Source organism: Diadema setosum, chromosome 9 (genome assembly GCF_964275005.1).
Source record: "Diadema setosum chromosome 9, eeDiaSeto1, whole genome shotgun sequence".
In the NCBI taxonomy this organism is placed as follows: Eukaryota; Metazoa; Echinodermata; class Echinoidea; order Diadematoida; family Diadematidae; genus Diadema; species Diadema setosum.
In genome coordinates this window covers 2,288,716-2,360,804 of record NC_092693.1, presented here as the reverse complement: position 1 = coordinate 2,360,804, position 72,089 = coordinate 2,288,716, and the positions used below count along the sequence as shown (strand labels likewise).

Sequence of the window (72,089 nt, the reverse complement as noted above, 5' to 3'; positions counted from 1 at the left end):
TATCCTTCCTTGTGTTTTTCATTCCTGGTTTTCAATTTGATAAGAATAACACACGAGAGTACAGTCGCCCCGCCATTGTACGCGTATGTTTTCCCGTCTATATGTTGGTTTCATTTAACAAACAACTATTATAGATGAACAGGGGCAGCCCTTCCATCAAAGCCATTTTTGTGGCTTCTTAATGTGTGAAACCAAAGATTTAGATGTAATGGTATTGTACATTGTAACCAAAATAGCATGATGTCAGAATGAGATGTTTTGGTGTTTTTTCTTGTGTGTACATAGATGGTAAATGGATAACAAGTGATCTAATTATTGTTTTGAATGTATTTAAGATAAAACATTAATATGACTTAACTGCAATCAGATTAATCTTACACAGACATTTTTAAGAAGAAAAAAAAACTATTGCCACCCAGGCACAGTCCAGTGATTTGGTGACTTCTAATCAGTGTGTTGACAATAATGATAGCATGTAGACTCACTAATGGAGTAATCTTTTTTTTTTGTACAGATTTTTAAGATGTATTTATTCACTCGTATTGTAGGAAAATTAGTGTATTACAACATATTTACCTAACTATTCTTCTCAGTTGAATGTACAGATTTTCAGTAAGTCGACCACGTGAAAGATCATGCTTTGACTCGTGAAATTCCTTGTAAAGTCAAAATTAAGAGTAAATGATTAATGAACGAGCTCTATGTGTGCTATGCAGCAAGCATGTTCCCAGTTTTGATTTGTATGCTGGAAAAACTAACTATGGCATTTTATTTAATGTATGTATATTGCACCTTGAAATTTGCCCACACTTCACGTAGTTTATTAGATGTCATTGTTAGATTGTTATTTGCGTGAAATTAATATATGAAATGAATCTGTAATAATATTTGATGACCATGTCCTCGAGAGCCACAACCTCTGATTTTTTATTCTTACAGAAACAACAAATAAGGGTGAATTTTGGCTTAGCTGAAAGTACTATATTGGGTGGTGTCATTAGCGTGGAACTTCACAATGTAGGCCTAGACATTCATGAGTGTAGATGTGCGTCAAAGCCTGTGATACATCATTACTGTACATAGAAAGAAGAGGTAAGGTGAGAGAGCCAACTAGCAGGCACATGCGCCGCTAGTGCCACATCGTGATTAAAGAAGTGGTAAATGATTTAGTCAAAAGTGGAGAGGAAACCAGGATAAATTTTGAGATGATGCATTTCATCGGTTGGCTCGTTTGCCCATCAGGTCCTGGCGTGGATTGTAAGAGTGACCTCCGAAGCAAGATGACAACTCCTAACAGGGTGCATCAGGGGTCAAGTTTAGGTCAGCATAAGTTCAAGCAGTTAATAATGGGGATCGGCTTCACACACACTAAAGAGGTGTGTTATAGTAATACAAAAAAAAAAAAAAATAAGCCTGGACTGTCGTATGTGACTGCAATTTCGTGTGCGCAAGTAGAATGAAATGTCACCCTGCTATGGTGTTTGTACTTGTATATATCACTCTATCTTTCTATCACTGTCATGAAGTGTATTGCAGTCTCTATATTCAAATGTATGGTACGCTTTAGGCCTATGACACAACTTGAATGTATGTATGTATTGAGAGTTACCATGTTTATAGTATAGGGGAAAACAGAAGTATTGTAGCTATTTGGAAGATAGAAATATATTAATATATTACTGTGAGATGTGTGAATAACATTATGAACTTTGATGTTGACTCTATACAAGAGAGAGGAGATGATATGCCCATCCTTTCTCCGTTTTCCTTTTATTTTTTATTTTTTTGTAAGATATGTTTTGAGTATGACTTGTTTTGTCCTAGATAACTCAGGGACTGTTATGTACGTGGGGCCAAGATTTATTCCGAAGAAGTAATGTAATTGCCTGGAGTGATGGTCATGCAATGTGTGAGAGGGTTTTCTTTATTAGGATTTAGCATTAGCACCTCTTTTTCTTTTTCTTTTTTTTTTCTAGTACCTGTAGATACAGGAGCTCAGAGTTTTGTTCCTGGACTTGTAGACTGGACAATAATGAATTCATTTAAAGTTGGTTCTCAACACATGTAAATGGAAAGGTTCACAAAAAAACAACATTCAGTACCAAAAAAAAAGAGATATATATACTTATATAGGTGACTTTTCTTAAAATGTTTGTACTTAAGATGTGTCACATGACAGATACCTGTCCATGAGATGGAGGAGGGGGGAGTTTGATGAATATTTCATAAATTTTGACACTGTGATCTTCGCCTTTGATTGATTTTTTGGCCTGTCATAATGATTTATCATGGCAAGGCTGTGTTTAGGAAGCACACTGTCAGATGAACTCTTTGATGTCCCAACTATCGTGAGAAAATGCGGGAAGTTCTGTCGACCGCAAAATTAATGCATACAATAAATGATAGCAAACAAAAGTAACTGGCGCAGGATTCCTTTCCAACTCGGCCCCTGCTCTTGGTTGTTGTTTTTTTAACTGTCTTTCCTTTCACAAGCGTGGAATATCGAAATCACTTCACCACTTGCGCAAACTTCCTGCAAATTTCATTATGAAAATAAAATTTCGGAAAAGCAAGGCAGGACAGATATGGCAGATAATAGATGGATGGCAAACAATGGGACTGAAGCTTGTTGAAGAACGTCTACCTGAGTGGACTTTTTGTGAACCCCTCTGAAGAGTGTACATGGTGTTCTCGCACCCATGACATTTTTTTTTTTCCTTTCCTTTTTTGGAATTTGGGGGGAGTGGGGGGGAGAGGAGAATTTAGTGAGAGAATGGAGGTGTTGTAAGGCAACTGCCCAAGTGTGAAAATTGACTTTTTTATGCTCTCTTATGTGATTATCAGTGGGTAAACTGTAACATTTTCCCCCTCACTGTACACGAAGATTTGTTCCAGACAATAGGAGTCCTTTCGAACTCTGGGATTCTGCTCAGCGCCATAGTGCAAGGAATTTATTTTGAGGGTAACAAGAGAAAGATCATAATGGCATACATTAGACAAGTCACTCATGCAATGCACAAAGAGGATAAGAAAACATCAAATTCCCAAACTTTGCAACTGACAATCCTTCTATTTCATTGTTCATTTGTTTTTACATTTTAAATCCTGTCTGTTGTGGCCATTTTTGGTAGCATTGTACTTACACATGGAAATCATATTTGTGGTTAGCATGAGATAGCACACTGGTGCAACATGGTCTCAATAACTGGAGGGTACCTATTCCCCCCCCCCCCCCCTCCCCCTTGTAGAGAGGAGAGTTTTGTAGTTAAGGAGGTGGTGGTGGAGGTGAAAGGGGTGGGTTGGAGGATGGGGTGAAAATGTCGAAAGATGAGACGGATTTGAAAAGACCATCACATGCCGATAATAAATTGAAGGACGAGAGACGGGCTAGCTCTCGCGATATGACGATTTCTTTTCCTTCTCCCGTCCCTCTGACTGCAAACTTTTTTTCTGGCGGGCTAACTTTTCAACTCTACGCGATGGCTCCTCACCTCTTGATTAGATCAACATTTTGATGACTTTAGCTGGTGTGCTCAATTTTGGTCACATTATTTCATTATGATGGATCTATATACCCTGTTTGGATTTTTTCTCTCTTGTCTGTTGAAGAGAAAAAACTTATGAAACTGGCACGATTTCAAGCGATGAAAATGAAATGCAAATGGTGAATATAGGAGATACCCAGACAATTGGAAGCTTGTTGCTTTTGGCGCCCTTGGGATTTTTTCCCTTTTTAAAAAAACTGGTAATGGGAATTCATGATATCTTATCTTTAGGGTGGGGTGCTGTCGCATTTCACATCTGGCTGGAGACGCATCTATCTGGCAAAAGTTACTTGCTCTCTGCTGACTTTGCACTGATTACATTTCTGATGATATGGCAGTTGGATGAAAAAGAGATAGCTGTCCATTTTTTTTTTTTTTATGTGCCTACATTTCTCATGTGCACACAACCTGTCCCTTTTTTGTATGATTATCATGTGTAATCCACGGTGTGCATTTACAACGTAGGTAAGCTGCAAGTTGTTCTGTTGCATCTCGATTTTGGTTCTATGCATATTTTGACATCAGCACTTTCAGTATTACAAGCATTATTATCATTATTGTATCCGAGTCTTGTGTGTTAGTTGTTGTATGTAGCTCCACTTACAAAATGTTTTTCAAGCAGTTTATAATTAAGGTCTTGTTTTGTTTTTTCACTCCCCAGCATGTACAAAACAAATCATTCTTTTTTACACTTTATGTTCATTTGCACTTTGAGTTGATTTAGCTCTTATTTGATTCAAATGTAATCATGCACAATAGATTATTTGTCACCGAGTTTGTAAATAGAAAATTATTTTTTAAGTTTGCAGCTGTTAGTCATTTCAATCTTGAATTTATATGTTTGTGTTCAAAGGCACTTTTATTTTAGTACTAGGACGAGTTCTGGGCATGTGTATCGTGTGTCTTGCAATATCCCTCCACAAATGCTTCTGGTTTTCTGTTTTTTAATGTTTGTATACATTCCACATGAAAGAGTTTATTTTCTCATTGACTCACACAGGACCAGGGTTTGTCAGTATTGGAAGTTAAGCTAGTGTGGAATACGAAGTTGACTGAAAGAATGAAACTTGGAAAAGAGGAAATTGTTATATCAGGGTCTTGTTGCATTTGAAGTAGCATTTCATTTCTACCCTTTCCCATGTTTTTCTGTTTGGTTTTGTGTAAGTTTTGCCAAGTAAATGTGGACATAGTTCAACACTCATAGATGAAATTATGCACAGTCTCTCATAGATGTTTGGAAGGAAGTTCTATAGACCAGATTCGTTTGAAAAAGAGAGCAGCAACAACACGACCTGTGGCACATTTTGTGCTCGCTGTTTATGGTAGGCAAAGGTGTTCAAGATTTTTTTTTTTTTTGTCATTATTATTCTGTTTGAATCACTTTAAAATGAAAATTGGGAGAAGAGTACAGCAGTTGTTAATCCTCATTGTATTCAATGGAAACAGTATTGGATGGATCATCATGTGTAAGACATTACCTGCTGTCATCTTGGCCTACATTAAGTTCATTCTACTCCAGTAACTCATAGACCAATCCTATGAGAAATCAGAGGTGCCACAACAAACTCACTTGAAAAACCTCCTCAAAACCACCAATAAAACAAGAAAGACAATCACCCCTGTATGAAGAGTGATGAATATCTTCTGTTACTGCATCTGTTTTTTGTTTTTTTTTTTTTTTTTAGATAAAAGAACACCTTTTTTATTAATTATTTCAGGGAAACTTCACATCATCAAATATACTGCCAATTTTTCCCCATTTTATGAGATGTGAAGTAAGATGTATGAAGGTAGGATGTATGACGAGCTGCAAATTGAATATATGTTGAACTGACGAGAAAAGAAAAATTGTAAACGTGGCAAGAGAAATTTTGCATCATATCATGAAATCAATGTTTGTCAATGAGTGTGTAAGTATAATCTGAATCTTTTTTTTTTTCTGTGTGTGATCAAAAGTTGTATTGGTGTACTTCATATTATGTATTTGGCCCCAAGCTTCAGTGGTAGTACATTGCTAGAGATGATGAGTTCAGGAGGACGTCATTACGAGTGGACCAGTCCAATCTGAAGAATTGCGCATGAAATTTTACCATCCAAATAGTTTGTAGCACTCGGCTGTGAAGGATGATCTGTCACATCCAGTAGCCCATGAGGCATTGGGTGCCGTCACGGTGCCATCTTGTTAGTCCGGCTGTCACCCAGCACCATCATGCGCTGTACTGTCATCTTATTTTACTTTCTTTCACAAGTGAAATTAGGAGAAAAAAAATAAGAAAACAAAAATGATGAAAAATAAATATGAGTGTACCAATTCACAAATGTATGTATGTACGCACCGGAGTAGCATATAGTGAAGCTTGTATATTTTATTATACTGAAGTCTAACAAAATAAAATAAAAATTGGATGCAAATGATACACATAGCCTTTGAGATGTATTTGGTTCTTAGTGTGAGACTGGGATTAAAAATTGTGATGTGGAAATGGACAGAATTCTGATAAACGGTAAGAAATATGTGCATCTGTCAGTGTGTGTGTGTGTGTGTGCGTGTGTGTGTGTTTGTGTGCCTGTGTATGTCAATGGATGTATAAGTGTGTCCGTTTTCCGCATGTCCTGTCTGTACACACAATTGTATTGCTCTATCACAGGAAGTATGGAAACCACAATATTCGTGTCTATAACATGGTAGAGTCCTGAACTTGTTTGAAAAAGGTCAGGTAGTCAGATGTTAAAACCATCCCAGTCATAACGTCAATGTGAGCTTTCATTTATTCATATTTTTGTTTGTGTATAATTTTTTTCCTTTTTTTTTGGGGGGGGGGGGAACGTTATTAAAAGGGGAGGTGTAGGGAGTACACAATGAAACCCTTTTGGTTTTCCACAGGAGTTAAAGGGGAATGAAACCCAATTATACATGTGGATTATATGAATGTTATGATATTAGAAGAATATATCCACAAAAGTTCAGGACAATCAGAAAATCTATTAAAAAGTTTTAAGAATTTCAAAAGTTTTGATGCTGCCATCACTGGATGAAAAGACTACAACATTTTGTGACGTCGTGTATGGAAAATGATATAAAGAAAATTCAGCATGTTTAAACTTTTCCAGCATAAGAGAACACTTGAGGAACAGTATAACCCTTAACAAATGTAACAAGTTGAGGAAATGCGTACTTTTCTCTTTTTTTTTAAATGAAATTTAACGTAATTCTCTACATTTTCTTATATCGTTTTCCAAACATGATGTCACAAAATGTTGTAGTCTTCTCATCTCTTCTCATCTAGTGATGACAGCACCTGAATTTAAAAATTCATACTTTTCAATGGATTCTCTGCTTTTCCTCAAACTTTCACTGATGTGATATATTCCATTGTGTGTGTGTGTGTGTGTGTGTGAGTTTGTGTTTGTGTGTGTGTATTTGTGTGTGTGTGTGTTTTGCACACCAATGGCTGTGAGTTGTAATGTTGACTCCATAGAATTTCAAAAAACAAGTCAGTCAGGCAATAATTGTATACTTCTCAGGGTCCAATCTTGGCTCAAATGGTGGTCAATAATGATCCTGATCATGAAAGATATTTTATCCTATCCCAACAGAACAAAATGGATTGTGATGGTTGCGTTGGCTGGCACCTGAACACATCGTGTGTACCAGATAGTCCCAAAGTGGGGACTGTGCTCATAGTGATTGTGTTCGATCGGGCCCCAATTGTAGACTCAATTGTGACAATCCTATTGGATCATATCTGAACCAGACTGTGACAGATTGTGTCATTTTAGATTTAAAATTGACTAAATCGTCACCATATAGCCTCCAGACCGATCAAATCCTATCGGCACGTATCGACTCGCTTCACCTTACGTCCAAACCTGAAATTTCAGAGAAGGAAACAAAATTTCCACAATAGGCTACAAATGGCCAATGGAGTGGGATTTGTAAAGGATTGCAGGACAGTGGGGAACGTAGCATTACTAATTTCCACATCAGAAACTTGCCAATGCACCAATTTACACAAGCGTGGTGAATGTGGCTACATGCGTATGCAATTTTTGATGACAGAGATTATTGTCTTGTGAATCCCTCACAACAAATTGATTGGCGATTCACTGGTTCATGACTCGTGCACCTGCTTTCTCTAAAGGTACCCACTGGAAGAGCTCCATACAGGATGCTGTGCATGATTTCCTTTTGAGGAGAGACCATGCACCTAGCCAAAAGAATGCTGAATATTCAACATACTGTATATGCCAGCCAGCCATGCTATGGACAGGCACACATGATGAACACACAATAAGATACAAATACCAAAAGACATACAAACCTCTCTCTTTCTTTGAGCAAGCCATTGTATTTCTTCCACTTTCATGAACCCTGGTTATAACTACAGCACAAAAGACAGAACAAAAACAAAAACAAATCATGGTAACGTGGATGCGTCTAGCAATAGAGTTGATGGTTCTCCTGTTGTGCGCTATGTTCTGTTGCACCACTGCTCGGGTGTGACGGACTCCCGACACCACTCATGCTCTCGTCTCCCTCTATGCTTGTTTTTTTCCCCGCTACACAAACATGGCCATCATGAAGCTTTGTTGGTCCTGACTGCACTTTGCGTGTTTCAGACAACACCCAGTTGAGAAATGACTCTGCACAGGCAAAATAGGGCAGATATTTATTGCTTCGCTTTTTTCTCCTTTACAAGCAACAAAAAAAAAAAAATGTTTTGAAAAAGGTGAAATAAAGTTCAGAGTACCCCAAAAAAAAAAAAAAAAAATTATTTTGTGTCATGGCATCATTATACAAAAAATAGAGTTTTGGGGGAAATATTACATACAAATCATCTCAGTACGAGTACATTGTAATTGTACCACCCGTACAATAAATGAATAAATGGATGAATAAATTGATAACTTTAATCAACGTAGAGATCATTTGGTAAACAGATCCAGACTGTCACTCAATATGGACACGGCTGAGGGGGCATATGTAAAATACATGGACAAGGACATAGAGACATCTAAAAATACATTTCCAAAGACATTGCCATATTGACATGAATGCAGAACAAATTTTGAAGGGTTTACTTGCAGATTTATTATTCATCTCTTTTTTTCACCATGCATCAAATCAAAATACTTAAACAGAAAAAAAAAAATATGTCCATGAAAAAAAAAGACTGAATGTGCTTCAGAAAATGTTTTTGTGGATCTTGGAATTTAGTGCAATCATGTTGATAAATGTTACTATCAGTGTGCATGTTATGGCAAAGTAAGGAGTGTTCCCAACATTCTTTGAACTGGCAGTGCTGGAGATTTACAATAAGAAAAAAAAAAATCAACTCTCCAAACTGCACATACCTTGGTAATCACAAGACTGTCTTAGATGTGGAATCTCTGTCCCAAATTTTTCAGAGCTAATCATTTCAATTTTAAAGTGATTTTTTTTTTCAAATCTTCATTGGCTCCAAACCTCAAAGTTCCTAGAGAAACTTCTCACCAAAAATTATATACGCTGCACACTTATTTGGTAACTGGCTACTGCGACAAATTGACTGTTTTCCATTCAATCTTGTCAGAATTTTACCCTTCTCAGTTTACTCTTAGAACACCAAATGACTTTTCTGTCTTCTTTCTCTACACCTACTGCAGTGATCAGAGTTTTCCCCTAAACTTTTGGCTATCTCAAATCAAAATTTGAGCCATTCAGAAAGTCTTTTGCCGAGCCTGAGAGATGAAGGAAAGGGAAGGACTGCACACAAACAGACTTGACGCCCATTTGTGTCACACATTAAATTAAAATGTATCTCAACATATGCAGAAGACAGAGTGCAAAATATCTGATTTCCGAAACCAGTGGCAAAAATCAATTAATGGAAAAACAGATATCGCTCTCTCCAAATGAGAGCTCGGATTGCGCGGCAAATTGCGGCGCAGCTACCGCGTCCGCTCAGCAAACCATGGCCGTGTCCTGCCCCCCGCGACAAAGTCGACACACAAGCTTGGCCCGCCTCTTCTGATCGCGGCAAGGATGTAGTCTCGCAAGACGCAGCCACGACAGATGAGATGGGGCTCGGATTTCGCGAACGGCCCGAAACACCGGCGCAGAGTTTCACCCCGCACCTTTATTGCTTATGCGAGAGGCGTTCCCGGTCTTAAACGAAGGAAATGCGAGAGGGGGGATTGAAAGTGAGCACCCTAACATTGCTGGAAGGGCATCCATGGAGTGAAAGACAGAGCTAAAAAACAAATAACATTTAATAGAGGTATCATTTCAAAAATTGGCGGTGGTTTCACGTCCACCGGCTACACAGCTTCTTCCTAACTGTGTCTATCCTTCATAACAATGAAAGGCTTGCAAAAAAAGAATATGCCCCCAAACAGTTGTTGACTGCTATCAGTCATCTCGAAAACATCCTCTCCCTCGATCTGATCATTTTTATCCATCGTTCTTTCTTTTCATTTAGCCCAGCCGATACTTCTCAGATTCTTCATCGTGTTAGGCAATTATTGACTGTGGATTGCATTTCACACTTCCAACTCTAACTCTTCCCCACCCCCACCATCAGCCCCACCCCAAACCCCTTTCATCACTTATCAAGAATTGATATCCCTTTCCTCACCCCCTCCTCCTCCTCCTCTCCCCTAAACTATTCAATTTGAAGTTCTTCCTTCCCAAATCATTGATTGTCTGAACTTTTTACAATTTCGAGGAAGTTTGGGATCATTGGTGTCTCATCCAGGGTGTAAAAAGAAACTGGGAAACAACACAGGGGCATATGATCACTTTGTTTACACCATGTGTGGCAAGCTCCAGACCGAGGCATTTATCTGGGTCAATCTGTCTCAACTTGCCCTTGAAGTTTCTTAACATCATGCCTTTGGGGAAAAGAGGATGGGTGCCATCAATGATCTGTATGTGTGTGTGTGTGTGTGTGTGTGAGTGTGTGTGTGTTTGTGTGTGTAGCCCATTACATACTCCCCCAAGAGAACGCACTCTTTTCTATGCCAGTTGGTTGCACCTGATTCAAGCTACCTTTGGTTGAAATTATCAATTGCCACAATGCTTTCAAAATTGGGCGAACAAGTTAAAGAAAAAAAAAAAAAACTTCAAAAGATGATTGCACACTTTCAAGCCTTCATAATTCGTTATGCAATCTTGTTCTTTGTGTATCACATAAACACAATGTAAACACACACACAAACATAACACATATATGCACATTCTTCTTGGTGCATATTACATAAACATAATGCACACATACACACTTACATTCGTACAAAGTGTAACCATGACTGTATAGTGTATACAAAGTATAACCATGACCTACTGTAAAACTAGAAATGTTTGTGTCCATTTTAATTTCAAAAATTTTGCGAGAGCCAAGATGCGCAAAACTTAAATGCATGCGAAAGTTTTTGTCTACAATGTATATGCATTGAATGTCAGTGGCATTTCAAGAAAATTTCATGCTGCGAAAAAGGCCGTTGGCTCCAATTCACGAAAATTTTATGCTGCAAACATTTCTTGCTTTAACAGTATACACTTTTCAGCCCCTCAGAGTCATGCTTCCTCTAACCTGAATCATGCCCACAGCTCTGGGCTAGATAATCTCCTCTGTGCTCTACCTTGCATGCAATCAACACCACTCCAAGAAAGAAAAAGAAAAAGAAAAAGAAATCCACCAAACAGCAACTAATTTCCTAAGTCTGAGATATGTTTTGAAAAAGAAATGTTTGGGTGATATGAGTTTAACTAGCAGTAGGTCCCTATTCTCTACAAGACATGACGTCCACCATACATTCTGCACAGTCACTGGATAAACCGATATGACTTTTGAGTGTAGCATACAAGCAGCTCGCATGGAAACCCAAATACTAAAGTGTCTAGACCAAAAGCTTAATCAACTCGGCAAGCTTTTCATCAGCCTTCAGTAATCCATCCAAACTTGACCTGGCTGTAAAGTTAGCAAGCCCACTGAGGCACAGCAATGTACCTCAGTCCAACAGGGAAGGACATGGTAACATATAATAGGAATTAGGGGGATTAGATAATCTCTATTCTTTGACAATTAGCTTCCAGACATCTGTGCTAATCCATGAAGAAAGTACTCCATGGTGCATGCCCATCGGTGAACAAGGCACATGAAGGGTTAAAGTGCTGACTTTTGCCAACTTAGTTAAAAAGGAGAATTAATTCTATCAATACTGTGGTCAACCTGATTGGATACAATGCTGTCGGTATTTTCAGATGGTGGTCCTACGAAGGGTCACCATCAGAGGTTGGAAAAAGAAGACTACCAGTTTTACATCATCACATACTCTTGGGGTGGAGGACGACAGATATTTAAAAAAAAAAAAAAAAAAAAAAGAATAAAAAAACACAAAATTAGATTGGGAACACACTTGATACACATATAACTTACATTATATAATACCATTGATCAATTCTTTCAGAACACAATTTTTAGTCCAAATTTCTGCTAAACAGTTATATATCATCAATATATCAATTAATAAAGCAGACAAGCTATGTATGCATATAGGCCTACGTCTGTGCTGCAAGGGCTCCTGGTATTCTTAAATAAGAAGTAAACAGCTGCAGGGTCATTGTTTCTCTTTTTTTTTTATATGATCACATGATTTTTGTTTCAGACTATCCTTGAATGAATTAACCTATTATCCCTCTTCAAATGTTGATAAATGCTTATCTATCATACACTGTGTATTCACTGTCAGCACTGTAATGTTGATTCTCTATGGGCTGACATGTTTTTGTTGTTGTGGTGTTGGGTTTTTCATTTTGTTTTGTTTTGTTTTTAAAGCCTTTTTCATATATGTTGAATGTTGCTGAGGTCTTAGATTGCAAATTGACTCTGTATGTGTTGGGGATGCACATCATGGTAATCACACTGATGTATCATAGACAGTTACAAAATCACTTCTTTCTCAGTGTGTAGTTGAGTGTGATTAACCCCAAAAGAGAAAATTTTCCGAGTCAAAGCAATGAAACAAAGATATATGTATCTTCAGCCAAAAAAAAAAAAAAAGAGTCAAGTATACATGAAGTATGAAGTACTACCGCAAAGTGTGTTACATAGTCAAATGACCAAAACATTTACTACTTTACTCAGAGCAACCTTGTCTTTTTTAATATCTTTTTATTTTCATTTCATGATATGAGAATAAGATTGCATAAGACTGTGAATTCAGTGTTATCACTTCTAGAAATTAAAACAATAAACAATACAAAATGCCCCTTGGTAATGCTTGTGGAATCAACTACCCCAAACTCTCCGCAACCAGCAATCTCTCATCATCTTCACAACACATCAACTCACTTGTTTCGTTAATGTTGATAATCCTATGGTAAAGCGCATTTGAACATGCATGTTTATGGAAAATGTACTATGCAAATCTATCATCATCATCATCATCATCATCATCATCATCATCATCATCATCATCATCATCATTATTATTATTATTATTATTATTATTATTATTATTATTATTATTATTATCATCATTATTGTTATTATTATCATTATTATTATTATTATTATTATTATTATTATTATTATTATCATCATTATTGTTATTATTATCATTATTATTATTATTATTATTATTATTATTATTATTATCATTATTGTTATTATTATTATTATTATTATTATTATTATTACTACTTCTACTACTACTACTACTATTATTATTATTATTATTATTATTATTATTATTATTATTATTATTATTATCATTTTTATTATATCAATATCACCCAATGTCAAAGTGCTAGCTAATACAATTGAGAATGAATTTGCACTGCCCTTTCATTTCTTGTATCCACCTTGGTACACTGTGTACTCACTGCTCTCTGTAAATACACTTTTTCCCATTCCATAATCAAGTTATTTGTTCTACAGACTTTTTCCTTCATATTTTCATCATGGACATGAAGAAATTACAAAGGGAAGAATACTCCATTCTTAAAAATCGCATATCCATCATTGTCATGCAATACTTTCTTATTCTTTTGTTTTTCACATTTACAAACTTTACCAGTAGGGCCTGTAGGTCCTACATATTTCTCCCTATGTCATGTCTCAGTCGTAAACCCTGAATCCACTGAACTGCTGAGTCTGGACCACACAGGCACACCCCTCCCCCCCCCCCCCCCTCTTTTAAGAAAGAAAGAAAAGAAGAAGCTACAATTACACTTTCCATCACAGATTTGACAAACAGACATGGACAATTCAGAAAGCATGCTAACAACAACAGTGGGTGCATAAATAGCAAAACCAAAAATAAGTAAATACAAGATAGGGGGTGGAACAAGCACACACACACAAACAAAAAATTCATCCTATTTCAATCTATCGACTAACGATAAAATAAAGTGCCAGGTAGAGCATTCATATGGCCGCAGAAAAACACATTTGATAGCCATTTAGTTGACAACTTTCTTCATTGCCCGAAGCAACTGAAGTTTTCAGTTACTCCTGTGGCTCTCCGTCTGCCAGCCGGCTTTTAAAAAATGCTTCTCTGGCCCTCTGCCTTTTTTTCCCTAACTACCACGATAAAGTTTCAGTAATTAAATTGTGTGACAACAATCTGCTTTCATTGAATTTTTCTCCAGACATATTAGAAATGAGATGCAATACTAGTTTCAGAGGAGGTGGGAAAAAAAAATTGCCACAGAAACTTCCTCACTCTCGCAAGTAACATGGCAGAGGTTTTGGTTTTCAGATATGTAGAAAGAGGTTTGAGATGTATCCACTTTCACGAATATGTTACGTATTATTGATCAATTTCTCTCCCCATCTTCCTTGTCTTCTTCTTTTCCCCCTTTTTTTTATGGGGGGGGGGGGTAGTTTTCTTGATTCAATTACTGGTACTGTCACTTTTGAGAATATCCGCTGATGTTAGCTGGCAATGAATTAATCATGAACTCTGTCCTTTATATTACCCTAGCACCACATTGATTGGTCATGTCTAAATCCGAAGCAAACTCGGGCACTGACAGAGGAGAAGCGAAAAACTGATTTACACAAGTATTTACCACTTTGAGAGAAGGGGAGTAGGAGGAGGAAGAGCGATTGTTAAAAAGCAGTGTTGATTTTTATCTAGTTTTCCCTCCTTGCTGCAACTGAGCAAAGATCCCGAGAGGGAATCGAAGAAATGTCATTTACTGAAATATATATGTCAGGTGATGAAAATACTCTCTTTATTCATTCCATGTTCAAGGTGACTTCACTAAATGAAGTTTAAACTGGGCAGACAGAGCAGTAAAAGTTTTGGTACACGTCAAAGAAAAATTAGGAAATGATGACTACTGTTTACCATGTTCCTATACCATGGTGATATGCTGGTCACAATTGCATGTGCAAAGTGGATAACGATGACCTCACGGCCTCAGGAGTTGATGACTTCATAGTGATAATGATTACAATCACAACAATAAAAATGACAATGATAATGATAGCAATGATGATGGTGACAACGATGAAAGTGCACATGACCAGTATTAATGACAACGGCAGTGAAAGCAAATATTGATAAAGATGAGGTCAGGCGATGCTAAAAAGTTCATATTTGGGAATGTTGTTAATAACAGGTCCCAGGATCATTACAATGATGGGAATTCAGATTTTTGTTTGGCACTACCAAGTTCAGACTGGCTGCACGTGATGTCAATGGCATTTCAAGCTGCTGGTACTGGGAAGGTTAATGCCAGCAGTGGATGCTGGTATCGTCATGGCAACAGAAGTCATCATCTTCCCCCAATGGCAGTACATTTTGACTGAGACAGTAAGGGATTGTATTCCCAACAACATCAATGCCACAGACTTTGTGGCGCCAGCAACTGCACTTCGGAAGATGAAACTAGACAGATCACACATTATAGATGTTCAGGAAGTCAGCTAAAAAAAAAAAAAAGAGAGAGAGAAAAATAATAATATGAAAAAGGGCAATTGTCGTGCATGAAGTTTGTGAAGAAATGACACAACACAATGAAAGTTGGAAACGACGGCACCGAACAACCCTCCTACACATGGTTTTCATTAAGCAAGATATGTGATGAGGCGCCTGGATATACAGTCCAACTGACTATTATCTAAAACATGCACACACAACAGGAAAAAAAAAAGCCAAACTAATTTTTTCTATTTTTTTCCAAGGACACTTGCTTCGCTTACATTGTTGTTTTCCTTTTTTATAATGGCAGGAAGTATTGACCCTGTTAAACTCACACCTCTCACAGCATAATAATTATCTCATTTCACAATGCAGAACTGAAGCATTCATTCCCTACAATTGATCACTCTGATCATGGCTTAACCAGAGCTACCAAGTCTCACGCATTTTGCGTGAGACTCACGCATTTAGGGTCCATCTCACGATCTCACGCATGACATCCATTTTTCTCACACATCAGGCGAAGTCTGTAACTAGGGCCTATAATAATGAGCATAGCTCAAATGATTAAAGTGATAGTAGCAATTGAAGGTATATTTCCCTTTTGTCTTTCAAAATAAGTAGAAAATAGTCACTTAAGTATGCACCAGCTCGCACCATTAAGAGCTAAAAATTGAAAAAGCTCCCTACCCGGGGAGGGGGGACACCTCCCTCCCACACCCTCCCCCACTCGGTCACTTCACTTCCTCGCTCGGGCGCATGCGCGCGCGCCAGGACGCCTAGTCATGAAAATCTCACTCATAAATTTTTTTTTTTTTTGAACTTGGCATCTCTGCTTAACTCATGCAATGCCGTCAGCCGGTATCTCTTCCCAAACTGACATCTTAAAAGTGCCATTCTACAGTACAATGTTCATGTTGACTCGGACGAACAGAGTGGTACAGATTTCATGAGAATCCGACTAAAAATAAGAATGGAATTTTAAAGTTTCACAGATTTTCACCTAATAGTGCAAATATCAGTCAAAACTATGATGATCATCATGCCACAGAGTTTCCACTGGTTTGTACACAAAAGTACCATCAAAATCACATTTTGATTGACAATTTGAAAAATACAATTTGCTTTCACTAAACAAAATCATTGTTGATACAGACTACAATAGTTTGATGTAAAGGTAACAATTTTTTCTCTTATAACTTCATGTAAAAAAAAAAAAGAAGAAATTTAATGAAGATTAATTTACAGGTCAATAGGATAGATGGAATGTGATTGCATTTCTAATTTGTACATGTACAATTCTCGAAAATTGCATATAACTGTATGAACTCAAATTGCATTGGCACTATCTAATTTCCATAACAATGTGCTGACAACGTTGTGCCGGTGTTTAGCGAGAGCTCTATTTGATCATGCACAAAAAAAAAAAAAAAAAAAAATCGTGGAGCACATATCTTTATCTGCAAACTACCATAGTTTTGTAGATTTTCTCAGCGATTGTTACATGTTGGGGAAAAAAAATATCAAGTTGTAGTTACAACTCTCTGAAAATACATTTCTATGGCGACAATGTTTTAGTCACAATAAAAAGGGAAAATTTGATGCAATTACTATATACATGCTGTGCCTGCTGCACAGTAACTACGCATCACCGGAAGTGCATAAGTGAAAACCAGAACTGTGACCCCGCTTGACCTTCGCGTGCTGCGAGAGGGTGCGCAAGATCACCTCATTCTTTGGCACATAGCATACAGCCAGCGTACAGACCCGACCGTGTGTTTACATCTCTATGCACTAGGGAGAATTTGTGTGTGTGGTTGCAACTAAAATCCCTGTTCAAATTAATGTATTCGTGTATCGAGTTGTTCAATAATTTAAATAAACATGCATTTCCTGCTTCACAGCTTCAACATGGATTAGAACCATCACTGGCTGTCAGACATAAGCTCAGTAGTCAAGTCGATATGATGCTCGTCTAGTAATCAGAACATCGTTGGTTAGAGTCCAACCTAAATAGGTATGCCCATAATTTTTTATATTTTTTATCATGGTTACTACTAAAGCACTGAACAATTATTGCTTATTTATGTTGATGAAGGACAATGTGTCAATCAGTTGAACTATAATATCACAGTTTGGAGAAATATGTGAAATCCTTAAAAAAAAGTCCATTAGGCCTACAGACAATATGAATGGATATGTGCACATGAAGAGGTCAATAGTCTTTTCAGATTGTGGCAATCAGCAGCAAAAGGCCGCAGGAAACAGACTGCCAACCCTGCTGTCTGATGTTGGACTTCACTAGGACCACAAACCTAAAATACTAAAGTCTAATATATTTCTAATGATGTAACATCTTAACAAGGAGGGAGAGGGGCAGGTTTCATAGACTACTTCAATGCAATAATCATACAGTCAAACTTTTTCTCTTGGAGGGAATTGTTTTTAGTGGTCGTACATAGCAAGTGGCCGCATAGACAGGTGGTCGCTCAGACAGGTTTGACTGTAGTAAGTACATGAGAAGTTTTTTGCTAATATCCAATGCCCTTGAATGGATCCGAAGGACTAAAGGAATCTGAGAACTACTTCTTTGAATTATAACTCAACATTTATCCAGCTTTCTTTGCTGTAGTAGTGGCAAAGAAAGGTAAGTATAACTGCAGGAATATAGGCATATAGGCATAATACCTACGTATGACATACTGGTATTGGTGTGCCACAATGATCAAGGCAGCACCAATCACTAAGATGCTTTCTTTTATCTCATTCTCTTTTGCTCTATCCATCTAACTACTGGGGGCAGATTCAGGAACTTTGTGAAGAGGGGGCGCCCTTACAAAATTAAAGGGGGGGGGTGCATGCACCCCTCCCCAATTTTTTCTTTTTATTTTTGTTTTAACAAAAAATAAAGGGGGCCCCAGCCCAGTGTGATGCCCCCTGAATCTGCCACTGATCTATCCATCCATCCATCTATATCAACCTCTTTATTATTTTACATATCAATCAAGCTATCTCTTTCTCAACCTTTTCTACTATCTATCTATCCATCCATCCATCCAGCTATTCATCCATCTCTCTTCACTTAACTCCCTTACTCTGGTCAAACATGATGAGCTCATTCACTCTTTACAGTCAAAAGGTGAAAAGGTAAGCATAACAATATGTTTTATGATGATACAACCTTGGTATAGCCTTAGCACGGTACATGCAGTTTCACTCTTGATAAGTCATTGATACCACAATCACATGTGATTATCTCTCTATAATACATCTGTCCACCTGCACTCTTCTCTCTATCTTTCTCTCTCTCTCTCCCTACACATGAGAATTAGACAAGGGAAACACATCAAAGAAATGATGACAGCTGGCACTTTCACATTTCAGAGTTCTCATAGGTACATTGAAATGCATTCACAATTTATTTACAATTCCCTATCATTCTATGCATTGGGGCTCATGGCCGTTTACACAATCTGCTCTCACTCCTCCCCCCCCCCCCCCCTTTTTTTCGACAAGTTAGCTGATGGTATCACAAAAAGACAAATCTACGGCTTTCATTTTCATCACTCAATACCATAGGAGGTGGGAGCATTGGTACATGAATATAAACTGCATGATTTACAACAATATGCCAACTAAAAGACATCAGTGTGCAAGACATACGGCTTTCCTGTCACAAGGCAAAGCCAAAGCTTAAATGCATTTCATTTTCACAAAATTTAACATGTTGGTTTGGAAGTACAGCTACAGACTAGACCTTTGGTTGATTCTTTGTCTCTCCTTGATTTTTTTTTTGTTTTTTTTTTGTGTGTGTGTGAACATTACACCTCTGGAACAAAGCAATACATACGATGATACCTTAATCACATGCTGCGCAGACTATCTATGTCTGAGCCACAATCAACCAAAATGGGGTAAACTTCACAACCAGTTCATGAAACTATTTCTAACTTACAAAGCACTAAGATCTAGTTTGTACTCTCTTGCAGTAATATTGTTGTACACAACATCCATTCTGTTCTTATACCGTTTATTTATACTTAAAGTATGTTTTAAGACGTGGCAGCAATGCAAGGCTTTGTTTTTTCCCCTTTTACAAGGAGAACATGAACGACAAGAGGAATAAAGTTGTATGGAGAAAGGTTTGCAGATATTTTAAGATTCCAGTAGACATTGCACTCCTAAAACACAGAGGGATGTTTGCATGAGCTAAGTTATATGTGTCAGTTTTACACTGTGCAGAGTCACTTGGTGCATGAAGTCTCCACTAATAGAATGTTGATAAAATGGTACAATTGGTAAAATGTGCAGTTTCATACAGAGTAAAATGGCAGAGCACTACCTGCTTAAGAAAAGAAGAAAAGCAAACACAGAATGAAAAAACAAAAATTATCTTTGTATTGCGCTCTAAGAACAAAAATTGTTTACATTGATTCAGTGACTCAAAGGCCAAAACAGAACACAAGCAATCTGAGACAAACAAGAATTTGTTGAAAACTTTAACAAAAAAAAAAAAAAGTTTGTGTCAGTGTACATAATATAATACACTGTATTATGTAAGACTAATCACAAAGTCTAAAGTACAGAAGTGCTTGCTAAGTGTGAATTTACTTAGTAAAGCCACACACACAAATCACAGTATAGCATACAAGTATTGCCCTCTAAAATGTGGTTTGATTTTTGCCTTCTCTTTTGTTTTTGTTTTTTCCTGTCTTATGTGTTCTGGGATTTGGGGGTATAGCTCTCTTGCATTAATAAGATTTCTTCCAAAGATGCCAGTAATACTATGCACTGGCACTTACAAGCATCAGACAGACCAACAAAAAGAAAAATAAATGACTGCAATTGGTTTCTTCATGTCATACAGTAGGTTCTACAAGAATGTTTACTAGGGTCTACCTGTGAAAGAATCATGTAATTGAACCTAGGCTAACACGCAAGCAAATCATCAATTCCCAGTACATGAATAATCAAATCATTAAATAGACTTGTTCTTCAGAGCAGGTGGAATGGAGCTGGACACAAAATATATGTGAATATTTATAGCTTGTCAGAGCAACAATACCAGTTTGCATGAATGTTTGTGGACACCAATGCTTCTACATGCAAGATAAAAGATACTGAGTAACAGTTTTCTCCCTTGTCACATTTCATTTACAAAACACAGACAGCCATACAGGTGTACAAGACCGTAGGCAGACTATAAAGTTAATATCCTAAGCCTTCATCAGTGTAGCTTAAAACATCACTAATAATCATGCACAGCCTGGAGAGCACTGTTAGAGATTGACGAAGTAAAACAATCTATAAATCAAAAAATAAAAAATCAAAATGTCTCCCATTGTCTGTATAAAAAGAAAATCATTTTACAAAAAATGGTTAATAAAAGGCAGCCATTAAACTTTGGGGAAACAAGTTTGATGGGGGTGTTCAAACCATGGCAAGAAGCTATGCAGGTGTCAAATTGGAAATACAAGTTATTCTGTAAAATGCACTCCAGGCTGCACTGATAAGAGATGAAATCCTTTCAAAAACGTAACTCACGCTCCCAGTCCCCTGGTTCTACTTGTGCTGTAAAAAAAAAAAAAGAAAAAAGAGGAACATATCATAACCATAATACACTGGGATGCATGCATGAAAGAGAATATAGCTCCAACCAAGCATTCATCTTTCTCTCCGTGTTTTTTTTCTTCTTTTTTTTTTCAATTTTTCCAGATGAATCAAAACGACATATTCTGGGTTAATATTGTTTGCGTTTATGAGATAAAAAGAGTAAAAGGCATGCTAAATCTCTGAACAAAACAATTGAATTCCTTTGCAGAACATTTTGGTGCAAATATGAATACTTTGCCGAGACAAAAGCTTTTCTCAAGGACGATGATGCAGACTCCACATGTTCTTTTGACGGCGCTCACTCGTGCATTTGCAGTTTTTACTGGCAAATCCAACGATTTGTCTACATATTGCTGCGGTTCCGGAAGAATAGTCGACAGTAGCATAATAATCTTTCAAACTCTACTGCCCGACACATCAGCACAATATTTGGTTCTTTCTTGCCAATGCTTTCCCCTTGTACTGATTGAGCAAGGATAAAGCCCGAGTAACTGCCGTGAATACTATGGAATGTTGGAGGAATGCATACATGTACAGAGTGATGGGCCGGCTATTGTAATCTATTTGAACTAATGATGGTAACGTAACAAGAATCCAATATCTCAAACTATTACGAGCACAATGTTACAAAAGACATTCTCTTGATTCTTTGTTTTGTTTTGTTCTGGGATGCTCTTTGTTGTTGTTATTTTTTCCAGGCAAAGGTCACATAAACATGCACTGGAGGTTTGAATCAGTGATTCAATTTAAAGCTGCACTATTCTGAACGTTTCATGTACTTCTCCTAAGGGAGCCATAAATGTCAAATTGTTCTTCTATTAGCAGGCTCAAACAGAGTGAATAAAAAAAACCTCCTTCAATAAACCCCTGAACATCCCTTTTGCTGAATATCATTCTGTGATGTTGTTGGTGAAAAAAAAAGTGTAAAGAACCAGGCTGAACAAAGCTCATACCACTTCTTGTTTTTTTTTTTTCAAATGTGTTTGCCCCCTATGTATTGTAACAAGAGTGATCAAACAGGAAAGAAGAACACATTGCTCACTAAACCTGGGAAGAAACAAAGCACAAAGCACAAAAAGGGCCAAAAAGAGACAAAGCTAAATCTACTCATGCAATGCCAAACATGATGAAGATTACACCAAAAACAAACAAACAAACAAACAAACAAATTCCAAGAAAGCAACAGCAGTATGATGACAAGTGTAGTAAGTTTTACACTGATAGCTCTGGATGATGTTCTCAGGGGGCTGTGGAGGAAACACTTTGCTTCAATCAGGCTTGGTCTGAGGATCACAAACACAGTTTGAATCTTGAAATCAAAGAAGAAGCAAAAGGAAGGCGCTACGTTTATTGTTGCACCATGATGAGCTGATCTTTATGATGTTTCCTCCTTAGGTGGACCACATGTATAACAGGGAGGACATTGGTGCCACACAATCTACACAGACTAGACACAGTGGCGGATCCAGGAAGGGGCGCACCGGGCACGCACCCCCCTTCATGTTTTTTTTTAAACAAAAGAAATAAAAAGAAAAAAATTGGGGGTGGGGTGCATGCACCCCCTTTAATTCTGTAAAGGCGCCCCCTCTTTACGAAATTCCTGAATCTGCCCCTGAGACAGTGTGCTGTTTTGACATCACAGCTTTCTTTCAGTATGGTTTCAAGAGATGAACTGACGATACTGCCATACACTCAAACGCATACACATCTACACACACACAAAGAGAAAAGGCCAAGTTAGAAGAAGCAGAAAATCCACAGCAATTTAGCACATTCTGCCACACCTTGCACACTTCCGTCTATTGAGATCATGAACAAAGAGCAATTGGTACAGGTAGCAATGGTACTGAACGGAAAACAGCCAAACAATGGTTCTGCGCTTTTGTGATTGTTTTTCCTGGCAAACGTCAAATGCATGTATTACAACTGTACCCCCCCCCCCCCAAAAAAAAAAAAAAAAAAAAGAAAAGAATGGGCTGTTTGCATTCTTCTTGCTGCATCACAACAGACAGCATCATAAAATAACATCATAAAATAACAGTAATTTTGCAAATTTCATTTCAAACAGATGACTTGCTAAGGTACGGCCCATGCTATTTGGAGTGACATAAATGGAGAAGTAAAAGATGTGAGCATTGATGTGCTGCCTATTTGAGCTACAATCGGCTGCAATCAGAACTTGAATGTGGTCTAAGGACATACTCCTTTATCAGTAGCAAACTGATGACCAGCCATAACTAGGCAAGGGTAGCCATTGACCAGAGATCTCACACAATGTGATCAACTTTTAGCGGGCATCCTCAAGGGCATGACTCTCCAACAGGTGTCCTGTGCAGATTTATCGAATCGTTGGACAAGCTCCCTCTACTGACCCATACCTTTCCATGAGTTTGCTTGCTGTTTTGAGGGGATTGGGGGCGATATAACGTACTGCTGAATTATCTCAGGGTGTCACATGGATTACATCACGTGCCATGGTTGGCAACACAAGGAAGCACCTGAGATGGTGCAAGGATAAGAAGAAAACCAGTAAAGCAAACATCTTTCATCCGGCAGCCACATATTTCCCACCGATTCCAAAAGAGTGTGAGGGCCTGCAGCCATGTTTGTTACACTCAAATATGAAACAGAACACATAAAAACATTTACCATGAATGCAACTGTGAAGCAGAGGACCATAACAATAAATTTTCTTTTGTGACTGAGGGAAAATTCCAGAACCCTTCCAAAAACCTCTAAACATGTATAATTAATTTACACTTCCAAGTTAATACTGTGTAATACTTTGACTTACAAATGAATGTATAAAAAAAAAAAACACCTTTTCATTGCAAATGAGCAATGCACTACACATGATGGCTGCCAGCATACATCCCTTTAAAAATGACAGGAACACACAATACGATTCACATAATGGTCAGAAGGAGAAAAGATAAACAGCCAGCACAGAAGAATGTCTGCTAATCTGTCAGGTTTGACATTGGGGAAAACTTAACCGAGGAGGATCATGTGATCAATATATGCATTCATCAAGTACACAACCTGGTGCAGCACAAGAAATGCATGGACTCAATGAAGTTTCCTGGTTTTCTTCTGAAATATATATATATATATATAGATAGATATATGTGAGTGTATGTATAGTCATATAAGTGAATGCATAATTACATTGTAACAATCAAATCTCCACCACAACTATAAAAAAGCGACTTGTGAACATCTCCAAAAGCTATGCCTCAGTCATTCATACCATTTTAAAATCTTGTTGGCTCTAAAAAAAGGGGACACAAAAAAAAAAGAGAAGAAAAATGCATAATTAAAAAATGAGGGCAAAGTCGCTCTGTTGCAGCTCCTGATGTATGAAACTTGCGTAATATTTGCACTAGCTTCTCCTTCTTTTCTTCTAAGCTATGTCTTCTGATAGTCTCACATGTGATGACATATCTGTCAATGTGTACCATAATGTCCTCGGCCTGATACTGTCCGCACATCGTAAGAGGGTAGAGCAAGCCTCGCTGGGGATCGCGTCCACTGCGCAGCGAAATCCTTCCAGCAAATTCCTTCTTTGTCTATCTTTCCTTTTTCAAAGCAATCTGAGAGCTGTACCGAACTCCGCACATTACAGCAAGTTCTGCTTCACTCACGAAATAACAATCCATGGTCAATCCAGGTTTTTGTCCATGACACTTTTCGTACTTGAATATATGTATATATGTAAAAATCAGTCTTACGAAAGTGATCCCCTTCTCCAGAGAAAAAGCAATGATCAATACTGTACAGCTAGATGATACAGATTGTACTGAATTCCATGGATTGTTCCTCCTCATGAAATTAATGCATGCTGATATCATATTTCCTAATATAAAACAAAACAAAACAAAGAAATCTACAGAGTTTTAAAAAGGTAAGAAGCATGGCAGGCCACAAGCAGTGTGGCATTCATTCACCGTGAAACATCGAGAGAATAAGAATTGGCTTGGATTAACCACAGTCATCTTCTTCCTTCCCAGCAGACCCTCTTCACATTTACAGTCCATCCGACTGATGCGACGACAACAAGTAATAAAACTGTAGGCTCTTAGGCTCTTGATCTCTAAAGTTCAGGGTGGCTCTTGGTTATTCATATTCATCAAGTCAATATACTTATGTGTGCCACGCTGGTCCCATACAACTCTAAATGCTACAGCAGATATCTGGTTTAAAACGATCCGAGAATGAGGTAGGCACATGCCTCGTTACTCACTCTTTATCACGGTAGGAACCCTGGATTCTGTTACTACCTCCTCATAATTTGCCATTGTTCATGAAAAAACATCATCAATGATCTTGGCCATGTGCAACCAGATGTATTCAGTTGACTGCAGGATACTGCTGTCTTGCTGCTGGGGGGTAGAGAGAGGAACACATTTCAAGATTATCCGAACCACCTGGCCACATAGCAAATATTCCCTCATGAGTACAGGATTCTTGCCAGGAAGCAATGTCAAACCCCATCCAAAAAGGGGGCACCAGCTCCTCTCACTCACATCAGAGGCAAGCTGATGGGTTCTACAGACACGCCTTTCCACTCATTTATCTCAGAGCTTCATCATCTGTAGGGATGATGACTAGTGACCAGTAACACCGACAAATATTGAAATTTTAAGACTGGACACGGAAATTAAGAAATCATAATCTGCTAAATGTCCTAAAGCAACATACTTTGCACAATGCAAGAATGCCTCCCTGCACATTTCAGGGTGGAGGCACAAACTTAGAATAGATTGGAGGAGGGGGGTACATTGTAACCACCAGGTGGTAGGAGGATGTTTTTCTTTGTCTTTTGTCCCCCTGTCCTCAGCTGGTGCGGAGTGGGTCGGGTGCCTGCTGGGGGTCACTGTAGGGCAAGAGGTCATCCATGTGCAGGTAGTGGGCCACGGTCAGCATGGAGTCGGTGTTGGTGCAGACCAGCAGGCTGACCATCTCCTTCCACTTGGAGAAACTGATGCAGGAGCTCTGTGAGGAGGAGATGTGAGGGAAGGGGAGGAAGGTGGAGACAGAGAGGAAGACATCAAGGCAGTGAAGTAAATGAAGAAATTCTCAACTTTGAAAGGATGCTGTGAAACTTTGTGGTGGCTCAATTTTCAACAATTACTGAACTGAACATATCCAGCTGCGTAATGATATTCAACTGGATGAATAAAATAATTTGAGCATACAGTTTTGACAAGTATGCTGTATCACAAAGATATTAACAACTATCACAATACTATCAAACTGCTTCTGAAATGTTTCATCCTAACATTACCGTCCATGATAAATATCAAGGTGAATCTACTTATCATTGGGTGTTCACTTTTCAAGGCATTTTAAGACTATTTTCAACCACATTTTGCTTTTTTTATTGCTTTTTTTTTTTGAGCTCAATATCAAAAATATTCAAAAACCATGGAAGACTGACAGGTTCAGATTTTTCAAACTGAAAATATTACCAAACAATGGCTTCACACTTCATTTCCAGCATCTCATTTTCTTTCCCAGTTTGTATTGATATTCATGCAATTTTCTCGTTCTAAAAAATTCCATTTGTTGTCAAACTCTTGTCTATAAGAACTGCCCCAAAATGTGCAATTTGTATCAACAGCCATTCATGACAATACACCATCCCATATAGCAGAAAAATCATACACCTTCATAAAGTAGCACAAGAAAAACCCTAAAAAACATCTAGGTTAGAGTGGAGCGTCATAAAGGTTACTCTCCTTCAACAAAGACTTATCTTGGGGTCAAATTACTTTCCACACTCACGTAATGACATTACATAACAGCATTTAACTAACTTTCCACCTCATTATCTCAATTCTGTATATTCTGATTGTTCAAACTGATGTTTGAGCAAACTTTAAAGGACAAGTTCACCTTCATAGACATGTGGGTTGAGTGAATGCAGCAATATTAGTAGAGCACATCACTGAGAGTTTGAGGAAAATCGGACAATCCGTTCAAAAGTTATGAATTTTTGAAGTTTCTGCTCAGTCACGACTGGATGAGAAGACTACTATAGCTTTGTGATGTCACAGGATACAACGATATAAAGACAGTATAAAGAAAATTCAACATATTTTCACTTTTCTAACATAACAAAAGAACACTCAACTTCTCTGTTTCAGAAGGCAAGGGAAATAATATTTCCCTTAACATATATGTCAGTAACGAGTCGAAGAAACATGCACTTTATTAAAAAAACAAAGTTTTGTGAAATTCTCTCTTTATTTTCCTTACACCGTTGTACGCATGTGACATCATACACTGTAGTAGTCTTCTCATTCAGCAGTGATTGCACAGATGCTTTAAAAATTCATAACTTCTGAATGGATTGTCGGATTTTCCCCAAATTTTCACTGATGTGTTCTACTTATATTGTTGCATTCACTCAATCCATATGTATATGAAGGTGGACTTGTCCTTTAATTGGAGTTGTACATATATCTAAAAAAAAAAAAAAAAAAAATTGTTTTTACCTTTTCTAGGGCACTGCAGTCCTTGTCTTTGTGGAGATAGTGTTCTTGCCAGAAAAACAGTAACTCTCTGTGGCGAGATATAATACAAGCATTGCAGCAATGATAAAAGAAAACATCATGGAATGGTGAAAGAAATGAATGAAGGTAATTCCTCACACTTATCAGAGGAATAAGATGAAACAGATTGTTCCTCTTATAGAGGAATCCTTCCCATTTCTTGACAGGTATAAACAAGGCTGCTCTGTCTCCTAGCAAACTGTTTTTATTTTTTGTTTCAACTTACCCCATATCCCTTCAAATGTCACCAGTAAATCTGAAATACACCCAAACCAGTAGGACCCATTTCTTCTGTGTCTTTCTTTTCCTTTTTTAAGGCAATCTGCCCTAGTTCGAACAGTATAGCAATTAGTTATTGCTAATGAGGGGACTGCAAACTACAAGCCCTGTTTTCAGCAGTCTCCTCCATTTCAAACAACTTGTTTTGGTACAGTTACAAAAGTTAGAATGTATTTCCATTCATAGTATTTCCTTTACTATAATGTTGCATTGATTTTGTACACTATGTAAATGTTAACATTATAATCTTATTGCATTTTGCTGGAAATGACAGAAATGAAATGAATGTTAAACATGACAACAGTCAGATACCGCTTGTCTCATACTGTTGCTTTACATATATAAAAGCTCATAGTCTTGCCAAACTGAATTTGGTCTTGCCGAGGGATCAGCTCATGGATTACAGATACTACACGAAAAATGATAAGGGAGCATAAAGGTAACATATTTCAATTCATGCATGCTGAATTCTCAATGAAAGGGGAAAGTTTTTCTTTTTCTAAACTTTCCTTGAAATACTTGTAGTCCTCACTGGAAAACATTTAAAAAATAACAACAACCAAGACAAAGACAGCAGTAACTTTTTCTAGCTTTCAAACTGAGCATGGTAATCTTTGGATAGCAATACCGGCATTGCTAAGTTCATGGTAACAACGTATTATTTGAAGTGGTAATCTTTGGATAGCAATACAGGCATTGTTAAGTTCATGGTAACAAACTATCATTTGAAGTATGAACTTGATTTTTTTTTTTTCTACAATCTTCACCCAAAAGGAATATATCTTTAGTGTTCAACAAATAAAACAAGAAGTTATATCATTGCTCAGCGAATGTGAAGTTCGGGTTGAACACTGACCCATGCTATTCTGGTAAAGAAAAAATAAATAAATTAAAATATCTTCAAGTTAAACGGGATGAAATACAACAGGATTGAAACATGCAGCTGCTAAACTTCATTCATCAGTCTTTAGATTTACAATATATCAACATATAGCTAGGATTACGGCATGCCTGTCATTCATGTTTGCATACAAAGAAGTAATGGCAGAAACAAAGACAAAGTCTGGTTCTTCCGTGTAGTTTAAGACTCTTCTCACCTAAAGTTCTGCAGGAGAAAGCCAGGCCTACACTGTCGCTGCTCTTCGGTGCGCAGGTCACAAAGGTAGCGGGCAAGCTCCCCGATGCGGTCAGCAAACATCAGGAAGATGATGGTGGTGTTCAGACAGCTAACATTTTCCTGGAGTGCCCAAAGTGAGATCGTAGTGTCCAAAACAAACAATCAAAAAAGATGTGTCACTCTCACTATTTCTTGACGAGAGTCCAGCAATGAAACGGACATTTTCCTCTACTGTTGTCCAAAAGGTTTTGAATGTTTTCACTTATTCTATCCCACTGTCACAGGCTATGATAATGTAAGTACTGTACGAGCTGAAATTTTCGCGGTGGTTTTATTTTTGTGAATTTCGCGAATCGCCTTTGAACCGCAAAAATAACAACGCCCGAATAACTAAGTTCAGTTAGACCCTCGCAACTGCGAAATTAACAACACGCGAAAATGTCCTCCAAGTAGCAATTCGCGAAAATATCTGTACGCGAAAATTTCAGCTTGTACAGTAAACCTTCAGAAAAAGGTAGCAAAGAACACAAATGTAATCACAGTCTAGAAATGAGCATTACAATCTAAAGTGCAACAATAACTTGGTTAAAAAGTCCATTCTTAAGAGCAGTTGGTACTCATTGCTTCAGATGAGCACGCACATTCAAACATGTCTGGATCATGTACCACAGATCATCCAAAACAACAACATTTTGTGAAATTGCTCCTACAACTCCAGCTGAATATTTCTCCTACATGGTGCAAACCACAAGGGGTGGACATCATTCACAAATTTTATCAGTGCACGTGTGAACGCAGCCCCTTCACCGAGTCATCATTCTGCTCTCTGAGAGCAGTGAAGAGGATCTCCTACGTGCATGGGTTGTGACTCCCTCGCACGGGACTTACGTTTTATGCGCTAATCTGAGAGACAGCACAGGTTTGCTGATAAAGAGAGAGAGAGAGTGACATAGTAAGACTATATATTGTCTTCAGAGGCGGTCTCCACTGGGGATCAAACTGGAGATGGGCCTCTCAGTGTCTCAGGGAGACGAGTAGCCACATGAAGTAACTCGCTGTCCTGTGTTTGTAATGGAGGACTCTAACCTTACAGGTCTGTTCATTACAACTTTGTTATCAGATGCTTCACACTCAAATACAATGGGGGAGGGGGGAGGGGTATGGGGCAGCATTCCATGAACGGTGATAAAATTGCGAACTAGAAATGCACTCAGAGAGCGCAGACCTTCGCCGAGCAGCTCATTTCCGCCCATACAAGCATGCTGAAAATCGCCAAATATCCCACTGAAAGAAGCGTTGTGTTTACCTCATCAGCTTCCTGCTGCGCGGTGCCTCGAGCAGAGCATGCGCTTTAGTGCGCATATGCAAACCTCAAATGCGCGCAGCTTGAACTTTCAAGTTCATTGACCCTATTTGCCAAAAGAAAAAAATTCCTTCAAGAATTCATAAAAATTCCCTGATCGCTACCAAATTGTAATCATCTCATCTTTGTGTTATAATCGACCACAACCAATCAAACAAACAAGCTCAAACAACATGGAAAAGATTCCAAGCATGTTTACAAACAAGTGCCTTAGGCAGTCTGCAAAGGGTTCACAGTGATTAGAATACCTCATCTCCTCTTCTTTGGGACTAATTCACGACTATAGCATGGGTCAAATCAATTGTAAAATATAAAAAAAGAAAAAAAAGAAAAGAAGGCAGCATCAACACCCTTACATCTATTAATCCATTCACTCACCTGTGTCAGGATTTCCACATGGATGATGTTAATGAGTTTGTAGAGGAAGTGGAGACGATTCTCTCGCTTTGAGATGAACTGGAGGAGGCGACAAGACTGGATACCCCACTCTGTGGACATCACACAATAAACACAAACACACATTCACAGTTATCTCTATACCACAGTGGATATTGAAGTGGACAGTGTATGATACTATCAACAAAAACATGTCATGCATCTCTAATGCTGATTTGGGAGGCTCAAAACTGTAGAATGATTTGCTGTTCTGGTCTTTGTCCCCCCCCCCCCCCCTTTTTTTGTAATCAATTCATTCATTTTTTAGTACTTGGGTGAGGTATTCATTTGTTACTATAATAATCCCATTATCTTATACTGTACCAGAAATCAATTTCCACTTTGGGTGCTTTATTAGTCACATCAGACTTCTCAACCAAGAAATACATAGCACTTCTGACTTCAGTTGAGTATGAACTAACCATGAAAATGGTAGAAATATTCCTTTCTTTCTTCAAAGAACTATCAGGTGACAGACAGTATGTACAATGAAGAAAAGAGAATGTTAATCTTGACAGCAAATACTGAGAGTGCTTGTTTTGACCCAAACGACACTCTTTGGACTACGTTCATTTAGATTTCACATACACTAAGTATATGGATCATAGTCACTAACTGGCTCTACATCCGTACATCTAAATCTAAATTTTGTCTTGTTACTCTGCCACCACTTAATCCAGCTGCCAACACTCACACATCAGAAAGACAGAGGTTCCAAAGAGCAAGCAGGGAGATACTTGTGTATCATGCGCATCTCTATTAGTTAAGATAATTCCCAAATCGGGGAGGCCTTTACAATCCACTGTTGGGACATGAGAATATATTCCACTTTTCAGGGAGCCTTCTGAACAATCAGGGAGAATTGACAGCTGTATTAATCTAGAGCTGGCAAAAGTCTTTATCACTGTAAAAGTGGAAACTTTCGCGGTGTTGAAATTTTCGCCCATTTCGCGCAACCAGAAGCTAGCACGAAAATAAGAGCACGCAAATATTTTTGCGTGCCATATGTCCCAGTAGATGATGTCTTGATTCTGCGGAATTAAAAACATGCGAAACTCTTCTTACCCGGCCGAGCGCGAAAAATTGGTCACCCGAAATATCTACTTCTACAGTATTTTGGCTTACCATAGTTCTCTGGCTGCTCCTTCTCAAAGTGCTCGATAGTGAGAGCCAGGCACCGAACAAACATGTTGGAGTCTACGATGTTCTTGTGTACCAGGTCCATGAACTTCATGAACTGTGGAGGGCAAAGGGTTAGACGCACAGCTTTACTTCTTAATGTGTGATTCCGGGCTAAGACATGTCATACATCCATTTACATCATTTGTTAGCATGTGGAACATTACAGTCCTGTGGGCAAGTATTATGGACACTATACTAAATTGTTTCACAAAAATCAAATATTGTAATTATCAATTCCCCGTCATGGAAACTGACACTATGAGTTTGGCTTTTACTCTGCCGGGCATATTTTCAATGGAAATATTTCCTCACTAACCATAATATTCAGTAATGGAAATTGTGATGTCACGCTTCTGTGCACTTAACCACAGGAACAAGGCATCACATTAAACCATCATCCCCTTGTTTGATTCCAGAAAATACCTCCAGTTTTTTGCCATGTATAAATTCTCGCCATTAGTAACCTTCCTATTCTTGCCCCAAATTTACTGTAAAACTAGAAACATTCTCAGCATGAAACTTTTGCGAATTGGAGCCGGCAGTCTTTTTCACAGCATCAAACTTTCGTGAAATTGCCACTGGCACTCAGTGCATTGTGTAGAAAAAAAAAAAAAACTTTTGCGAATCTGGCTCTCGCACACAAATATTCTGGTTGTACAATATGTGGGAAAATCACTTAAATATAACTGAATGTATGAAGACAATGAATCTTTTTCTTTTCTCTCTCTCATATATTTATGCATTTATTTATATGTTTGAAAGTAGAATAACAGGCACTGGTAAGGTGCAGAGTAGATGTCTCGTAGCATTTAACTCATGACAGGTCCCTTACACAAACTGTTCAGGACTTTGATTTCAACTACTAGTCTGTCTTTAAAAGATCCAACTTGAGTCTGAGGCAGACCTCCCAACCTTTCTGAGGCAGACCTCCCAACCTTTCTGACTAAAAAAAAAAGGATGATTTAGCTCAAACGTAGAAAAGAAAGAGCAGTTCCCATTGAAGTATGTGGTAAAATCAAGACTAGATATATCGCTACGGCGACTGATATGCCTCCGCCATAATGCATGGTTCTCCTAATAGGTCTATAGTACAATGTCTTGACAATGTGTGATGACAGTTTCACACAATTGGCAAAATATTAAAATGACAGGTTTGCCACAAATGTGCTGAATGTTCACTTTCCTAGAACTAGGTTCAATTGGATGAATGATTAAAAATGTCAGAGTGCAGGTATTTGGGGAACTGACGATTTTTACTTGACTTTTGACCCTTTTATAAATTTATGCATTGAGTAATTTTCAAGGTATTGAGAAAAAGTATAATTTCAGTATCAAATGGGAAAATAGCATTATCTAAACATGGCCTTTGACTTTTGACCTCACAGTTCCAAAGAGAATCACTGTTAGGTTGAACATGCATAAATATGTAAGTTTCATGATGATACCTTGAGTTACTTTTGAGATATGGAGGAAAAAGTGCCATTCAACACTTTCACTTGACCTTTGACCTTTTGGCAAGAAACTTCCCACAGAATATATATCGGGTAATACATGCATACATCAAGTTAAAAAAAAAAACCTTCAGGCACTGCATAACCATAAGGAAAGTAGTGATATTTTGAGGAGTTGACCTTGACCTTTGACCCCCTGACCTTTAAACCATGACCCCTAACTTCCCTAGATAATCACTGCCCATTGGAACAAGCATATATACTGAGTTCCATGAAGATACCTTGAACCATTTGCGAGATATGGAGAAAAACATGAATTTTCAACCTTTTTTTTCACAAAATAACCTGTGACCTTTGACCTTCGACCCCGTGACCCTAAAATCCAAACAAAGTATTATCCCCCCAGGATATACCCTCATACCAAGTTTGATGTAAAACCACCACACGGTTCTTGAGATATCGACAAAAACAAAATGGGACGGACGTACGGACGTACGGACGGACGACCCGAAAACATAATGCCTCCGGCCACTTCGTTGGCGTAGGCATAAAAAAAATTGGTCACGAAGCAAGGCCAGCGTCACACACACAAACAGACCCTGTTAAATTTACTTTTTCATGTATAAAGACGGAACAAGCGAGGGCACCATCACCAAAAACAATAGGCGTCTTCGTTTTACCATAACACACCTTCATGCCAAATTTGAAGATGATCTAAGAAGAACTGCAGCCAGTAGAGTGCTCACAAGAAAATCTCTGCGGCGGACGCGGCGCAACGAGGCCAAATCCATAGTATCCTCCGAACTCTGTTCGGGGGATACAATGAGTGGATGACCTATATGTCAACACTCAGCATACTTTCACACCCCATGATAGCATACTATGCAAATGATATGCAAATGAGTCCATTATGCCCATTGCATATGGATATGAAAGATTGAAAATACTGAAAAATGTGAAATAAATACACTTTGTATGACTACGTTCCTCTTTAACTGGAACATTTTCTCTGTGTGTACAGCTATAATTGTCATCTACAGAAACATTCAAATCCAAACTTCAAAACGTTACCTATTCCTCTCACACTGAGGACTTTAATTGCAGTCTATAATGTTCAGAACAATTGTATTCTTTCTCTGGTATGTGTTTGTTGTTGTTTGCCATTTTCTTCTTTGTTGTCATGCTTGAACATGTGTTATATCTATCTTTTCATTTATGAAGCGCCATGAGCACTAAAAAGCGGACCTGTGCGCTATACAAGTAGCCACTATTATCATTATTATTATCATTGCTACTTCTACTACTATTACTACTACTACTACTACTACTACTACTAATAATAATAATACTACAGTTGAACCTCTCTTATCCGGCCTCCCTTTATCCGGATCTCTCTATTATATGGACGCAATCTCGCCGTGATTTTTTTTTTTTTAATAATTACGGGAGGAAAGGGGGATTCCCAACTCCTTGACAACTCCTACCCAAACACACATGAATTACATATTACTTCCAACATGATTAACATACATTACATCAAATTTCCTTCCAAATTGCTTACCTCCAAACATTTCAACATCCCCAAACATCCCCAAATGTAACAATGAAAAGGTTGCAGTATACACATTACTGCATGTGGTATTACAATGGGCTACATCAGTACATGTGTATGTATGTGTACATGTATAAAGCATTGAGTCTCCCGTATCCGGCCAAATCCCTTATTCGGATGAGCCCCGGTCCCGACTTGTCCGGATACGAGAGGTTCAACTGTACTAATACTAATACTAATTAAACTCTGCAATACATCTTGTAAAACTATGTCTGCTGATTCTTTAACTCCTTTACATGTATCAGAGTTTTTTTGTGAGTGAATATATGCTACTGTCATACATTGTACAGTACATGTGTGAATAATGTGCACAGCTATTAATATTTACCAGGTACCATATTTTTTCCTTTCATTGATTTCACATTTTTCACAGAGGAAGACATTCAAAACTACAGAAGCACTCTGAGAGCGCAGACCTCCGCCAAGCATGCAGCTCATTTCCACCACTGATCTTGTTCTTCCATAGAAGTGATTTCCACCCAGATATACTTATAGCATTGTGTGCTGAAAGTCGCCCAATTTCCCAATATAGAAGCCTTTGTTACGTCATAAACCCTCAGCTGCACGGCGCGCCTCGCCCTAGCAGAAACTAGAGCACGCACTAGTGCGCGCATGCAAACCTCAAATACGCGCAGCCTGAACTCCCAAGTTCATTGACCCTACCTGCCAAAATATCAAAAATCCTTCATAAATTCCTCCAAAATTCTCAGATCACTACCAAAATTTGATCATCTGTTACTTGTATCAATCTAAACCTTTCCTGCAAGTTTCATCCAAATTCGTTACCTACTTTTTGAGTTATTTTGCACACAGACAAACTAACTAACAAACAAACAAACAAACAAACAAACAAACAAACGGTAACAAAAACATAACCTTCCCCCTGGGCGGAGGTAATAACACAGTAACAGCAGATTTGTGACAGAAAAAATCTACTTTGTCTGCAGATTATCCTATCATTGTTTTGATAGCAGAAATTCTATAGAATTTGATAGGGTTGGGGTTTAGGTGGTATGGAATTGTTAAATGGTATTGTTAAATTCAAGTATCAGAATGGCTAATCACTTTCGACATCCAGCTGAATCCCTGCTTGGCAAACTGCTTGGCACACTCTCTTATTGCCACAAACTAGCATTAGACTAACATGAAAACATATGAGTGGGACTGTAAGGACAGCAGCAATTCTGCTTAACCCACCACCTAGGCTTCAGTTTCTGTACCCGTTCACATGGGTGAACCGACATTTAAGAATTTTTATCTGGCAGAAATGTATCGATACATTGCTTTGAAAGTGATTGCTATACAGAATCAGAGCGTATGTGAGTTTTGTCCTGGCAGCTCATATTACAGGATATAACAGTAGTTGTTGAATTCATGTTCATGGAATACAGCAGTGAACACAGAAATGTACACATGCACGTTACATGATCAGGAGTTGATATTTTCACATGTTGTTAGATTTGCGAATAGTACCCAGATCGGAGAATTCCCACAAATAACCCCAGGAAAACAGGTATGGTATGAAGTCTCATTAATAAAGATTGTCTTTGATGCATTTGAGGTGACAAAAAATGATGTCAAGTATCAAAACTAAATGCAATCGTAAAATTTGCTTTGTGTTTGCTCTGTGTTGTCTGTCGCGATTTATACAGCGACTGGGCTGTGTATAGTTAGTGTACAGTGTACAGTGTATTTACATAATATGCACAGCTCTGTACAGTGTATTTACATAATATGTGTATGCACAGGCCTGTCACATCATTATCACAGCAAGTCATGACTGTGTATAGTTAGTGTACAGTGTATTTACATAATATGCACAGCCCTGTACAGTGTATTTACATATGTGTATGCACAGGCCTGTCACATCATTATCACAGCAAGTCAGGACTGGTACTCTTAGTGGTCTCAGTCTGGTGGCCCCTGGCTGGGCCCCCTGCCTTGGGCCAGCACTTAGGCTCCTGGCCTCGGCCCGGCCTTGGGCCCCGTAAGCCCCGTGGGCCCCTGGGCCTTGGCCCACTTGGGCTCTGGGCCCCTGGGCCTGGGCCCACTTGGGCTCTGGGCCCCTGGTTCCGGGCTAAGGCCCGTGGCCTTGGGTCCGGCCTTAGGCCCCGCCTTTGGCCCGGCTGTACTTTGTACATGGTCTATGTGAAATCAGGCTTGTCTGTAACTGTATAATTACAAATAATTACAAATAATCAGAAATGATCAACAGGTCCATACTACATATAGGACTATATGAATATATGATTATATGAATATATGAATATATACAATGTATGTGAATATATATATTATTATATATGAATATATAAATGTGATCAGGCATTCTGTTACGGTGTCAGATCTGCGGTCATTCATATATAGCAAATTTTATGCATGTATAAATGGCATATATTCATGTGTACAGTATGCTACTTGATTGAACCAGCCAATGGAGAAAGATCACACCATTGAACAATACTTGAAAGACATGTACAGTTCAATGACTCATTGCTTGTTATTATGAACTCTGCAGAGGTATGCAGCCCTCTTCAGATGGAAAACATACAGTTGGCTATCAAACAGAGCTTGCAAAACCATCAACAATTTATTGAGTTGGATTTGTGTGTGTGTGTGTGCGTGTGTGTGTGTTAGAGCTATTTGGCCTGTTTCCTTTGCATGCATCATCACAAATTCCCGAAGTCTGAATAAAGTGAAACCAAGACCTTCATATAGATGTGCTGCATTGTAAGGTGCTGGATCAGAGCACTACCATAAGATTGACACCATGGCGGGAATTGTGCTAACAGTGTACTATCCTTCCTGTGCATTTATGTTAAAGTGTACCAATACCCTGAAAATCACATTTTAAACTAGAAATGTCACTATGGCGACTGATACCTCCACCATAATGCATGATTCTCCCAATAGGTGTATAGTACAATGTCTTCACAATGTGTGATGACAGTTTCACATAACTGGCAAAATACTGATATGACAGGTTTGTCAGAAATGTATTGAATGTTCACTTTCCTCAAACTGGGTTTGCTATAATTGTCTAAGAGTGCAGGTACACATATTTGGGGGATTGAGGTTTTTTACTTGACTTCTGACCGACCCTGTTATAAGTTTATTCACTGAGTATTTTTCAAGGTATGAAGAAAGAGTGTAATTACAGTACAACATAGATTTTTTTTTTTTTTTTCATTTAAACCTGACCTTTGATCCTTAACCTTTGACCTCTGACTTTCTAGCTGGAAATTTCCCGGAGAATCTCCATTAGGTAATACAACATGTATATATTAAGTTTTAAAACTAATAATGCAAGCATTGAATATACACTAGTATATGAGGGAAACAGTAAAATTTTGAGATGACCTTGACCTTTGACCCCTGACTACATACTGACCCATGACCCCTAAATTCCCTAGATAATCCCTGCCAGTCAGTACATGCATATGTACCAAGTTCTATGAAGATACATTAAACCATTTGCGAGAAAAGTGAAATTGCAACATTTTCACCTAACCTTTGACCTTTTGACCTTTGACCTTATGACATGAAACTCTCTCTGGAGAATCTTTACGCAATAGTACATGTCTACACTAAGTTTCAATAAAATACCTTCGGGCATTGCATAGATATGGGGGAAATAGCAACATTTTTAGCATTTGACCTTGACCTTTTGACCTTTGACCTCTTGCCAATGTCACTAAAATCTCCTCAACTAATTGCCCCATCATACATCATCCTTGGACCAAGTTTGGTGAAAGCTACTTCATCCAGTTTTGAGTTATCACGTAAACAGATAAATTTTAGGATTTGACCTTGATATTTGACCTTTGACCTCTGTCCGATTTCACTAAAAAGACTAACATGTAATTGTCCCATCATACATCATCCTCAGACAAAGTTTGGTGAAATTTGCTCAATCCAGTCTTGAGTTATCGCGTAAACGGATACAATTTCATGATTTGACCTTGACCTTTGACCTTTGGCCGATTTCACCCAAAATCTAATCAAGTAATTGCCCCATCATACTTTATACTTGGACCAAGTTTGGTAAAATTCCAGTCAATATTTCTCAGGTTATCGCGTAAACGAATGCGGACGGACGGACAGGCGTACGGACGGACGGACGGACAACCCGAAAACATAATGCCTCCGGCACCACTTCGTGGCGGAGGCATAAAAAATAGGAAATTCCTATCGAAATAATAGCTGGGAATGATCAAAATTCAGATTCTTTCCTCCAAATTTCGAATGGTTGGGAGGTCTTGGGAGGTATCCTGGCCCTAGAGGTGAGGGACCTACCTGCTCCTCAGAGCTGATGGCCTTGTTGAATCTCTTGAAGGCCAAGATGTTGAACTTCATCAGCTCCGCCATGAGGTCAAAGTAGCTCTGAAGAACCTCTTTGGAGTGGTGATCACTACTCACAATGAACTGGACAACATGCTGAATGAGGGATAGGGAGCAGAGAAAGGAGTTACACCAGTCAGGTCTTTACTTTAGTTGAGAAGGAGAGCTCAGTTGTACACACTATCCATTTTTGTACATTTGTCTCATGGTTTGTTTGTTTTTTTGAGCTTCAGCAAAATCATGTTTACGTAAGTCAAAGGTAAATACAATAAAGTCTCACAGGCAGGTATGATATAGTTAGTATCCCTTCATATCAAGGTCTACAGTAATTGGTTAGATAATTTTCAAATGGCAAGGTTCTGCCATACTATGCACATCACTCTTTCCATTTTCTGCCGATTACCACTAGACAACTAAATGTTCATGTCAGAGTAACATGTTATAATATGTGCAGAACAGAGACCATGATCCTAATTCATTTCCTGCTTTCCAAAAACTGAGAACTTGAAAGAGAAGTGTTGCCACATATGGCAAATGTGGATGTGTGAATCCAAATAAACAATAACAGCAATTACAATTTTTAGAAGCCATTCAATCACAATGGTGAGAAACAAGCAATATATCTTTATACTGCTCAATCTCTTATGTTCACATTTAATATGAAGTGTGAGGACACAGTTATGTAATAATGTCTCATCTTTATTGTGCATGAAAGAACAATGCTCTAGATAGAGCTATACACATCAAAAGCGCAATGTTCTACACTTTGGCAATATACGACAAGAAGACCCCTCAAGGCCAGTCCATATCTCATATCTCATTTAAGTGCAGCATCTGCTAGGAACCTACCTCCAGGAGGCCTTTCCTCAGTAGGAAGGTCTGGTCTGCATATGACGTCTTTCCCCTCAAGAAGCTCTCAATGGCTCGTGCCATCCAAAACCTGCAAAAAAGTCACACCACCACGAAATGGTCACATATCCATCATGAACATTCTGAACCCAGATTACACAGAACATTAGCCCTTTTACCCTCATATACATTTAAACTAAATCACAATCTCATTTTCCCCCTGTGAACTTTTGTCAGACAATGAGTGTACACTTCTGAGAAGGTAGAATTCACAAAACTACTACTGGTACAGATTAGATTCCTTAAATGACATTCTTGGTTGCTTTGATGCATTCAAACTTTCCAACCGCTGAGGGTGAAAGGTCCATCTTTATAGGCTTGAATGTGTCCTATCCACCATGCTTGTGCAGCTGGTTATTGCACAGTTTATGCATGATGTAATTCCAACACAAATACTGGAGATTACAACTGTTATTTGACTGGACTGGATGTCATCATGGACAGGTGACCAGTCAAGTGTCCATACCTGAACGGTGAGTCCCGAGGCTCAGTCTTCATGACGTCAACTAGCTTGGTGAGGATCCCCTTCTGGCCCTGGCACAACAATGACCTGGAGATGGTGAACACAATGCAAAGGTCATTAGACTACATCCATCACTACACACAGGTGGCTATAATGTCATTTGAATCCTTGGCAGTCTACGTATTTGAATGACTCTCTTATAGAAATCACTTAGTCAACGTAAATGACTATAACTGCAGGGATGCACACTAACCTATTTTTTATACTGGTGTGACCTGTCTGTCGGACCAGTATGTACCAAGTTTTTCCATTTTTTACTGGTCCATTCCTGAAAATGTTACTCGTCTGACAGTGACTTTTACTGGTCAGGGACCGTCGGACCAGTGCCAATGTGCAATGCTGATAACTGGGAAGATTGACTAATGTGGACACTTTGCAAAACATTTTTGTGAATTTGTAAAGCAATAAGCAATGTATCTATAATTCTAGATATCTCTAAATGAGGAACCTACTTGCAGTTCTGACAACTGGTTGATAGCTGCATTGTCATAGGATTACAATTGTAGTACAATTTTCACTGAACATACAAATAAAATTAAAACTGAGAATCATCTCATATTCTCTGTACACTCAGTAATCCCAATTCATAAGATTGTTGTAAGAAAGAGTGTATCTGAGACATGATCAATGTTAAAAAGAAAAAAAGTTGCTGAAAATATAACAAAGACCCATAGAGACAGAAATACAGTACATGCAAGCATATATCAGTAGGCTTTAAACAAAGGACATTCAGTGGTGTGATAATTTTTCACATATTTCTTGCAAAAGAAACCTAACACAAAATGACAGTGTGTGCATATTTTGCTTCCATTTCATGTTGGGATATGAATACATGCAGTGGTATTTGCTGAACATTTATTTGAGTTCACATACAGTCCTGTACATCTTTGGTAGTCTTGTTGCATGGCATTGTTATTGTAGTGCAGGCCTGTTACAGTACATGAAATACAATCTACATGACATACTGCCAAAACCCTGTACCGCCATGGCAGCGTTAAACTTCGCCAATTGTTTGATTAGTGCCCGCGATCATCTATCTAAAAAGCATGAATGACTGAAAAATTGGGAAGGAAAAAGATGCAATGTTTTCATTGTGCAATATATTTCCAACTTTCACATTGATAAAACATGCTAAGGATCCGAGCCAGATGACACCCACCTGTCAACCTTCTTGACAGCCTCCAGCTGAGGGATGCTAGCACTGGAAGATATACGGTTGAGATCATTGACCTCATGTCTCGTCATGATCAGGTACTTGTTGCTGCAGTGGGTAGGAGCAAAGAGTAAGTTCAACTCAAATCATGACATCACTTGTTGTCAGTCAGTTTTCATCATAAAAATCCATGTATCTGAAGATCTGAACAAAATCTGATGTTGAAGAATTGTGACCTGATATGCTGATCAAGTCACTAAGTGGTGATTTTTTTATATTAGGAGTTTCTCATTAGTATGGGAATAGTAAGACTACAATAAACACCATCAAGCAATGGATCTCTTCATTTTTCTAGTCACAATGCCAAATAATAATAATAATAATAATAATAATGATAATTAAAGATAATGATATGCACCATCATCATCATCATCATCATCATCATCATCACCACCACCACCATCACCACCACCACCACCACCATTTTATCATCATAAGAATGACAAAAAAGGAGTAAATTAATGACTTACTCATGATGGTCACAGTATGTGTGTAGGAGTCTAAGGAACTGAACCTTGAGTGCTACTTCAGGGCTGCAGTCACAGTTCTCATTAGCACCATGGATGGGGGCCCGTAGGATACACCGCCATATGACCTTGTCGAAGAGGGCGTTGAGTCCCGGCATCAGTTTGCACTGGGCCAAGACCTCATGTACCTTGGAGAAAGGTTGGCAGAGGGTTAAGAGTTGGAATCATGGTGCATCAGCCTAACAGCAAACCTCTTCAAATCCATTATGTTTAATGAATATCAACAAACAGAACATGATAGCAGTACAGAAATCTTCAACTGGGGAAGTCGGCTCTTTCACCCATACTGTGCTCTTATTCGCCAAATGGCACATCCTGCAGAGTGCTATCTGGGAATGAATAGAGATTACCTAATCCCCTTAATCCCCATCATGTCACCATGGCTGTCCTGTTGGACTTACACACATAGTTATGCCTGAGCAAAAAAAAAAATTAAAAAATAGTTATACAAAAAAAATCACTCAATAACAAAGGCTACGGCTCCTGCTCCGGCTGCTGGTTCTGTATGCTCTACATTGAAAACTGTACTGTCATTGTCCATAGAGGGCAGCATACCATTACTGAGATCACAATAACATACAGGGGGTGTCGCCTGCGATTAGGTAGTGTAGTAAATTGTGCGATCATGCTCTTGCAAGTACATATAACCAAAAATATAAGTTACAAGGACAAAGCCATCAATTAAATTTGCTCATAAATCACCTTTGAACCAAGAATCACCTGCTACGGTGCCCAGGGCCTTATCTACTATGACACCACCGTGTGCCCACTTGCCTCTGCACACAAATTACATATTATTTATGCTGTTAATAATGCACTGGTGAGAGTGTGTCAGTGGAAATGCAGCACGTTTAAGGATATTTACAACGGTGCAACATTGTGAACACCTGAGAGTGACCTGCATCTCCACTAAAGTCACTAACTTAAACCTATGCATTATCTGCTTTATAAAATTGGTCTATGAACTTTTTTTTCATTTATGTTATTAAGTGAATACCAGTCAGCTACATTTGGAACTTACTAAAAAAGCCAAGATGTCTGAAGAAATGTTCCAAACACAATGACCACACACTAAGAAATTGTTTACAGTAAATATGTGATTGAGCGCCTGCTAGTAACTGATTGAACCTACGCTGTTCAAGTACGCACACTGCGACATCAGTGAATGTGCAGGGATGTTTTTTGCTTGCTTGTACATGTTAGCATGAAAATAATGGATGCACACGTGACTCATTTTGATGCTTCTGATTGGTTACATAACCCATTTAATAAATCATGTTCATCTAGGCTACGTTGATGCAAACTTCCATCTCAGGAGGAATATCTTGAGACAATCTGCCATCAACAGCTGTAATTACTGTTTATGCCATTTATCTAGCAAGACTAATTTTTCGCGAATTGGGACTTCTTGACACTTTCGCAAGTGGTTAAATTCGTGATCATCGAGCACACTACTGAATGGAGAAATGTATGCATGTGCATCACATTCATGTCGGGATCAGAGTCAATATTTTCATGTGTCTTTAAATTCATGAACAGCACCTGACTTGCAAAATTTGTGAAAAGAAAAAAAGAAAAAACATTTGGCGTATACAGTGATCAGAGTACACTCCTCATTCATCCTGGGATAAGGTCAGACAGGACAGCATGCTCTTACCTTGTGCCTCTGTTTGCCTCCCAGGAGCAGACAAAGAACATGGAGGACCTCCACCTTGTAGACCACCTCATGCATGGTCTTCAGGGAGTCTGGTAGGGGCAGGGAGAGGTCGTGGAGGGGCAGGTTGAGGTAGACTCCCTCATCCTCGTTAGCCACCTCGGCTAGGGCGTCGAAGGCCAGCGAGCTGTCCAGCCACGTCACCCAGCTGTCAATCTGGGAGAAGAGGGCGTCCACGTCGGTCACTCCATCAGGCTCAGCTGTAGAGAGATGGAGAGAGAGATAGATAGAAAGAGAAATATAGAGACAGGGAGAGATGGGGGATAGAATTATACCATGAGATCCAATATGTCAGGTATGATAATGAACATGAGCACTAAACATCTCTTCCTATACTATACTCCTTATATTTCAAACTCAACATGTGTCTTAGGTACCTTCCATGTGAGGAAAAAATACTTCTGTGAAAACATGGCTTGTATGGTGGAAGCATTTGGCTATCTGCGGTGTGTTGCAGATACATGCCTGATCAGGACCCTGTTTCATAAAGCTGTTCGTAAAGTTACGAACGACTGGTGATCAGTTCTGATGTGCTATACTTATCAGAATTTCAATAATTCAGCACAAGAACTGATCACCAGTCGTTCGTAAGTCATATGTAACTTTACGAACAGCCTTATGAAACACTCCCCTGGTATTATATACCAGATAGCATATCACACAAGGCAGGCTTTTAAAAAGACATGAAAGAATAAATGAACAAGAAAATCAACAAACAAATGAATATTCCTGATGGACTTAAAGGTCACACAGAAGACGTACGTAACATTGCCACTTCTGTCAAATAACAATATATCAATCAACAATGACATTCAACCGTAAAATCACAATTTAGAGTGACTCGTATCAAGTTTATACTACCTGTCCCAGTAGAATCACACTTCCAGGGTAAAAAGAAAAAGGAAAACTCAAAATTTGTGTTTCAGTATCTCTTCACTCACCAACAGATTTGCATGCAATCCTCACAAGCTTTTCCACAAAGCCAGGGAGTTCCACGACAGTCTCTGCCAGGAGGGAGAAAAAGACCAACAAACAGTCATCAGTTAAAGTAGGTCATGGCTGGCAAGGATGTGAATAACAGAAGGTTCATAAATACCAACAAACAAATAATACATACAATATCAAAATTTAATACGAGAAAATAATCCTCACACAAATCAACTGAGGGATGTTGATGGTCAACTTTAGTCATGAGTATCTATCAACACTACACACACAAAAATCATTCCTTTTTTTTCAGTTGTGAGGAAGATATACCAAATATGTTAATAAAATCATCACCATGCTATTACGTTGAATATCAATTTCTGGTTTTTTGTTGTTGCTGTTTTCTCTAACAGTTCTTCTGTCAGGTCTTAAAAAAGCAGATGCCGTTTGTTCCTTTTTTTCTTAGGAGTAAACAAGCACCCATGTCTTCAACAATTAGCACTATTTGGCTGGTGCTGGTTTTCACAAAAGACAGAATTAACAGAATTACACTCGTGGCAGCTTTGAATTAACAGGCCAAAGACATATTTTGCACAAGCACCCAAAATAAGTGGGCATTTGCCACTTACTTTGATTGACCTCTGACACCGGCGTGCCGTCGCGATTCCTGCAGGCCTTGTCCTGTGCGGCCAGCGTACAGGGCTCGTCTTTGGGGTCAAGGTCAGATATTGTGATGGACAGGACGCGGCAGAAGTTGGCCAGCTGGTCCTCCTCAAACTTGCCCACCAGCCTCTCCAGATCAGCTGAAAGAGGAAAAAAACCATCACAAGTAACCAATTTTTGTCACTTTCTTCAACTATCTCATCCCCTAGTACTGTCAACAACCATACATCTAACCAATATAAACTCGTGAACTTCCCTGTCCTGTTACATACACACTTTGAATCAACTCATCTCTTCAATGCTAGATTTTCTCCATCTGATTCAAATTGAAATTTTTGATCCCTAAAAAATAATATCCACATGAAAAAAGTGCAATGAAAAATGAGATAATTCATCAACCTTGGGATGATAAACAATCAATGAAATCTTTGAAGGTTTCTGTGGCAGTAGAACATTGGGTGATTGAAGGCTTAACGGCACATCTCATATTCTTTCTTGGGTATGTATGTGGCCCTGAAAAGGGCCTACCCACTCTCGACATGTCACAACATCCAGATGAATGTCATGCCACCCAAATGTCTTCCTAACTAACGATGGGTAAACTGCAGCAATTACACAGATGTGGAAAGAAACCCAGAAAGAAAACGAAGACTTACACCAAACTCTAAACCCTTCCTTTTCTTTTTACCAAAGAGGTCCGCTTCTCAGATGACATCTGTCACTTTAACTTTTGATTAGCACCAGCATGGCACACGCTACATCTGAACAAAGAAGAGGACACAATCAATTAGAGCAACTTACGGATGTCGTCCAGCTTAAACATCTGTGCCCTCACACCAAGGATGTCTTCGATTAGCGTGGCAGCTTTTAAGAAGCACTGCTTCTCTGTCAGCAGGGTGAAGAGGTATATGATGAGATCGTCGTGGTCTGAGAGCGGTGTTGCGATGTCGGTGCCCATCTGAGCCAGGGACAGCGAGAGAAAGTCTTCGTTATGTCACGGTGCATTTGTAAACTTTTTCTCCTTACTGCAAGAAAGTTCTGAGACATACAGCAGTCTACGTGAGCCGTTAACATTACTGCTTACTAATCCCTACAGATCATACAGCTGTTGCCACAAATGCTGGAGCCAGGAGATTAAAGAAGCACATACAGGCTCACCTATTTACTGTAGCTATGATAGACAGGTATAAATGCACAGCACCTAGCTCTCCTGTCTGGCTATAACATAATCTACTGTGTTTGATACTTAGAAAATAAACAAAATAACACCTGAAAGATTTACTCACAGCACTCTGCACATGTCCTTGAACTAACTTCTTCATATGGATATGCTTTTTCATTTTGTTCTTATGTCCAAACATTTGACAGTGCAAACTAAATAACTCACTTGACATTTTAAGTAAGATGCCTACATATCTCTATGGTCTTTTGTCTGATCAGTAATGATACTGTGGACTGAACTTTGAAAACATACACATTCTTTTTCTCTGCCTGCTCTGTTTGAAATGAAAGTGATTATAAAGCAACAAAAGTCAACAAAATAATGAAATCTGTGAGTTTTTAAAAATACCACTAACAAGATGGATTTCTTACATGTACACCTCCAGTTGAACATTCACAGTGCAGACATACAACTTTTCATTTTGCCTAGGTTTGACTTGAAGAAGGCAAACAGAAAGAAGGCTGTCTTCTCATGAATAACTACAGTGCAGCTGGCCACAGCTGCAGGACACAAATTCAAGGGCCCTGCCTGAACAATCAGAACGGCATGCCAGTGTCTGTATAGCCTGTGGTGTGTCTCTCAGCTGAGTGGGGGACAGACCCTGACTGGCTGTAGAAATCTTTTCACATAGTAGTGTCCTCTGAGTGTGAAAGTTGTAACATGTATGCAGAATGTCTGAGCAAGGCTCATTTGGGGCCTGCTAACACTGTAAAATTAACCTGATGACAGATGACTGGATTCAAAACAAAGGTTTCACTTTTGTGCATGCTCATTCATTGTGACAGTCAAGAAATGTTGTGCAGTAATGGACAGATAAAGTCCTTCAAACACAACAGTGTGTCTTCAATGAGCATATCTTCTGCATTAGTGTAATCAGATCTACATCTCTCAGTTTACACAGAGCATGTACTTCTGTTTGCTAGTGGGTTCATTTTAATTAATGGTAGCTCCCGAACAGGCCAGATAACCCTAAAACATGTATTTAATACAATATTATATATTATCATCTATACAGGGTGTTTTAGCAGCGCATTAAAAATGCGTATTGTTTGTCCGCTCAATTTTTTACCGATCAATATTAGAGCATATTGAACGAAATACATAGGCCAACGTATTAATTCCCCATAGGCTACCGTTGTTACTAGCCGTTCAAGATCACACCATATTCTGTCTCATCTGTTGCGTGTGCGCTTGCTGAGTGCGCAAACGCTTGCGACTAGTGCACATCATTTTGTATTTACGTCGATGTAGGGCAATTTGTCAATCAGTTGCAATCATTTTGTAACATCACAAGCACACAAATAATCTTCCTACCGTAGTTGCTTTATTGCTTCATATGCAGTTTTAGGGGCTTCTCCTTTTCAGCACTGGGATGTGACTGCCCAGTTAACTTCAAAGACGAGTAGAAGCTGGTATTTTTGTGCAGTTTATGCTTGATCTACTTGATTGTAGATGATAATAATTATATTAGATGGCATTAATTCATGGAATACCAGGGAATATTGCACTTGTTAGGGCCAATATTCCCTGGTATCCCATTCATAGCCATCCAATATAATACAATTGTCTGCCATTTACTCACATTCTGACACATGTAGTGAAGAAGATCCATAGCATTGTATGCTATCTTATGCCTTAAGACCTTCTGTGGATCTATAGAAGCAAAATGATAATGTAAGAAAGTGATTATGGTAGTTATGACTTATTACCACTGCTTGTTACAAAATAACAATATCCAATAACCACTACAACATCAACAACAAAAATATATGCAGACATTGTTATGGGCAAATACACATCACTTCAAAAAATTCTGATGCAAACACCTTTTGAAAGCTACAAATGTGTAATGTATGCCAGGAAAATTTCTCAATAGACCGTTTTGGTAATGTATCAAAATTAATTTGTCTTCTCTTTCCTCACAGTCTGGTAACAAACTAACTTATTCACCGGCTCCCTTCAATTAAGTTTCTTCAGCAGGAATTCACCTAGCATTCATCAGGTGTAGCTACCAAGGGGAACCCTCCGGCAAGCTTTGTGGTTGTTATATTTTTTGTTTGTGTGTGTGTGTGTGTGTGTGTGTGTGTGTGCGAAAAAACAACATATACACAGAATTATACATTACTGAAACTGTCTACAGTATAGCATGGGGATGAGCATATTAATGCATTCAATGTAATCTATAAGGGAGAAATTCTAACAATTTATTTCTACATCTCTATGATCTGAGTGTTTCATGAGCTCTGTTGTAGAAGTGCATTGTGTAGATCACACAAATTCATATCATGTAATGTGACAACAAAGAGAAACCTGAATATCACAGGAAAATGAGGATGGCAGAACATTATTACATTGCAAGGCCGTATAATTCTGAGCCCTGAAGTATATGTCCATTTAGTTCTGGAAAAATAAACATGAATCTGTTAGTGAAAAGTATGGTTGGCAGTAGCACAGAGTGAAAAAGTTGGTACACTTCCAACATCAATATCAGTCTGAATCCACTGGATGAGAAATCATAAATGAAAGCAAGTGTACATAAATGCACAACAGCTTGAGAATAGAAATTGATTGCCCCTCATTCACTACATGCTAGCAGTGTAGTTACAGTTAATGCCTATGAGCGCAGATGAAACTACAGATATATGTGAATCAATATAACTATCACATAGCATTTATCAAACTCTGCAACCAAATGCAGTCGCAACAGATCATCACTCCTAATAATAACATTCCTCTCTACATGAAGATAATATTACATCTTTGGGGGGGGGGGGGTTGTTTTGTTTTGTTTTGTTTTGTTTTTTTTGGGGGGGGGGGCTATGACAAGGCAAGAAAAGAAAAATCTGGATATACATGTAGATACAGTGCAAGAAATTAACATGTTTTCAAGATGTAATAGGATTTTAAAGGAATATATCCAAACCAAAAACTAAAATCACAAATCAAAACTATTCTCATCTCTCTCATTCAGAAGATTTTCTCTCAACAATGAAAGTTCAGAATGGTTAGTTTTGATAACCAAAACCATGAGGAACACAATCAGCCAGCAATCCTCTCACACCAGTGTAATGTTTGATGGGTGAATTAATGTAATAAATATATGATAATCATAACTAATGAAAAATTCTCACCTCGCTCCAGAGCTTGAGTACCAATAGTTGATTTAGTTAGTGACATTGAAGAAGATTGAGGAATACAGAAATATGTGTATCTCACACGTTATTGGACAGAATGAATGAGATTTCTTATATACCTTGCACGCCTGCTGAACGCGATGATGCTGAATTTGAAGACCCCGGCGGCCCGTACGTCTCTCGAATCAAGCGTATATGTAATGAAGTGCCTGGATTCTGTGAGGATGATGTCGTCACTGAAGTCGTAGAGATAGTGGACGATGACGAGCCGTTTGATGTGGTCGTAGTGGTGGTGGTACTATTCGATGTTGACGTGCTCGTGCTGGAGGTTGTTGCTTCCTTGCAGCTAGACGCACCCTCAGCTTGTGACTGCTTGCTAGGATCTGGTTTCTTTTCCTTGGTTTTGTAGAAGTGCGGTTGGAGCAGAAGGTCTACTGTCACCTGAGAATAACAAAAATTGATATTTACCACTGAAATTCTGCTCCAGACTCTTCAAATTGTAGATATCCACAGCCCTATTTTCATAGTAATTTTGCATTACCTGTGAACACTGGTCATAATAGCATTGTCAAACAATTACCTGCAATGTGTACATGTACTTCATCTAAATGCACTCTGACATTTATCAAGTAAGAATGGCTACACCCGTTTTTAAGCTAGGTGCCCAAAAAAGATGCGATTACTTTTAACAGAGATCAATTCTACCATGTTATTCCAAGACTCTTCAGAAGGTCATGCACAACAGAAGAAGTAAATGCCAAAGGTATCATCAGGATTTCCATTCACACAAAGCATGGTTTCTACAGAGAAAACTCCACTGATCAAGCAGGCATGGCTATATTTGGCGAAATAATTCTCTCTGGTGATGAAAACAAGCCTCCTATTTGTGTTTTCAGGGATCTATAGAAGGCATTTAAGTATTATCTGCACCCACCATTGTAGTGATTTCATGATTTCAAGGTTTCTGCCTGGCAGAAACACCTTACATCTACTGTATGGAAATATTTCACATTGTAGTGTTTTCATCTGTGTAGCGCAATAAGATTTTACATTTTGATCCAGATAAATGAGATTCAACTATTAATCTTCTTCAAGTTTTATGTATATCTTCATCTCATCATGTACACCAATTCTCTGCATATTCCAATTCATCTGATTCTCATATATTACACAATTATTATAATCTAATAACTTCAATCATTTTAGGCCAAATAAACATAGGCATATGTGACCCGCTACAACAAAAAGGTCCTAAAGTCGTGCACGGTCGAAGCCGTGAAAATCGAGTTTGAAGTCAGAGCATTAAAATTGGTCAAAACTTACGATTTTCTGATTTTGATATATTATTGGAGTCTAACATGTCTTCTATCATCTGTCAAAATTTTGAAGCAAAATGGTGAAAGGAAAGACCAAAAAATAGCATTTTTCTGAGCCATGTTTTTTGGCGTTTCAACGAAGCAGAAACTGGTTCGAAAATTTGGATTGAGCGCCACAGATAGGTTCCGCCCCTAACAACGACCAGAGTGATCTCATTGGTCAGTTTGCTGCTTGCTGCTAACCGAAGCGTGAAGCTTGCACACTGCCCAGTCGACTGGTGCGTGCGGGCGGGGTGCGCTATGCTCAGCCGCTTCTCACATCCTGGTCACTGATAGGTTGGTGAGGAGACCGCCGACGCTGATGTGCTTGAATGAACTCTTCGGGGGTTGCTAGGGCTTACCTTCTATTGTCCAGAGGTGAAAACTGACTTGCGTGTGCCTTGATCGCGACTGCGTCGAAAAGAAAACTTTTAGGGCGCTTTTCTCGAAACAGTGATTTTCCAGACGTCTCGACATGCTCTCTTTTAAACATCGATATCTCCGCAACCGATTATTTTCAAAAAATGTGTAATATATCAATTTAAAGCAGAAAGATTAGGGGATTATACCATGCAATTTTCAAATAATCGACCTCTCCCGACTTTAGGATCATTTTGTTGTAGCGGGTCACATATATTTGATACTATGCCCTAAACCAATCCCTTGTTCTTGCAAATAAATACGAAAAGTAATTCTAACACAGTAACATGAATTATAGAAGTGACAGCAATTTCTACTTTCTCAGATAGGAAATTTTACATACAAATATACAAACTTCATTTAAAATAGAATGAAAAAAAAAATTAAATGGGTGGTCCTTCACTTTTTGTCACATTTCATCTCAACTTGCCTCCTCTTTCTTATGTCTATTTCCCTATATTTCCATATATTCCCTATTTCAATTGGAGATTTTAATCTATTTTTTTCATTATGTGCACTATACAAAAATGGTTTATCATCATTACATTGAATATCCATTCTTTACAGGAGGACATTTACGTTCATGCTATCAAACAACTCAAGTACAAGAATGGTTCCGTTGCCGCTACGATCAAATTTTCCTTTCCTTAAGCTGACTTCAGTTTTTAGTTCCAATAAATCTGCTATGTTAACATGTAGCTCTATTCAGATGACTTTGCTGCACACGTAAATTCCAAGGTATCATTGGTAAGCTTAGTATCTACCACTACATTACGGTCTACGGTTACAGGGTAATAAATGGACAATGCTGCTTCGCGGCAGCTGGAAAGCATAGCTGAAAGAAGATTGCTATGTTCATCATCACAAATGTAAAGAAACATGGCACAACAGAGAGATAGAAAAGATGAGAATTTTATCATAGCCATCTACATGTACGTAAGAAATACATTCTTGTATGAAGAAGACCATGCATCATCTCGTCTCACTCATTTTACGAAATTCAAAATGAGTACCTGCATTTTGGAGTTCTAGAAGTATGCAAGAACGGCATACAATGGAATTGCAGAATATTTTATGCAATGGCAACATTGAAAACTGTGTTGCTGTTTTTTCCAGTTCAGTCACTCCTCACAAGAACATTGAACAACAAGAAAATCTGTGCAGAATTCTCCAAACACCTAAACGATAAAATCCTAGCCCAAGGCATTGTTAGAGGTCCAGGCCTGAAAGGACCCTGAGTGACATTTATGTTTTTGCAGTCGGTTAATCCACATTCCACGGCCCTTTTTTCCCCTCCTCCGTCGTCTTGTGAATATACACACGAACACTCAGAATCTAATTCGAATGCCTAGACCCCTCACTGCCTTACAGTCTTGTCCAAGACTGCAGCAATGTTCTGTTTTGTTTTTTCCTGACCACAGAATACAACTCTCCTGAAAATGGTAATACCAGGTAAGCTTAAAGGGAACGCAAACCCAAAGAGCAATGTGGATTGAGTGAAAGCAGCAACATTAGTAAAATACATCAGTGAAAGTTTGAGGAAAATCGGACAATCGACGCAAAAGTTATGAATTTTTAAAGTTTTGATGTTGGAACCGCTGGATGAGGAGACTACTAGAAGCTTTGACGTATGAGTGGACAACAATATAAAGAAAATATAAAGAAAATTCCACAAAAATTCATTTTTCATGAAAAAAAAATGACAAATTCCATCAACTTGATACTGACATATGTTAAGAGTAGCAATTATTCCCCCTGCTTTCTGAAAGCAGTTCGTCAAGTGCTCTTTCAATATGCTAGAAAAGTGAATTTTTGTTGAATTTTCTTTATACTTTCTTTCTTTGATATCAAAAGATATCAAAAAAAGTGATCATAACAAAAGGCAACAGGCCACGCCTTTTATTAGGATCTCTTTGTTTTGCCTTGCTTTTGGATATCTCAGCCATTTCAGAAACGATTTTCATCAAATAAACTTTTGATACCCCTTAGAATTGCATGCTCTTTGACGGTTTCTGAATATCTCGCAAAACGTTAAAAGCTAAATCCTCACCTTGACCAGAACTGTACACACCTTTTAAACCATGAACAAAGACCATTGTTTTTTTGTTTTTTTTTATGGGGCGCCAAGTGTCGCATGGCCTATTTCGTTACGAAATCAGTTATTTTGTCGACGAAGTAAATGTTCATTTCGTAGCAAAATTGAATAGGCCATACGACACTTGGTGCCCCATAAAAAACGATGGTCGTTGTCCATGGTTTAACCCTAACTAGGCCGGGCTTTTCAGGTAGTTGATAGAGCCGGGGGGCCCCTCCAGATCTCGGCCGTTGACCGCGCGATCGCGACGAAAATTGGCACACACATTGCCTATGATGTAATCTAAAATACCATGAAGTTAATTTTTTAAATAATCATCATTTATGCTAAATTATGCTAATTTATGCATGATGACGCATAAAATCAGACTATTTGGTATAAATCACAAAATAAAGCTCAAAACAGGCACATTTTTTGTGTAAATATTCTTTTTAGTGTCCTTAGCAAATGCAATAAAAAAAAATTGTGATATCAGAAAAAATGCTGAAGTATTTTATTGTTTTTTGAATTTCTTATGTATTTCTTTGTTTTTTCGACTTTATGTTTTTCATTGTTTTTTTGATGAAATTTGTCCGCGACATCGCCCCGAACAAGAAAATATGTTATTCATTGATATTAATCAATAAAACACCAAAATAATCATGCTTTTATGAAATTTGCCAGTAAGCACAGTTTGCATTGAAATTGTACACGAATTAACGTTTTTGAGCAATTTTTGGTCTGACATGCATGTACATATTTATGCGTAACTTTGGAACCGCGCGCCAGGGCGTCGCAAATTTGGTGTCAAAAGATGCGGGAGACTCGCAAGAAAAAAGTCATGAAACGTCGCGGTGATAGCTTTTTGCGCTTGCGATATATCACGCGGAACGTCGAGGGGGGGCCTCAGAGGCCCCCCTTGGCCTAGTTAGGGTTAAACCATGGTTTAAATTGTACCATCTTCGTGAATTCGGGCCATGGAGAGGGCAGTGCAAGTAATCACAAGGGGGGGGGGGGGGTACACTCAAACAGATATTGCCATGGTAATGACAGAAGGCATACCTCCACACCACCAAAGAGGAAGAACATTTCTGCATTGATGGTCTTGCTTTCCCTGAACTGTCCACTGCCTGCTGGGTACTCTATCGACGAGTCTGCCATCAGCTTCTGAGTTACTTTCTGGAAGAAAACGAAGGTGAAAAAATGAGAGAGTGAGAACAGATGTTCAGAATAGCAAGCACTTCCCTTTCCACTGATGATGTAGGTCTATGGTTGGAGAATTGTTTCTTTGTTGCTAGTAACAGTCCTGTTTCGAGTCAATTATTTCTGCAGCATCTGTTGTGAACACAGCTAAGAACATGTTAGGACTTTCATCATTACAGCAGAAGTGCCTATTACTGTAAAACCAGAAATTTTTGTGTGCATTTTAATTTCGCAAATTTTGCAAGAGCCAAGATTCGCGAAGTTAGAATGCATACAAAAGTTCTTGTCTACAATATAACGCATAGGATGCCAATGGCAATTCGGAAAATTTCATGCTGTCAATATTTCTTGCTTCATAGTATTTGTACACGGTGCTCTATCACATGATTTTATGTACCCATACTCACACAAGTGACATTTCTATTCATTACCTTCAATCTCTTTTGCTTCAACTCAAAATGTCTGTACACATCTGTTGACTTTGATGTGTCATACAATTAAAATAATGACTTCACTGTTGAAGTCCATGAATTAAACGAAATATTCATTTATCTAAAATGTACATTACCATTCATGTCTACTATATGCCACAATAAATGATATACTATGCAAACTCACACTGAACTGGTTCACACCTGGGCCCCATTTCATAAAACTTGTTATCAATAACAAGTAACGATAGTTGTTATAAGCTACTGAAATCCTTGCACCTGATTGGCCGAGAGCAAATTTGTCATAGAAATGTGGCAGTTGTTACTGATAACAAGTTTTATTAAATGGGACCTGGATCTTATTATCAATCTTAGTGATGATGGACATTTTCCTAGACAAGCTACAATTCTGAATTATAAAAGACATGATTTGTTGAAAATGCAGCACATCGAATGCATGTACATCTATATCAAAGCAAAGTTCATTAAAATTGGCAGAGCAGGGAAAAAAATATCACTATGAAGGTTTCCACTTCTACAGTTATCCCCATGACACTTCCATTTCCACTTCTTTACACATTTCCTGTGGAACACCCACCAAGGTGTTTTCCTCATTCAAAATTACTTGAATCCATGTAGGCTTTGCCAGCTTTGGTGCTGTTGTTGTTAGTTTTACACTGCCCTTTGTATTGCCATGATTTTGCAGGGAAGTCATTTGTGTTTACTCAGTGCTACAGTAGTGTCCTATCCTTGCTAAGTAAAACACCAGTAAGGTTAAAAAAAAGGCTACACATCATGCATGGGCTTAGCTACACTGTATCATACATTCCAACCTTTCTGACTGAAATATACCAGGTAGGGAGTATTTGGCTCAGAGTGTAGTAAAATTATCAAGAAAAATAGGAAACTCTTATTGAAACAAGGGCTGGGAATGGTTGAAATTCAGATTCTTTCTTCAAAATTCAGAATGTTTGGGACGCCTGCTGAATGTACAATTGTACACACAATACAAATCTTAAATTGGTAATCCACTAAAGACTCTCACACATTATGGTAAGTTGCTGGAGATTTGTAATGATAGCTAGGCATGAAAATCTATTTCCATTTTTTCCTACTTGAGGATTTCATGTAAAATCTAAAAAGTAAAGCCTATGACACCTATCGTGGAAGAGTCTTAGAAAGGTACATGTTTTGTACTACAATTATATTTGAACATTCAACACAAATTACAAAACCAATATTATACAGACTATTGTAAATTTGTGGCAGAGTGTTTATAATCACTTTGGATCAGGACTAACTTTAGGTCAACAAGCCCCAACAAACCCAACTTATTGTACTGATAACAAGATACTCAAGGTTGCAACAACAGGCATTGGCATTTTACCAATGTACATCCTTTAACAATTTAATGAAAAGTTATAATTTTCTACTATTCCCTTATTCACCCAGAACACATTGCCTTTTCTGTAAGATTCTTTCTACATGTACGTTTGTATGATATGATTAGAAATTTAAACGAAAATTTGTAAATCCCTATGGTGTTCTCAAAAATAAAGAAGCCTGCAATGAAAAAAAAAAATGCACTAGACACATTCAACATCGCATCTAATTTTCACAAAAAGCTTGATCAGAGTGTACAATCCACCTTACATTTGTACATGACACAGTGTCACACCATACAAGAGACCGAGTTAGTCTTCTAACAGAAACTTCACAATGTATGCACTCATACTGTAGCAATATCACAAGTACATTGCATGACACATCCAGCTAAACACATTAATATGACTCACTCACTGTACAGCAGCATGTCAACACTTATTAACTCGATACTCGAATCTGACTTTGTCTCACATGAGGATCAGTGGATATGTAATAGTGTCTGTACCTTGGGTGGGAATCGAAACATTGCCTATGGATAGGTTCAAAACGTGTGAGTATATAATCGCACAGATGGGCCTCAATATATTTACATGTATGTGTGTTAATGCAGAGTGTGATGTTTATCATTATACCAAACTGCATGAACCCACTTGTTAGCACTATGGTCATGGGTACAAAGTGCATACTATCAGAGATTAAAAATATCGTATCACACAGAATCAAAGATTGTCAATACAAGCACTGAAAGATTGCCAACCTGTAACAAGAATATTCAGAAATCATGTGTACTGTGAATACTAAAATTATTCTCTGTCTCTACTACTGTTACATGTGCAGTTGTATACAAGTGTATATGGTTTCAATGTGTCTACACCAATTACACACCACAAATACACACTGTACCACACAGTCTTGTGAGATGTACATCGTGTACATTGCAAATTTGGTGTTGAGTGAACGGTAGGTCTAGGCTCACGGTGTATATGGGAAATACATTGCATTTCTAAGGTACCCTATACACTAATGATATCCACACAATGCTTCTTCAAAATGAAAATGGGCACCCAGAATCTCCGAAATTAATGCCCACTGGAGGTCTGTATCTATTGATGCAGCTTTTTACCCATCTCACTTAGGCAAAAAAAAAAAAATTGTTGCATTGGCGTAACATGAGATTTTCAAATAGGGTCGGTCGGGCGGATTTTTTTTTTTTTTTTTGCTACCTGCATTTTACGTGTAAAACTCGTGCTCAGCTCAGTAAACAGTTACAACTGCTGAACCGAATGTGCTGTGTTCATCTATTCTACAAATCATTTATGAGGCCGATATTACTGGAATTATACCCCTTCACAGAATTTAAAGATGTTGAAATCCCTATCCTGAATGTTTTCACTTCATATTTTACTATTTTGACTTAGATAAGATAGATGCAAATTGACCCATATGTACGATCTTTTCATCGCACACGGCGATCTCTATTACAGTCCCACATATACAGATTCGTGTAAGTTCTCCACACAAGAAACCTATGGCAAAACTGTGCACAATACATCGCAGTCTGAATGCTAGATCTCTCCCTCGTACATCCGATATCCCCAGAGCCGTTTCCACTTCCGGGTTTGTGCGATCGCGATCGCAATCAACAAATATTTGATATCGATAGCAAAAAAAATAATAAAAAAACATGGGGTCGGCGGAATTTTTAGGGTCGGGCGGGTTACGCCAATGCAACAATTTTTTTTTTTTGGCCTTAGTATTAAATTATGCTCAATATTGAGATGTACCATACTTTCAAATTTGTATACATGGCCATACCAATGTGTGATTATAATCAAGTATACGTAAACACCTACTCAATAAAATATATAAAAATCTATACTGAAAAAGAGGAAATTTTCTGGCATTTCATGCAACTAGTGCAAAAATAAAGGTGTGTGAATAGTTTTGCTTCTCATACATGTAATAATATTTTATCTCTTTTAATCTGGGGAATTAAAAATACTTGAGTTAATTTTAGATTGCGAAAAATTACTCACGTGAAAATCTCTACCTGGTACTTTCACAGTAGTCCCTGACAAAGAGCCAACTACAAATGCATATGAACCAATACCAGCATAAGAGCAAGATCTGAATGCACACAAATGGTAAATATTTACCTCTATCTCTGACATGCTCTCTACTTTCATACAAGTGATTAGTATTTAATACACAGTCTCACCCAATACATGGTAATCTTGCTCAAGCACCCAAGACAAAGGCTCTATTGACCATCTGAGCATCATATACCACTGATGTTGGTTAAGTACTACACTGTGCTTTGTCGCATGGAAAAAATATACCGGTACATCATTTAAAAAGATTGTAAAAACATACATACAGCTGTATTCCCAAGACCTTGTACTTTATATCCTTAAAAAAAAAAAAAAACTAGAAATGTCGCTATGGCGACTGATGCCTCCGCCATAATGCATGATTCTCCCAATAGGCGTATAGTACAATGTCTTCACAATGTGTGATCCATGACAGTTTCACATAACTGGCAAAATATTGAAATGACAGGTTTGTCAGAAATGTCTTGAACTGGGTTTGCTGTAATTTTCTAAGAGTGCAGGTACACATTTTTGGGGAATTTTGGGAAAGTTTATGCAATGAGTAATTTCCAAGGTACGAAGAAAGAGTGTGATGACGGTACAAAATAGATTTCTTTTTTTTTTTTGGGGGGGGGGCATTGAAACCTGGCCTTTGACCCTTAACCTTTGACCTTCTGGCTGGAAATTTCCCGGAGAATCTCCATTAGGTAATGCATGTATTAAGTTTTGAAACTAATAATGCAAGCATTGCATATACTAGTATATGAGGGAAATAGTAAAATTTTGAGGAGTTGACCTTGACCTTTGACCCCTATTGACCCATGACCCCTAAATTCCCTAGATAATCCCTGCCAGACAGTACATGCATATGTACCAAGTTCCACGAAGATACATTGAAGCATTTGAGAGAAAAGTAATATTGCAACATTTTCACCTAACCTTTGACCTTTTGACCTTTGACCTTATGACATGAAACTCTCTCTGGAGAATCTTTACGCAGTAGTACATGTCCACACCAAGTTTCAAGAAAATACCTTCAGGCATTGCATAGATATGGGGGAAATTGCAACATTTGTAGCATTTGACCTTGACCTTTTGACCTTTGACCTCTTGCCAATGTCACTAAAATCTACTCAACTAATTGTCCCATCATACATCATCCTTGGACCAAGTTTGGTGAAAGCTGCTTCATCCAGTTTTGAGTTATCACGTAAACAGATAAATTTTAGGATTTGACCTTGATCTTTGACCTTTGACCTCTGTCCGATTTCACTGAAAAACTAATCAAGTAATTGTCCCATCATACATCATCCTCCAACAAAGTTTGGTGAAATTTGCTCCATCCAGTCTTGAGTTATCGCGTAAACGGATACAATTTCATGATTTGACCTTGACCTTTGACCTTCAGCCGATTTCACCCAAAATCTAATCAAATAATTGCCCCATCATACTTCATACTTGGACCAAGTTTGGTAAAATTCCAGTAAATATTATTCAAGTTATCGCGTAAACGAAAGCGGATGGACGTACGTACGGACGTACGGACGTACAGACGTACGGACGTACAGACGGACGGACGGACGGACAACCCCAAAAACATAATACCTCCGGCACCACTTCGTGGCGGAGGCATAAAAAGAAGACTATCATCTGGTCATATGGGTTATTTCAAAGACAGATCATAACATAAATAGATCATAAGTTTCTACTATTGGCCTAGTCTTGTGATACGTGACCTCTCGTTGATGGTATTCAAATCTCTTCAAAATTACCCCTTAATATTTCATGCCCATGTCGTGTTGTAACCGTCATTCGATATCCCCCTTCACGAGGTTCGGTACACAGTCCTTCATGATAAACTGTCATTTATCATTATAATCTACTGGAAACACTGAACCATACATTCACTGTAGTCACTTGAATGATGTGCCTTAAATACTTGAGACCCTCTGCAGCCCCTGTATTTCAGGATATCATTAATTTTACGAACCTTCCTGACATACAGTGTTGAACACCTCCATCTTCGACTTTACAACACAATATCTACACATCTCATCGCAAACAAAGGGTGTTATGGCTACCACAACCTAAGACCTTCAACAATATTTACAAGAATAGTTTCACAGTGACTCATTAGTTGAAACAAATATGAAAAAAAAAAAAAAAAAAACTTGAGTTGTGGCCTGAACACCAACTGTAGTGTACAGGCGATTACAACTAGACCCTTTTGTTCTTGCTCAACAATAGAAAGAAAGAAAAAAAAAGATTTCATTCCCATCCCACAGTCCAGGGTAGTGGGATTCTTATAACATAATCTAATTTACAAAAGATACATATATACATGTAGAGCTTACATTTTTCTTAAAGCAAGTTGATCAATGCCTGCATTTATGGTTATGTGGTTGTGTTACTTTTACTCCATAATTCTCTTTATTCAGATCTTCCATATACTTTATACATTTTCTCTGCCATCTTCAGGGCTGCCAACCTCTGCAAATCAAAAACTGTACTCATGATTTTTTTTTTAAAGGGGTAAAATATATTGATGATAATGAAGATGAAAATCTTATACAAATCATTTAAAATTGAAAATTGCACAAACATGCTAAAACATGTCAAAAACAGACATTCAGAAAACATATTTCCTTGCATTGCTGAGAATAAAACATATTAAATATAAATCATTTGAAGCAAAATAACTGCCAACTCTACATCTTTCTTCTGAGCATGTTCAATGCACATTTAGAATTTTGTTGGGAAAACACTAAAACAGAGAAGGTGGAAATCTGTCCATATTTTGTCAATGCATCATGTCTGTGCTATCAGACACAACCAATGAAAAGAAATTGTCCTCTTACACTTGTAGCATACCCACTGCATTCCATAAAAAAGGAAGGTACTGTATATGCCATATATTTTGCAAGGTTTTTATTTTCCCTAATTTTGTGAGTCGGGGCTATTTCTTTTTTTAATTTAACAACATGCAAAAATATTGACTCTGATCCCGACATAATGCGACGATCACATTCTCCATTCATTACTGTACTCCATGATGGTAAATTCAACCATTTGCAAAATTGTTGGGGAAGTCCCAATTGATGAAAAATTAGACTCATTAATATATGAAATATGCAGTATCCCCTTTATTATTGCACTGCAAAGTTGTATCTAGATGAAACAGATATTTAATGTCCCATTCTAAAGGGACATGATACATAAAATGTGCATATCTTACTAAATGAATAGCAACAACCAATTTCTATCTTCACCAGCATTAGGTCCTTCACGTATACAATGGTAGTCTTGTAACAATACAAGCCAACATCGTTCACCTTAAAGGGATGGGTATAGTATTGGTGAAAATGAAAATTGGGCTTTAACTTTTTTGTGAGATACCATGAAAACACTTATAAAATAGTACAGAGCATACCATTTTAAGAGGAATTCAAAGTTTATTTGATGAAAATCGGGTTTGGAATAGCAGAAACATCCAAAAACAAAGTAAAACAAAACGATCGTAATAAAATGTGGGTCCCACACTTTATTAGGATCGCTCTGTTTTGGATATCTCAGCCATTTCAAAATCAATTTTCATCAAATAAACGTTGAAATCCTCATAGAATTAAATGCTCTTTCATATTTCATAAGAGGTTTCTTACTTTCTCACCAAAAATGATAAAAATCTGAAGTCTCAACCAAATCTGTACGATCCCTTTAAACAACAGTCTTCCAGGGATTGAAATCTAAAAATTGCATCTGATAGTAATCTTTGAAATATCAAGCAACCAAGAAGCAAATCTGCACAAGCTGTGCAGTTCCTGGTATATTAAGGCATTTACAGTACTTTTAAAAATGCATCAACTTTATTAACGTTGCCTGGTGCTGCATGAACACATACATGTACAGAATATTCCCCATCTAAATGTGATCTGCTTGAGAGCTTTGCTTTCTCAATCAGCATAGGTATGAAACGCAGCATAATTGTATAGCACTGCCTACTTTGTGCATGTTAATGCAATAGTTTATTGTACAATATCTTTACAATTTAAATGCTACCTACATATGTACTATTAAAAGAGTTATTGTTTTCTATAGATCTGCTTTAAACTTTGTACAATGATGCTGCCATTTGTTACAAAAAGGATATTGTTGGCATGCACATTAGTACCAGCTAAAGCTTAAATTGATAGTGATTAAAAGTGCTGGGAAAGTGAACTGGTGATAAATTCCTGGTTTTCACCACTGCTAAAATTACCCTATATCTCTCTCTCTCCGAGGTCGGAGTTTTGGACCTTGGGTATTTTTTGTTCAAGTTTGTCACTGCAGGCAACCAGAATAGCCTCGTGGTAGTGTTGCTGCCAAGAAGGCAGAAGATGACATGTTCGATTCCTGCTGGTTCTTTTTTTTCTGACATGTTTGTCAAAATGTAGCTCAGCAGTTACAATCTTACAAATTTCATTAGTACAGAGGGAGACAAAATGAAGAAAACTCATACCTCAATCTTCACCCCTCTGCTTAATAATCTTGCTTTCATCTCCCCCCCCCCCCCCCCCCTTCAAAGCAAGCATGAAAACATCTTGTAATTGCATGCAATGGAGATGGGTCTTTGAATGTACAGTAGATAAAAGGTGTTAGATCTTTAAGTCCCATCGACACAGAGTTGATAATATACAATGCCTACAGGATTTAAGGATGGTAAATCCTGGATGGACTGAAGGTGGTGGTGAGACTCATGCATTGCATACAGTACCTTGAGTAACTTGAGACAGTTGTAGTAGTGTGATAGCTCCGGGGATGGGACCAGCAGGTGCTTGGAGGCATCAGCCAGCTCCGCAGCAATGATTGGGATGTTGGAAGGTGCCTGAAGCTGCAAGCCAAGTCTGCTCTCCGTGCTCATCAGGACTTCCATCGGAAGCTGTGATAGAAGAAGCAGACAGCGAACATTCCAGTACGATTCACAATGATTCTCGCAATTTTCTGTAACAGATAACTACATGATACTCTTTACTTCAGGACATGCCCATATCATTACATTTCAAAGCCTTTATGTACTTTGTCATCATTATTGTACTGGTGTCAGTTTTTTTTCTTTGTATAAAAATTTGAATGGTCATTTTTACAGTGGGTATACAATTGGACATTGTATGCATAATAATCAGACCTACCCCACTCATGTATGTGTCGGGATTCTCCAGTCATGCAGTACTTCAAAACTGCATGAAGCAGTTTTATCTGTATTACCATTCTTAAAATATAAAATCAGAATTTCAAATGAACCTAAAATACTACCAACTGACAATGATACAATACACTCCACACTGATATATGGTATCAGCTTGTACTAAAGCATGCTACCTCCAACAAGAAAACCTGTCCTAACACAGCAGGCAACAAGCCAAGAAAGCGTTGGCAATAGATGTGTGGTAATGAGCACATGAACTTTCACATCTTGCCAATGATCTATTAGCACTCATTTAGTGAACTATTCAAATTGAGGGACTGCTGATATACCAGTGCTTTGCAGTGAGCACTAGTACCTTGCCCAACAAGTATTTGAAAACTGTATGGGTCATTTATATAAACAGCACTACTTAGCATATGCACTACTAGCCATAACCTAGTTTACCTTGTTGATTTCACTTATCTACAAAGGAAGAATAACACAACATTTAAAGGGGTCAAACAGGACAAGGAAGACATTTACAACGCTATGAATGAATACAGGGTGTAGCTTGGAAATGATTTCTGTGAAGAGAAAACCATGAGATATGTAATGGCATCCACAGAATTTATTGTGTACTCTACTTATGACTGTTTGTGCACATATAAAACCTAAATACAATGCTAATTGGTTCTAAATTATCAGATCCACTGTATCATTAATACATTTGTATGTGTAAAGCATTGACTGCGTGTATGCACAAACAGTACGTATCACATGAATCATAGAAAAGTCAATGATTCTGCCTTGCAATCTATTTAAAATTATCAAAGTATCTAAGTAAATTGGGCGGAGGAAGAGGGGGAGACCCCCAAAACACATGGAGAAGAACTGTAGAGAGAGAGATGAGGGACCTGAACCACACCTGGGGGACACTACAGCGCCTGGCCATGGACAGAGCCAAATGGCGGACTTTTGTTGCTGCCCTAAGTGCCTATGGCATAACGGGCAGTAAGTAAGTAAATTATCAAAAAATCTAAGTAAAATCTAATCTGTGATCATCAGACAAGAGGTTAGAGTGAACAGAGGGAGAGAGAAAAGTTTGTCATGAAATTTAGCCTACATCATATTATGTTCAGACATATCAAATGCATGAACAATTCTTGCTAGTTTTGATAAAATTTTAGAATTGTGCACCTGGGGTGGTATTCTGAAAATCTTCCCAAGTTTCTTCCTAAGTTTCTTCCTAAGTCAGAAACTTAGGAAGTGCCTAGGAAAGAAAGAATTGGTATTCTGAAATTTCTTCCAAAGCACTTCTTAATGCAAATTAGGCCATCCTTATCCCCGCCCACGTCCTTTCTTAAGCCAATACGGAATGCTGTATCATAAGGAACCAACCAATGACAATCACATATTACTATGACGTAGGGTCAAATACACGTGTGCGTGGCATGTCCCCTTCCTCATGCTCATTTCGCGCATCAAAGTACATGTGCGCGCAGTGAATGACAAGCGCAACTATCACGATGTCTGCAGTTTGCTATTCTTAACAACGTACTTAGGACTGGGGTGGAGCTTTCCTAAATATCTTCCTAAATTTCTTTCCTAAGTGCATTCTAGAATACCAACTTCTTCCTAAGTCAGAAATTTGCATACTCCTGCCCCCTTCCTATCTTCCTAAGTTTAGGAAAAAACTTACGAACAGACTTAGGAAGAACCTTAGGAAGGGGGCGGGAAGATGCAAATTTCTGACTTAGGAAGAAGTTGGTATTCTAGAATGCACTTAGGAAAGAATTTTAGGAAAATATTTAGGAAAGCTCCACCCCTGTCCTAAGTACGTTGTTAAGAATAGCAAACTGCAAGCATCATGATAGGCGCGCTTGTCAGTCATTGCGCGCACATGTACTTTGATGCGCGAAATGAGCGTGAGAAAGGGGTCATGCCGCGCACTCGTGTATTTGACCCTACGTCATAGTAATATGCGATTGTCATTAGTTAGTTCCTTATGATACAGCATTTTGTATTGGCTTAGGAAAGGACGTGGGCGGGGATAAGGATGGCCTAATTTGCATTAAGAAGTGCCTAGGAAGAAATTTCAGAATACCGATTTTGTCTTTCCTAGGCACTTCCTAAGTTTCTGACTTAGGAAGAAACTTAGGAAGAAACTTAGGAAGATTTTCAGAATACCACCCCACAGTCATTCATAATACGTTGTTGGTTTTCATACATTTCTTTCACTACGGTGCACTAATAAGAAATTCTCCATCTACTAATTGATCAAAATAAATATCATACAAAACTACAATGTCATCCAAAGTGGAGAGGTTATGGATCTACACGCACTTCCTTGTCCCCACCTTCAGGGTTCAGTATTTAAAAGAATCGGTCCTTTTTTAACTTTTCTTTCAGGCATGAAGGTTGACATCGATACCAATTCTTCCCAATGACCGATTTGGTTCAAATGTGTGTTTGGAAATGAGCAATGTAATAATTTTGGTGTAATAATACAGGTTTTAGTACGTTTACAGAAACCAAGGTTACGCGAGGTATCCATAAACACATGGGATACAAAAGTGCATTACACTATTGTAGCGTCATGCGTCACTGACCAAGCCTGGGTGAGCCTATTTTTGAGTAGGTCACATTTGGTGGAGGGTATAATAGAGTCTACATACGGTATGGAAACCTTGAAAGACTTAAAGGGGCATTCCGGACGATTTTCATAATTTCACATCATGTAGTACATAAATCAACAGCTTCATGTATAGATTTGTAGAATGTATTGTGGTTCTTGAGCAGAGAAACAGTACTTTCAAAAACCTTAAACAAATTACACTGAACAAAGATGATGACATAGGAGCCTCACATATCTCAGAAATGTAGCAGTGTCATTCCATTACAATACCGCATGCTTGCAAGCTCACCTGTGTGTAATCTATGCATGCCTTCTTCTTTTGTGCTGCTTCCTTGAGCCACATCTCATGCATTCTTATGGTGAGGCTGCCATGTCATCATCCTTGTTCATTGCAATTTGTTATAAACTTCGAAAACATTCTTATTTTTCATCCCAATCATTATAAATCCTGAAACTCTGTACCCAGTATAACTAATTTATATATGTTCAAATGTAAAAATTTGAAAATCATCCGGAGGTCTCCTTTAATGGTTGTACTGAAGCCTACCTACATTTGATGACTGGGTTTTCATCATCTTGTCTATCAACGCATTGTTACACTACATTCGGTACATACAAAACACAGTCATCGATCATGTCTACAGCGCAGTACATGAACATTGAATTGTAAGTGTGAATTTAGATCTTGGTCTGAAGAATTCTTTATCCCACACCTGTCAACTTATTTTACCAAAATACCCATCATAAACTTGCATAATTCCCGACTCAAATTTCATCAGACACACCACATGTTCTACAGCATACTGTAATGTAAGGTATTCATGCATAACCATAATCTCAAACGCGCGCTGTCGGTAGTTTTGTTATGTCTACCTCTGTCGCTGATTTGATGGGCCGTTTTCCATATTGTGCATTTCTCAGGCCCATAAAGATGTTCTCAGACGGCTTAATGTTCAATTTCGCCCGTTTCCTAGGTCGCGTAGACGTCGCATCTTTGCTTGATGACGAGTCTGAAGGCGCCTTCGAAGCTGTTGCACTCGCATTTCCACGTCTCGATGAATTCGATCCGCCATTCCCCGGCAATGTTCGTGCAGCGTTACTTCTACTCGTACTCGTAGACGTAGTCGTACCAGAAGAAGAGGCACTGTTTTGTTGTGTAGATGCCGCTGCTGCAGTCCTTCCTCGCGTACCTCGAAGTCGCTCTTTCAGCGGTGGACAGTCGTCCTCTGCCATTTTTCTCCGAAAATATCCAAATTCCTCGGGAGACTGGAAAGCCGTACAATGTTTATAACATAAGGTTATGGGTCATTTGTGTAAATCGTGTACGTTTGTCCAGAAGGAGGCGTGAAAACTCTTACAAGGAACACGTACCACCAGTCAAGTCCTGTTTAGAGCGAACTGCACTGAGCTGCTACACACTTTTACACTGCATGCAGTGTATGCATGCATGCACTATACGCGGGGTTGTGTGTATGTGCATAACTTGTGTCTTCATATCTGCGCACTGCGTCAATGTCGGTGTTATTTTTGTTGTTGGTTTTGGTTTTTTGGGTGTCGTGAAGATAAGACTCAATTCCAGTCGTTTATCGATAACTGAACTCGCCAGAGCCAGGAGATGATCGCGACAAATCAGCAACAAAACAAGATGTTCTATAAAATGGGTATCCATTATAGGCCTAAAGAAGAGGTTGACAGTCTTTGATATTTTATTACCATATTCCCCCAGAGATCTACTACTGCGCGCCCATTTAACATACAGTCAGTATTCCCGCTAGCGGGATTCCCCGTTATCCGGGGATAATGTCAGCGTTGTCAAAATGATACAACTTTATACAATCTAGGGAAAACACCGGAACACCTCAACGTTTTCATTGTCATGAAGTAAGAATCATCAGTGTTCAATGCACAAAACCTATGCCTACTTTTCTTGTCATTCCTTTCCACACTACAAAGAGAACATCAAAAGTTTCATGAATGTATTTTATACAAACGTGATCATGGTCATACACGTATTACGTGTACATGTAAATATATATCCAATAGCCAAACCTGAAATGGAATTTCTCATTGCGAAATAAATCACACCCACAAAAGAAAAATCCCTTACATTAATTCTTGGTCTAGCTATTTTCATGCGTTCCTTAACGATGACTTGTTTAAGAATGGAGTGTATGGTAAAATCACCGAACTATTCACAATAAGCCTTTAAAAAAAAAAATACAGAAAAAATAACGGGAACCTTGCACGATGATTTTATTGCATCCTCTATATTTTGTAATACAAAAACATAATTAGTGTGATTATATAGTATACAAATGATGTACATGTATAGGACGTTAGCAAGAATTAACCACCCATTAGTTGTGCCTTTACGCCTATGCATGTTACACATCGCGAAATTTAACACCTGTTATAGTTGAATGAATAATTATAGGGAAACTGACAGTACAGTACTATGATTCGTTTTTTGTTTTCTGTTTTTTTGCTTGTCAGCTGAACAAACCTGGAAGTGGCACCAGAATTTTCTTTTACTTGTTAGCTCATGAAACCCGGAAGTGGGTCCGCCCCCACCCACTCCCCCCCCCCCCCCCCACTTTTGAAAACGTGGCGTCGGCGATGATACCTGTAAAGTCAATACGCCTACCTCCGTATCTAAAATTTCTAAGCACCCCTCTTCCAGTTTTCAAACCTACAAAGATGTTGCTCATATTTGTAATCAAACCAACATGATGTGTTATAATATGCCCAGATTGATAGACACATAATCTCACCATGGGTGCACGGTGTATCAAAAAGGAGAATACATACATCATCGTATTACCCACTAAGTATATTCCTACGTCTCTTTATTATCAATATACCTACACACCTTTCATTTTGTGCTATCGGAATTATAATTATCTGGAAAAGTTAATATTTCATACACGTATATTCTGATGGGTGATATTCGTTATTCCGAAGGTTTGTTGATCCAAAAATAAAGTAAGTTTCGTTATTCCGAAACACATAATTTGTATGAGGAAATTAACGTAGGGGAAACCGAGGCAAAGTGGACCTAAAATGTTTGTCCAGCCAAAACGGGAATTCAAAGCAGAGCAAAGCAAGATTTTTTGTTTATTCTATTAACTTAGGACTACCGCTAACAAATGGCAGTGAAATTTGTTTTCAAATTATCAGTTTTATTAATTACTGTGAATTTTAAAGAAGTATGAAAATTCCACTTTACCCCGTTGACCATTGGGGGCAAAGTGGAATACAAAACGCAAGGCATGCGGCGTGCGTGGAAACGTATACCAAACTTCATTTTACCCACAAGCCCATTGGTTAACATGTTCCACCATGCCCTGTCCACTTTGCCTCAACCATGTATACTTTTTCCCAACATGCATCACTGTGACGTCGGCCAGTATTTGCTAGACCCTGATACATGTACCACGATTTATGGAAGCTTAAATTACTTTGTATTACTTTATATGGAAATAAAATCACTTTGAACTGAATTGAATTGAATTGAAATCCATGCATCGTTGTTACCATGGTTTTCGAGATACTATTTCAGATATGTATGCATGATAATTTGGCATAAAATATGTAATCATCAATTGTTGGTTTTGAGGTATGGAAGACAGATATTTTCCCTAAAGACACACATACAATTATTTATTAACACAGCTCTGATATAAAAAGATAGAGCATCCCCTGAGGGATCTTGGTGCATGAGCTTTAGATTCAAGACTGAATATGTATAGGTTTAATGGGGGTGTTTCACTTTGCCCTGTGTTCCTCTTTGCCCCGGGTTCCCCTACTGGTAACCCTATTGCCAGGACGAAACGTCCTAAGATTATAGTATAAACTTGGTCACGCCAATCTAAGAACCCGATGTGAAAATCGGAGAAACGAGTAGGTTTCTAGACATTGATCTGAAATAAACCCGAAGTGACATCGATAGGACCTACAGCTATAGATCCGCTGCGTTTCCAACACATTTAGGTATAACGGATCCGCAACGGAAGGTATAAAGCCAACAAGTAAGATAAACATTTAAATAATCATTAATAAGAAATAAGGTGATCGTTTTCATGTTCAAAATATCACACATTTCCTCTGCGTTTTCTCTTCGTTTAGGAACACTCGATATGGCAACGGATTTATCGAGAAGGCATCGAAATTACACTTTGTTGTAATGCATGAGAGCTTGGCTGCATGCACCTTAAACGTGAATTGCGAAACAAACATGCATTACTTCAGGATCAGATCGAGACTCACGTGAAACGCATGCATGCATTTCCAAACTCGAGAAACAAACAGACATCGAAATGAAATTTTGGACACACTGCGTATATTGTAAAACCCCGATCTAAGCACGCAATCGAATCACTGCACCCATCAGAATCTCTCTCCTGCTCAACATTGCTCTTCTCTTAAAACAAGATACCCAGGGGGTCTCTTATCGCGAGTATCGCAAGTTCACCTTCCACACATTTTTGCAGACTATGGGCCTAAAGGATGTGCCCATGAAGAACATACTGTAGTATAGCGAACTTCGGGGCATTATCACAAGGTGGCCTGGGCGGATGTGATGCGTGTTGTCCATCTGGATACTATTATATTCTATCACACTGGTAATTATATACTACTTGCCAAGTTTGTAGAAAATTGACCTTGTCTTTTCAAGTAGAATATGCAAATGTGAAAACTGGCTCCCAACTTGATCCCGGCCCCAAGGGGGCTACCCCCTTGATCTGCCATAAACAAACTTGAAAGTACACTCACTAATGATCAGAGCATTTTTGGTTTCATTGAAGAAGATCTTAAACAAACAACAACCCTAATTTGGGGGGGGGGGGGGGTTGGCACCTTGGAGGTGTACCAAGTGGGGCATAGTGCCCATTTGTAAAAATATATATTCTGTCATCTGTCAATTGTCTGTGGTTAGGTTTTCCTTATTCTTGTCCCTTATTCTTGGTTGTTGCTATTTTTTTTTTTTTTTTGGGGGGGGGGTCCTTTTACATTCCACCATGTGTTAGCCTTTTTGGTCAAATGAGAGTTAAACTGCTTGAAAGATTTACGTTATTTGTTCTACGTTTGTGC

The 72,089-nt window shown here is 38.3% G+C and overlaps 1 protein-coding gene across 1 annotated transcript; it reads right to left on the bottom strand.

Moving 5' to 3' along the window:
- Nucleotides 1-24,991: 24,991 nt before the first annotated feature.
- On the bottom strand, nucleotides 24,992-68,374 carry LOC140232963 (short transient receptor potential channel 4-associated protein-like). Its single transcript, XM_072313073.1, has 19 exons — nucleotides 67,872-68,374; nucleotides 63,953-64,117; nucleotides 55,155-55,271; nucleotides 50,363-50,684; nucleotides 48,692-48,762; nucleotides 46,689-46,845; nucleotides 45,854-46,027; nucleotides 45,239-45,301; nucleotides 44,241-44,497; nucleotides 42,527-42,711; nucleotides 42,003-42,104; nucleotides 40,787-40,870; nucleotides 40,261-40,351; nucleotides 39,367-39,507; nucleotides 31,951-32,062; nucleotides 30,769-30,878; nucleotides 29,008-29,147; nucleotides 27,575-27,641; nucleotides 24,992-26,069 (listed from the first exon to the last, which is right to left on the bottom strand). The coding sequence occupies exons 1-19, from the start codon at nucleotides 68,229-68,231 to the stop codon at nucleotides 25,911-25,913; spliced, it is 2,877 nt and encodes a 958-aa protein (XP_072169174.1). The 5' UTR covers nucleotides 68,232-68,374; the 3' UTR covers nucleotides 24,992-25,910.
- Between the last annotated feature and the right edge of the window lie 3,715 nt (nucleotides 68,375-72,089).

Excerpts from the sequence above, each read along its gene's own strand:
- LOC140232963 (XM_072313073.1), bottom strand. The coding sequence starts at position 68,231 with ATGGCAGAGGACGACTGTCCACCGCTGAAAGAGCGACTTCGAGGTACG. Across the intron at positions 45,302-45,853 it reads GGTGTCAGAGGTCAATCAAA|AGACTGTCGTGGAACTCCCT; the intron begins GTAAGTGGCAAA and ends CCCTCCTGGCAG. Across the intron at positions 40,871-42,002 it reads GCTGTCAAGAAGGTTGACAG|GTCATTGTTGTGCCAGGGCC; the intron begins GTGGGTGTCATC and ends CACCATCTCCAG.